This window comes from Chionomys nivalis, chromosome 7 (assembly GCF_950005125.1).
Source record: "Chionomys nivalis chromosome 7, mChiNiv1.1, whole genome shotgun sequence".
In the NCBI taxonomy this organism is placed as follows: domain Eukaryota; kingdom Metazoa; phylum Chordata; class Mammalia; order Rodentia; family Cricetidae; genus Chionomys; species Chionomys nivalis.
Window position 1 is genome coordinate 31492340 of NC_080092.1, and position 72089 is coordinate 31564428.

At 39.6% G+C, this 72089-nt stretch overlaps 3 protein-coding genes across 3 annotated transcripts; all 3 read left to right on the plus strand.

Moving 5' to 3' along the window:
• The first annotated feature begins 43867 nt into the window (after nt 1-43867).
• On the plus strand, nt 43868-44803 carry LOC130877789 (olfactory receptor 2Y1-like). Its single transcript, XM_057775362.1, has one exon. It carries the CDS (start codon nt 43868-43870, stop codon nt 44801-44803), a length of 936 nt encoding a protein of 311 aa, XP_057631345.1.
• Nucleotides 44804-58235: 13432 nt separating this feature from the next.
• Nucleotides 58236-59171, plus strand: LOC130877984 (olfactory receptor 10-like). Its single transcript, XM_057775697.1, has one exon. The coding sequence runs from the start codon at nt 58236-58238 to the stop codon at nt 59169-59171; it is 936 nt and encodes a 311-aa protein (XP_057631680.1).
• A 9926-nt stretch (nt 59172-69097) lies between these two features.
• LOC130877648 (olfactory receptor 10-like) lies at nt 69098-70033 on the plus strand. The gene has a single exon (XM_057775112.1). It carries the CDS (start codon nt 69098-69100, stop codon nt 70031-70033), a length of 936 nt encoding a protein of 311 aa, XP_057631095.1.
• The last annotated feature ends 2056 nt before the right edge of the window (nt 70034-72089 follow it).

The following is a 72089-nucleotide window of genomic DNA, read 5'->3' on the forward strand; positions in this document are numbered from 1 at the left end:
GGGACAAAACCGGTCTCGCTGAACATAATGGACAATGAGGACTACTGAGAACTCAAGAACAATGGCAATGGGTTCTTGATCCTATTGCACGTAATGGCTTTGTGGGAGCCCAGGTAGTTTGGATGCTCACCTTAATAGACCTGGATGGAGGTGGGTGGTCCTTGGACCTCCCACAGGGCAGAGAAACCTGCTTGCTCTTTGGGCTGAGGAGGAAGGAAGACTTGATTGGGGGAGGGGGAGGGAATGGGAGGTGGTGGCGGGGAAGAGGCAGAAATCTTTAATAATTAAATAAATTAATTAATAAAAAAAAGAAAAAAAAATAAAGGCAATATACAGCACACCAACAGTCAACATCAAACTAAACAGAGAGAAGCTCAAAGTGATACCATTGAACTCAGAAAACAAGACAAAGTTGTCCACTCTCTCCATATCTATTCAATATAGTACTTGAGGTTCCAGCTAGAGCAATATGACAAAAAAGAAAATCAAGGGGATACAAATTAGAAAAAAAGAAGTCAAACTCTCACTATGTGCTGATAATAAGATAGTTTACATAAGTGACTCCAAAATCTCTACTAAAGAATTCCTACAACTCATAAACACCTTAAATAATGTAGCAGGGTACAAGATTAACTAAAAAAAAAAATCAGTAGCCCTCCTTTATACAGATGTTAAATGGGCCAAGAAAGAAATCAGAGAAACACCACCCTTCACATAAGCCACAAATAACATAAAATATCTTGGAGTAATTCTAATGAAACAAGTGAAAGACTTATATCACAAGAACTTTAAAACTTTCAAGAAAGAAATTGAAGATGACAGCGGAAAATGGAAAGATCTTCCATGCTCTTGGTTAGGTAGAATTATGATAGTAAAAATGGCGATCTTACCAAAAGCAATCTACAGATTCAGTACAATGCCCATCAAAATCCCAGAAAAATTCTTCACAGACTTCAAAAAGAACAATATTCAACTTCATGTGAGAAAAGAAAAAAAAAACCCAGGAGAGAATTAATTCTGAATGACTCTTTGCAAAGTCAGATCCTAATATGCTGTTGAATATTTGACAGCATAATCCAAGGCAGAGTGTTGGGGACCCTTCCCCAACTTCCTCAGTTATGGATGACCCTGGGTAGTGCCGCAGAAATCAGGACACAGGGGATGCAGAGTAGGAGATACAACTGCATACTTCATTGCAAAGCCAGTGCTCTTTTTACAATACTCAAATCACAATTCAAACTAGGTTCCCATAATACATGAAAATAGTTTAATAGACTAGTAACTTGGTTGCAAATAATTTCAAGAGCTTCGTGCCCTAGCTAATGTAAACAAAAAGCTCAGTGTTATGGGAAAAACTCTTGTGATATAATATGTAAAAACACCTCATCAGAAGACAAATCACAACCTAATCAGAGCCTTTGAACTACAGTGCACATCTGTGTTCTCAAGGACTGACAATTGGCAAGGCACTCTACTGATGGGAGAGGTTTGCCTCCTCCTGACTTGGTTTGCCAAGCCTGTAAGTGAGAATGCTACCTCAAGTCACCCTTGCACAGAGTTTCTATGCAGTTAAAAACAAGCCCTCTACAGCAGAGGACATGAGTTTATTGGGTTTTTTGGTTTTGTCTTTTTCTCATCTTTTGGTGATCCTGTCAAATTCTTGCTGTATCAGAGTCCATTTCAAAGGTTTCTTGCAGTGTTTACTATTCTATGGTACTTGGAGAAAATTTTCAGATCATGAACAGAATTGTTTTATAGAGTATGTGACTTTCAGACAGGATCATTTATTTAAACAGAGAAACTTCAAAATCTTCCTCTGGAGTGACACTTCCTCCTGTGAGGCCACACCTCTTAATTCTTCCTAAACAGTTCCATCAACTTCAGACCATATATCAAACGTATGAACCTAGGCAACTAAGACCACACCATACCTTCCCATTGATGACCTTGGTATGTGTGCTGAAAATCCTAGGATTTTGCTCTCACATATACTTAAGCTTATACCTTTCTAGAGCTCTGAGAGGTCAAAGCATCAACCTTACCTTAATATTGGTTTTCCTTTTCTGAAATGAGCATGATATCAACCACTTTATCAGCACTTGGTGTGTCGTGTGTGTGCAATAATTTCCATTTTTTATTCTTGTTGAAGGGAAAATAAAATAGCCTAGAGTCTTTTTTTCTCAAACACACACACACAATATCAGATTATGTTATGCACATGTTTGGAATTGTTAATAATTCACAATTGAATAATAAACATTTTAATATTTAAGTAATATTAAATTGAATAATAAAAATTTAATAATAAAATAATAATTAACTAGACATTTATAATAACTTATATTATAAACTAATGATTTTTATATTATATAATACAGCATGTATTACATAAGATGTGATAATAATGTATAAGAATAAACCAATAGACCTAGAATTGGTAATTGAATGTCTTTTATTCTGACCAATCCCAACTTAACGTCATCAATTTTCAAGGAACAAAACAGCTGTTCTATTCTAATCCTTTCAGAGAACAGTAAAAACTACTCAACCCATTTTTTTGTGTCTTTCTAACCCCAGTGAAAAACAAATCAAGGGTACTACTGACAAAAATGTAGATCAAGCTATTTTTCAATATAAAAGACTACTGACCAGAATATAAGTCAATCTATTTTCAATATAGAAGCAAGGTCCTCGATAAGGTGTGAGTAAGCTGAATTCAGATAGATATAAACCAACTTTAAAAACAGCTGAAATGCATATATCACAATAATAAAGTGACGTCAGCATTGGACCTTACGTGTAACTTGTGACACCCATTGACATAGTGATAGATATCACAAAATTACCTAGGGTGGGGAAAAAACATCCTTTGTGAACAGTCAGCACCAATTCATGACAAAAAGTCGCAACAAGCTTAGAGGAGAGGCTGTAGTGAGCTCAGATCGCATCTAACATTTCCCACCATCGTACTGATGAAGTGCTGGCGTCTTTCATATGATTAAAGGGGGGGGGGGAGAACCTTCTTCTTTTCAACTCTGTATTGAAAACTGCAACTGATAAAAAACAGTAAGTGATATCAGAATTAGAAAACAGTAGGTGAAATTGTACTTTCTATCAGATTACTTTATCTCTATACATATTATACAAAGAAATTTGTAAGACATCAAGACAAATGGGATTTTAGAAAGCTTTTGTCTTTCTAACATTAGAAAGAAAACATAAAAATCAATTGCATAGGCACTTTGGAAAATGGTGCTGCTTCTACTATGGGAAACAGATGGAGATTCCTCAAAAAGATTAAAAATGTAATACTGTATGATCTGTCAACTTAACTGGGTTTATATTCAATACAGTTGAAAGCAGGGCTTTGAGGAGATACCTGTGTATTCACATTCATAGCAGAATTGTTCACAGTAGCCATATGGTGAAGGCAAAGGTGCTAAGGAGTCTATCATCTGTCACCAGATGAATGGATAAACAAAATGCGGGATCTCTCTCTCTCTCTCTCTCTTTCTCTCTCTCTCTCTCTCTCTCTCTCTCTCTCTCTCTCTCTCTCTCTCTCTCTGTGTGTGTGTGTGTGTGTGTGTGTTAGTCTTTAAAAGGAAAGTAAAAACTGATCCATGCTATACCATGAATGAATCTTGACTGTATTAGCTATGTGCAGTGCACATGCCATAAGGAAACAAATACAGCATAATTCCACTTACCTGAGCTACACAGAGCTGAGAATAGAAACAGGATACACAGTAAGAGATGAAAAGTAGGATGAGAAATGTCTGAAATTTTCTTATGTAATACTTAATCTCATTGGGATGTACTCTTTTTTTTTAAATTGATTTATATTGAGCTCTACATTTTGCTCTGCTCCCCTCCCTGCCTTTCCCCTCCCCTTCAACCCTCTCCCAAGATCCCCATGCTCCCAATTTACCCAGGAGACCTTGTCTTTTTCTACTTCACATATAGATTATATCTATGAATATCTCTCTTAGGGTCCTCATTGTTGTCTAAGTTCTCTGGGATTGTGATTTGTGAGCTGGTTTTATTTGCTTTATGATTAAAAACCACTTATGAGTGAGTACCTGTGATAATTGTCTTTCTGGGTCTGGGTTACCTCACTCAAAATGTAGCTCCATTCATTTGCCTGGAAAATTCAAGATTTCATTATTTTTTTTCCCACTGTGTAGTACTTCATTGTGTAAATGTGCCACATTTTCTCTATCTATTCTTTGGTTGAAAGGAATCTCAGTTGTTTTCATGTTCTGGCTTTTACAAATAATGCTGCTATGAACATAGTTGAGCACATGTCCTTGTGTATGATCGAGCGTCTTCTGGGTATATACCCAAAAGCGGTATTGCTGTGTCTTGAAATGATTGTTTCCTATTTTTTTGAGAAATCATCATAATGATTTCCAAAGCAGTTGTACAAGTTTACACTCCCACCAGCAATGAAGGAACATTCATCTTACCCCACATCCTCTCCAGCATAAGTTGTCGCCAGTGCTTTTGATCTTGGCCATTATTACAGGTGTAAGATGGAATCTCAGAGTTGTTTTGATTTGCGTTTCTCTGATGGCTAAGGATGTTGAGCATTTCCTTAAGAGTCTTCCAATCCTTTGAGATTCATCTGTTGAGAGTTCTCTGTTTAGGTCTGTACCCCATTTTAAAATTGGGTTATTTGTGCTTTAAATGTCAAGTTTCTTGAGTCATTTGTATATTTTGGAGAATGTCCTTTTTCCAATGAGGGGTTGGTGAAGATCTTTTCCCAATCTGTAGGCTGTGCTTTTTTCTTGTTGACCATGTCCTTTACTTTACAGAAGCTTATCAGTTTCAGGAGGTCCCATTTATTGATTGTTGTTTTCAGTATCTGTGCTACTAGTGCTATATTTAGGAAGTGGTCTCCTGTGCCAATGCATTCAAGTGTACTTCCCACTTTCTCTTCTGTGAGGTTCAGTGTGATGAGTTTTATGTTGAGGTCTTTGATCCATTTAGACTTGAGTTTTGTGCATGGCAATAGATATGGATTTATTTTCACTTTTCCTCATGTTAATATCCAGTTATGCCAGCACCACTTGTTGAATATGCATTCTTTTTTCCATTTTATATTTTTTTTGCTTCTTTTTCAAAAATCAGGTGTTCGTAGGTGTGTGGATTGATATTTGGGTCTTTGATTCAATTCCACTGGTCCTCCTGTCTGTTTTTATGCCAATACCAGTCTGTTTTCATTACTGTAGCTCTGTAGTAGAGTTTGAAGTCAGGGATTGTGATACCTCCAGAAGTTCTTTTGTTGTACAGGATTGTTTTGGCTATCCTGGGTTTATTGTTTTTCAATATGAAGTTGAGTATTCTTTCGAGGTCTGTGAAGAATTTTTCTGGGCATTGCATTGAATCTGTAGATTGTTTTCGTTAAGATGGTTATTTTTACTATCTTAATTCTACCTAACCAAGAGATCTTTCCATTTTCTGGTGTCTTCTTAATTTCTTTCTTTTTTCTTTTTTTTTTTATTAATTAATTTATTTAATTATTAAAGATTTCTGCCTCTTCCCCGCCACCACCTCCCATTCCCTCCCCCTCCCCCAGTCAAGTCTTCCTTCCTCCTCAGCCCAAAGAGCAAGCAGGTTTCTCTGCCCTGTGGGAGGTCCAATGACTTCTTGAATTTTGCATACAAATGGACGGAAATAGAAAACACTATCCTGAGTGAGGTAAGCCAGACCCAAAAAGAGGAACATGGGATGTACTCACTCATATTTGGTTTCTAGCCATAAATAAAGGACATTGAGACTATAATTCGTGATTCTAGAGAAGCTAAATAAGAAGGTGAACCCAAAGAAAAACATATAAGCATTCCCCTGAATATTAACCTTCATCAGGCGATGAAAGAAGACAGAGACAGAGACCAACATTGGAGCACTGGACTGAAGTCTCACGATCCAAAGGAGGAGCAGAAGGAGAGTGAGCAAGAGCAAGGAACTTAATTTCTTTCTTCAAAGATTTAAAGTTCTTGTCATACAGGTCTTCTACTTGTTTGGATAGAGTTACTCCAAGATATTTTATGTTGTTTGTGGCTATTATGAAAGGTGATGTATCTCTGATTTCTTTCTCGGCCCCTTTATCATCTGTATAAAGGAGGGCTACTGATTTTTTTTTGAGTTAATCTTGTATCCTGCTATATTACTGAAGGTGATTATGAATTTTAGGAGTTCCTCAGTAGAAATTTTGGGGTCACTTAATTATACTATCATATCATTTCCAAATAGTGAGAGTTTGACTTCTTTTCTGATTTTTACCCCTTGATCTCCTTTTGTTGTCTTAGTATTGCTTGAGCTAGAATTTCAAGTACTATATGGAGTAGATATATAGAGTGGACAACCTTGTCTTATTCCTAAGTTCAATGATATCACTTTAAGTTTCTCTCTATTTAGCTTGATATTGACTGTTGGCTTACTGTGTATTCCCTTTATTATATTTAGGTATGTTCCTTGTATCCCTGCTCTCTCAAAGACCTTTATCATGAAGAAGTGTTGAAGTTTGTCAAAGGCTTTTTCAGCATCTAATGAGATGATCATGTGTTTTTTTTCCTTTCAGTTTGTTTTTATGATGATTAAATTGACAGATTTTCATATGTTGAACCATCCCTACAGCTCTGGGATGAAGCCTACTTGGTCGTGGTGGATGATTTTTTTTGATGTGTTCTTGGTTCATTTTGCCAGTATTTTATTGAATATTTTTGCATCAATGTTCATGCATGAGATTGGTTTGTAATTCTCTTTCTTAGTAATGTCTTTGTGTGGTTTGAGTATCGAGTAACTGTAGCCTCATAAAAAGAGTTTGGCGATAGTCCTACTATTTCTATTGTGTGGAATAATTTGAGGAGTATTGTTATTAGATCTTCTTTGAAAATCTTGTAGAATTCTGCACTGAAACCATGTGGCCCTGGACTTTTTTTGGTTAGGAGACTGTTAATGACTGTTTTTATTTCCTTAGTGGTTATAGGTCTATTTAATTTGTCTATCTGGTCTTGATTTAATTTTGGTAAGTGATATATATCCAGAAAATTGTTCATTTCCTTTAAGTTGCCCAATATTGTGAAGTACAGGTTTTTGAAGTACGACCTAATGATTCTCTGGATTTCCTCCATGTCTGTTGCTATGTTTTCCTTTTCATTTCTGATTGTGTTAATTTGGATATTCTCTCTCTTCCTTTTGGTTAGTTTGGATAAAGGTTTGTCTATTTTCTTAAAGAACCAAATCTTTGTCTTATTGATTCTTTGTATTGTTTTCTTTGTTTCTATTTTGTTAATTTCAGCTCTCAATTTGATTATTTTCTGTCATCTAGTCCTCCTGGGTGAATTTGCTTCTTTTTGTTTCAGAGCAAGAAAGAAAAATTTAGAAAAATAAAAATGGAAAATTGAGCCACAACACTTCAGGATATTGTAGATCTGTGGTAACAATTGCAAAGGTTGTTGACACGAGAGTAGAAGATGGAATAACAGGGAAAAAGACTACCAGAAACAAAAATGAACATATATAAAACTTTGGTACATGATAAAGGCCAAATATTTGGGGAAGCCTGGGCATCTAATAAACATGACATAGCAGTGGCATTATCTACCACATTGATTCATGGTCTCATTGTAAAAAGCAAGAGACTAAAAATTTCAGAGCATAGAAATTTATAATATGATCTTATCTTGAGGAAATATTTAAGACAAAACTTACAACAGAAAGGAAAGGTTAGGTATTAAATGCCCATGTTATACATGTGTTCTCTTCCTCCCCACTGCCCCATGCTGTACAACACACTTCATAAAGTGAAGATCAAGATAAAGCTTAGGAGGTTCTTGAAGTGTACATGACCCATGGAAGGTTAGTATACAGAATATGAAACCCATCCAACCTATCTTTCAGTAAAGCATAAAGACCCTTGTCAAACAGATGAATAGATGAATAAGTATTTCCAGAATAAACTGAATGAGCAACAAACAGCCTTTCAGTAGATGGTGACAAAGACAGAGACCCACAATGGGTCAAGATATAGAGAACAAAAGACTGAAGAATTTTCAACCCTAAATGAAGCATATGTACCACACCCCTCCTCCAAATGCTCAGGGATTGCTGTGGAAAGGGGGCCCAAAAGAGTGTAAGGACCAGAGGTGGTAGATGACTGCAAGGAGACAGTGTCTCCTGGACACAGCAGTTGTGATAGCGTGTGTGACGCCTGTGCAAACCCAAGCCAGATCAAATACCAGCATGGGGGGGGGCTGAGTACACAGTCTCACCCCTAGCTGTGGAGTGAATGGTAATGACACAAAAGTCAGTGAGTAAGGAAGGGAGTGAGTCTGGAAGGTGGTGGGTGCAGAGAATATGATTTAAAAACTATTAAAGAACTAATGTTTTTAAGAAGCAAAAATGATCAACCTTGTCTATAATCAATGAAACACAAATTAAAATAATAATGAGATACATTTCCATAATTTTTTAATAACAAACAATAAATGGCTAGTTTAGTAACCTCATTCTTCATTGCTTTTTAGAATAAAAGAAAACAAAAAAAGTTCCATCAGTATGATAGGTCTTTCGACATTGAAGCTCTCCACCTCCTCTGTCCCAGGATTTGACTCTGAAAAGCTAGAGAAACTTTCATGTAAGCGCTGGAGCTGTGTCCAGATACGTTCCCTGTCACCTTGTCTGGAATGGAACGTTATCAGAAGTGATTCAGTGACGTCTTTCTCAGAACAAAAAGATTGAAATCAAGAATCTTGATGCCATGAAATCCTATACAGCAGTTAACAAGAGAACCATATCGGGGAACAGTCACTTTTGCTTTTGCTCACTTCTTATATTTTATCTGCATTGGTCTATATTTTTAGGAGTGAGTGGGATTTTCATGCTCAGAACAGAAGGTACCTCATTTTAATCATGGTTTGTCCTACTTACTAATTTCTTGGTCACAGGCATCATGAGCCTGTGCTTAAGAATCTAAAGTGTTGGTAGGTCTCTCAGCAGGCAAATGCTCTACTAGCCAACTATCAACCATGGTTTAGTTAACCTCAAAACTGTGGAGGCTAAACTAACAAGGATGATATGGAGTACAATATGCTTTAGTTTCTAAGGTTAGACATAGAAGGGAAGTTGACTGGGCAAAGACACAAACTAGCCTTAGATTCATTAGAAAAATAATATTAAGGTAGGAAAATATTTGGAGGGGAAAATTGGGAAACTGCTAATAACCATGACTTAAAGACTGTTAAAGCTGTGGAAAGTTAGAGTTATAAGTATAAAGGAGGAGATGAGAAAGAGAAAAAGGAAGAGAGAGAGAAATGAGAGGGAAAGTGTATGAATTATGCCTGAAAAGAATAGTAATGAGTACTTATTGACTTTGTGGAGAGACATACAGAAAAACCCTAAAACATACACGAGAAATTCACAAACGAAAGCAAAATCATTATGATATGTATCATTATATATTAGATTAAAATAGGCAACAAGAGATAAAAATAGTAAAAGTGGCAAAATTAAATATAATGTGCAAAAAAGAAAAGGGCAAAGTATAAAAAGCACACTATGTTAAAGATATCTCCTCAGTTATTATTTCTACCTGTTAAATTTTAATTTCTAAACTACAATTAAAACTTAAGCGTGGGGCTGGAGAAATGGCTTGGTGGATAAGAGCACTGACTGCTCTTCCAGAGGACCAGGGTTCAATTCCCAGCACCCACATGACAGTTCAAAACTGTCTGTAACTCCTGTTCCAGGGTATCCGACACCCTCACCCAGACATACATGCAAATAGAACATCAGTGCATATAAAATATAAATAAATACATTATTTTTAAAAAGTGAAGCTTGCAGGACTCATACACAAAATGTCTACATTATTTTATGCATAAATTATACTGTATGAAGTTGAGTTTTTAAAAACATCATAACCTCAATATTTGAGAAGCTGCTTTGTATGTGGAAGATGAGTTTCTTTGTGACACGGAATGGAAAAATGAAGGTGAATATTGAAACTCAAAGGACAGTTTATAATGGAAGAGCTGAAAATTATGTAAGGGGTGCTTTCCTTCCCTGAGACATTAGAGCAGGCTGTGTGGCAACATTTTTATACAGATTCAGAGTTCTGTGTGTTGGACAGGGACTTCAAAATTTGCTGCCAAATCTGATATGTTGCCCTAGATTCCCCAGTCTTTCCCGTCTGTCCTCTTCTTAAGAACCCAGGATCGGGAGCAGAGGATAAATGTGTTTGCATCCAAACCATATGTGAATTCAATCCCTGGGACCCACGTGGTAGAAGGAGAGAATCCACTCCTGAGAGTATATGGGTAATAGGGAACACTGAGGCCTGCAATTTTGGTCTTGGGGAGTCTGTCGGCTGATTTTAATGGCCTTACAGGGCATGCAGGTCTCTAGGGACTTAACTCATAAACAACTCTCCCTTTCGTGATTTTTAAAGGGGGTGATGCCCTCAGGACAGAACAGAAGGGCTCGGACTTAGGGACAAAAGCTAACGTGGAGGTATAGCAGCTTCCAGTCTGACTTGGGCTGAGTGAGGAAGAACAGTGGAGGTGATGGCTCCTCACCCCGAGTTATGAAGCTCAGCAACCTCCCCTGCTGAAGGAAGAAACCACTTACTGTCACAAACTCTCCAGGACAGTCGTTCTCAGTCAAGCTCTGCACCTTACAGAGGAGGCCAAGTCTGAGGTAGCAGGTGGCTCTCCCTGGCTCTTAGATGACTGTGCCCTGTGGGTCTCCCTTCACCTTGGATGCCAACAGTATCAAGAGAGGCAAGTGCCGTAGTTTTCTTCCTTGGAGTTGTGAGTGAGCAATGACTCAGTGGTACTTCAGCACCCACAGACAAATCAGAAAATAATAGACCTTGCATTAAGCAGTTATGCAAGGTTCTATGGTGTCCCTGGTTTGAGTGTAGAAACGTGGAACTCAGGCAGGAAGATATTTTAGCACTAATTGAGTCTTTTCTTTCTCTGTCTTCCCACTCAAATGTACACAGCAGGTTGCACAATACTTTTGCTAACTTTTAGTTACATAAAAATTAAGGAACTCACTAAACATCTACAGAATATTTGGTTTTCTCATTAAGTGCAAAGATTGGCTTAATAGTGTTTTGCAAAACTTAGCTTCTGTGATGCCAAGGCAATAAAACATGCAAAATAAGGTACATACATCATAACTAGGAGACAAAGGCTAGAGGCAAAGTCAGAGCTGTTGATACATCAAGGACGACTTCTTAGAGTAGGCAAGGATGCAGACATGAGAGAAGACAATGTTTTAAGTGAGGAGTCGGTTTGAACATAGAGTGTGCATTTGTTCATTTGTCTTTTGGATGCCAAATAAGCTGACTGCATTCTAGAAAATATTGATTGCAGGATGCATTGGTGCCTAATAAAGCTCCACAGTGAGGAGAGTCTTCTACAAGCTAATAAAAAAATTGCACACTCAGATAAAAAGAGATAGAGAAATTGTGTGTGTGTGTCACAGTAATAATCAGAGAAGAAGCTGTCAGTTTGAGAATAGGGCAGACATGATATGAGTTGTGGGGAGGGAATTTGGGAGGGACTGGACAGAGGAAAAGAATGGGTGAAAATAATGCAACTATATTTTAATTTAAAATGCATAAAAAATCACAAGGAAACACTCCTGAAGGGATATAAAAGGTGAGAACTCATGCACCAAACACTGATTTATTTAAGAATGAATTTTCCAATAAAGAAAGTTGGGGATGAGTTAGAAGCACCTATGCTCAGTCAGATGATTGGCATTTTTGGTTTGGATGTATCTCCATTTAGTTAAATCGGTGATGTATTAGAATTGCATAAAGAAATCGAAAAAGAATTCAATATGAGTTTTGCTCTCAAGAATTTTATTATTTGCAGATATCATTAATACTCCTATACACATATATAGACAGACATGAACACAGATAGTCAACAGTCTTTCTGTTGCAAAACCCAGACGTATCAAATATGTAAATATAAAAGTAATTTAGCCAAGGGGAAATTTAGTCAAGCATGTTAATTTTTGGAAAGATAGCTTCAAAGGAAAAACTCTGGAGTGTCACACCTGGGTATAAAGCCACCCCAATTTGCTGAGAGAATGCTAGAACATATTACAATATAATGGAAGCTAAAGTTTCAGGCTCTGGATGCACAGGAAGCTTTCAAGAAACCAGAAGCCAGTTTCCTTTCCAGACAGTCTATATTTAGTCTGTTTTCCTTTCACCTGAATTTTCTTATATTATGATTTACCTTTGAAAGTCTAAGTTTTGGCTTTGGAAACAGAGGGAAGTTACCGTCTTTCTCAGAGCCCAGGACTAACTGTGGATAGAAACCATCAAGCATATGCATTTGTACTTGGTTTTAGAATCTAAAAAATAATTTAAATCACCAATTTCTCACGAAGGATGTCTTCATGTCCTTGTTCTGAAGAAGACAGACATGGTTTTGTTCCCCACAAGTCCTGGCATACTGGAGCTAAAGGTCATAAATTAATGTCAAGAATGGTAAGTGAGAAGATGAAGTGCCCGTTTGACCATACAACATGGAGTTTTCAGTTCACACAAAAGTAGGAAAGACTTTTCCCAAGAAGTGAGACTGTCATTTTCACACTACTGACATTTGGGACAGGATAATTCATGTGTATGTGGTGGTGACGCATGTGAGCTGCTATGCACACATGCACCACCCCTGGCCTCGACAAACAGAAGAAACATTTGTGGACATTGGAGAATCTTCCCGAATGCATGACTTAATCTCCGATTGAGAAATGCTATTCTAGATGAAGTGGCATGTAGTGTGTACTCAAAGAAAGTGTCAGTGTGGAGGCTGGTGACTAGTTTCTGGTCAGGTGACCAGCATAGCTGAGATGTACTTCCCTGACATGAGGCACACAGGAGAAGAAGCATTTCTATAAGGGACAAGAACGAGTTTTGATTGAATATGCTGAGGTCCAGGGGGCTTCCAAGAGAAAATGACAGGCAAGGAGACGTCAACTAACACCAAGGCTTTGCTATCCTTTAAGGTAAAGTAAGGCCTCTGTTAAGGACATACCTGGAATTTGATCAGTAGCTTGTCGCTCAACAGTTCTCAAAAGGAAGAGACATGGTGCACATGGGTCCACAGAGTGAGGTGCCAGAGCTTGTTAGAGAGAATGGAGATGAGGGAAATGCAGACAAAAGCTACAAACTACGAGATAGTGTACAAAGTTTAAATACTGTGCTTTTAAATAAAAACAATTTCAGCATGCTTTATGATATGATATGACATGGTCTGTGTTACAGAGCGTAGAAGCTTCTGTGTTAAACACCAGCAGAGGAGCTGGAAGAACTCTGGCTGATGGTTTTTTTGAGATGTTTCTTACAAGGAAGTGTTTTGCTATCTGTGAGAATTTCTGTACTTCAAAGGAGAAGTCCCTTATGGCCAATCAGGCTCTAAACTATCAAAACATCTGAAATGCAAATAGCAAACAGGGATGGAGATGTAGTTGGGTGTTATCCACAGGGAGGGTGACTCGAGCCCTGAAATGGACGACTTTTCCCGATATTGTTTGTAGCATGATATTAGAAGAGGATTGGCAGTGTACAGGTAGAGGAGACCACAATGGAGGATGCAGGGAAGGAAGAAGACATCCAGGAAGGGTGGTGAAAAGGCTGAACAGAAAGGGACAGTTACTCAGCATGTCAAATGCTGTAAGGATGAGATTTGGAAGAGGGTGATGACAGAAACTGGAGGGGGAGATGATATTTTAAAAATTGTACAGTCTTCCTAGTAGAAAATTTCTGTAGACAGCTATCCAGATGAGAAGGAGAGGTAAGACATACGTTAGCAGGGCTATGAATTGTTAATAGTGTTGCTTCAGGCACTTGAATTGTTTCTTTTTTCCTGCAGAACTTAATAGCCTGGATTTAGTGATAGAACCTATAAAAATTTCCATTCATCCAGAATTGGGTGAATCATGCTTTGATAGGCTTAAAGATATTAATAAGAAAATTATTGAAACAAAGGGCAAAGGAATAATAGATTTATCAGTAGAAGCAGGGAACTCAAGGCCACATAGAAGAAAGGCTACAGGAGATGACGAGTAGAGAGAAGCTGTCATCACTTAAGTAATGGCTTTAGATTCTCTGCCAGAGACAGGAAACGGATGACACAAGCGACTGAAGAGATGACTTCAGGTTTCCCTCCAAATGTGAGAGGAGGCACCGATTATATTTTTGTCTAGTCTGAGCTTGCATTTGCTAAGATTCAGAAGTCACTGGCACTGATGGCCCGTGTTGAGCCTTTGGTGGGTACATTCCCAGGCCATCTAGTTTTCTAATACATTGTTCCTATGGCAGCACCATCCAGATTTCTAGCATGGTGAATGCCCTATGACAAGGACCTGCACTGATGTCTATGCTTCTAATCCCCTCTGCCCTGCCTATGTCCCTTCACATCTCAGCACCTCTTTTTAAGGCCTGCTGAAGTGTATACCCTTCTATGACATTTGGAGAACATAAGAAAACAATGATTACTGGTGTATCATGAAGGATGAAGAGGCCAGAAAGGAATGTTGTTTTTCTACTTGAGGTATTAGGGAGGCATTCTGTAAGTGGGGCGTGGGGACATTGCTGTTTCCTCAGCTGTACAGTGCAACTCAGATGATGCTTGGTGTTGGGAAGATGATACTGTTTATGGAAGAGAAGAATCTAGAGAAACTGGAGCGGAAATCCAACATGAACCTAACTAGTGCACATCACTGCTTTGTCTGCCCGGTTCTTTCCAAAGTTCTAGATTCTTCTTAATTGCCAATTCTTAAGCAAAAGGTCAAACAATGTGTTTTATAGAGTTAACTAATCTATAACTGTTCTCATTTCTAGAACTCTTAATACAACTCAAGCCCTGGGCTTATAGAACATCTTGTGCTATTACATTTAATTATTTCAGAGTGGGATATAGGCAAATTCCTCCCTCTTATTAGTTATACTTATCAGGAGACCAAATGCCAGATAAATAATTATGTTTTGTTGTTATTTTCAGGTTGCCCAGATACTAAAAAGAAATTATTTGAATATGCCCTGTTTTTCTCTAGATCTTATCCAGCTAGCTGCTGCCTAAGATTCCATATTTTATATTTATTAGCTTGGGGCACTAGCCAATATTGTAACAAATAAATGTATTTCTCTTTGTGTTTGTTTAACAAGGTCTAAATAATTCAAGTGTATGTACAACTTAATAGAAAAAGTGCTTATTTGGACACAGAATTTTATTCAATAAAATTGTTTTCTGGTTATTATATTTTATTATTTAGTTTACAGAGAACATAGTAATTCAGTTATATTAGTGGAAATGTATTTCATGTTCAAGAAGTCTGAAGAAGCCACTAGTGTATCTGGGCACACAGCCACCCCTTGCTTTTCACAAATCTTGTTTTTTTTTTTTTTCTTTTTTTTTTTCTTTTTTCTTTTTTTTTTTTTTTAGAAGGAAATTGCATCTCCATGGAAACTGAAACCCCTCAGGATCTTCTCATCCAGGACAGTAGCTAATTGGTCATCAGAGAGCATGGATTCCCCTAGTCACTCCAGAATCAGAGATTCCCAAGGTCTCTCTACTGTAATAGAGTAGTTAGAGGTGACTTTTTTTGCATGCAGTAGAATATTAACTTATTCTTTGCCTTTTCTTTTTTCTACTTTTATTTTATATTTAGTTTTTTAGTTTTTTTAAATAAAAATAATTGCATGTGTTTGAGGTTCATAAAAGGATGTTATGTAAGGTCACCAGTATCTGAAGCAAATTGACTGTCATCTTGCAGTATGTTTTTAATCTCTTTTTGATATAGAGAAGATCTACTTACTAGCAATTACTTACTGAACACAACTATCTTATTCAATAAAATTTTATTAACTATATCACTATTTTGTAATTAGATATCTAGACTTGTCTACCTTAGGTATGTAAAATCAGTTCTCTACACATTATAGGCTATGTTCTATTTTTTGTGTTATTTGATTATTGTGTGATTTTTTTCTTGGAAGCCCATTACCATTCACCCCCATGAAGAGACCAATGATAAACCAAAGAAGCAATTCCATCAAAGTCCAATGGTTTTGCTGGAGTTAATTACAAAAGTACAGATGACTCAAAGGGGCTGCATCATTGGAGAGTCAACTCATGAGAGCTGTGCAAAGTGCAGGCAGATATACTACCGAAAAGTCTCCTCTTCCTAAGAAATAGTAGTTTCTACAATCTTGGAGTGGGGCTTTGTGAGTCATGTAAGTTTCATGAGCCTCTGAGTGCTGAGAGTTTCTTGTAAGTTTTTAAGTCTGGTGAGCTTCCCCTCTCCCTCCAGCAAGGAACCTTACAATCCAGAGGAGATAACCACACAGCATTAACTTTAAAAACATCTATGAATAAGCAAGCTAATGTAATATCTTTCTTTCTATTTTATTTCACTTGTTATAATGTCCTTCTCCCTTATCATATAATAGGATACAACAAGATCTTTTTTTCTGGAGACTCTCAATCATTACAAATACAGATCACAATTTCTTTATCCATAAGGTCATTGGTGGACAATACTGTCATTTCCATATCTTAACTATGATGAACTAAAGTACAAAGAGTATGATTGTAGACATCTTTAAAAGTCTCAAAAAAACAACAAAAAAGTTGGTAATTTCATTTGCTTTCATCAAGCCCAGAATAAAGATCACTAGATTCTCAGCAGTTATGTTTTGTTTTTCCTTGTGTATGTGTACATGTTTTAAATTAAAATAACTCTTTTAGAATATGTACGAGTATTTTGTCTGCATGTATATCTGTGCACCATGTGTGTGTCTAGTGCCCATGGAGGACAAAAGAGGGCATCAAGCACCCTAGAATTGGAATCGCAGCTACCTATGAGCCACCGTGTGGGTGCTGGGAATCAAACCCAGGTCATCTGTAAGGGCAACAAGTGCTCTTAACCATTGAGCCATCTCTCCAGCCTCACTTTAGATTTCCAAAGCCATCACCCTATTATTACCCCTAACGTATGTACCAATCTACACTCCCAGTTACAAGATAGTTGTTACCCTTTTTCCCCTTCCATCAATAACACCTCTTACCTTTTCTTAAACACCCATCCTAGAGAAGATAGATAACATCAAAGAGTGGTTTCATTATGTGTTTCTGTTTTATTACTAACAGCAGACATGTTTTGTATGTTTGCTGGAAAATGTTTAAAGTCTTCTATGGAGTAATGACCTATGTCTATTTTTAATATGGGTTTTCAGTTTTTCTTCTACTGTAAGAGTCAGTCATAAATTTGGGACAGTACCTTCTCATCAGTCACATGGTTTTTATGTATATTTTCCCAGTCTGTAGGATGTTGTTTAGGTTTGTTGATTATTTCTATTGCATTTCAGAAGGTTTTTTTTCCTGATGTAGTACTATTTAAAAATAAATACTCATTTACTTACTTTTTAATCCTGAGCTTTCATATGGTAGCCCAAAACACACTGCTATAGTTGTTTTCTTACCCTTAGGACTTTCATTTAGTTTAAATTGACGTTTACATATACCATAATATATGAATACATTCACACATGCACATGCATGCATGCACGCATGCGCGCACACGAACACACATACACACACACACTTAGAGAAAGCTTAAGAAATATTATGTTTGAAGCTGAGGAGAAGGTTTAGTTGTAAAGAGCATTGACTACTCTTCCAGAAAACCTGGGTTTGATTCTCAGCATCTATGTGGAGGCTTATAACCAGTTGGAACTCCAGTTCCAGAGAATCTGTTGCTCCCCTCTCACCTCCAGGGCACTGTATATATGTGGTTCACAAACATACATAGTAGCAAAAAATCCATATATATATGCATTAAAAATGCAAAAGATTATCATACATTAGATAAAGCTCAGGAATCATCAAGAGAGATGGGGTGCAGAGATTGCAAGAACAGAGGAATAGGGCTCCTGCTGTGAGGTGTTGCCTTCTAGACATGACAGGGATTCTGCATCCATGAAACCTCAATGACATGGTTGCCTGAACAAGGCACACATAATGACAACAATAATTGACATGCCAAGGTAGATGAGGGAAATTTCACAATTTCTTGGGATAACTTTAACCAAACAAGTGAAAGATTTGCATAAAATAAACCTTAAGATACTGAAGGAAGAAATTGAAAAAGACACCAGAAGATGGAAAGATCTCCCATGCTCATGGATCAGTAGAATTAGTATTGTAAAAAATGGTCATTCATCCAAAAGCAGTCTACAGATTCAATGCAATTCTGATCATAATTCCAACACAATTCTTCATGTAAATTAAAAAACAATCTTTAGTTTCATATGGTGTCATCTTTGATTTCAAATTGTATTACAGAGCTGTAGTAACAAACACAGCATTGTATCAGCCATAAAACAGACATATTGATCAATGGAATTGAGTTGATGACCCAGATATAATTTCACACACAGCTATGGACACTTATTTTTTGACAAAGAAGCCAAAAATATACACTGGAGGAAAGACAGCGTCTTCAACAAATAGTTCTGGTCAAACCAGAAACTGTTCAGAAGAATGAAAACAGACCCACATCTATCAACCCACACAAATCCAGCTCCAAATGGACCAAGGACCTGAATATAAGATCAGACACGTTGAACATGATAGACACGAAAATGGGAAATAAGTTTGAACTCATTGACACAGGAAAGAACTATCTGAACAAGACACCAATAGCACAGACATTAAGATCAATAATTAATACTGGGACCACATGAAGATGAAATTTTATGTACAGCAAAGGACACTATAATTTAGGCAAAATTGTAGCCTACAGGGTAGAAAAAGATCTCTATCAATTATATATCTGCTAGAGGGGTAGTAGCTAGAATACATCAGGAAAATGACAAGAAGATCTACTGTATTAATTACTTTACACATTGTAGGGACAGAATTTTTTCCAAAGCAACTTAATGAAAGACTAATTTGTTTTACAGTTTGAGAGTAGAGACCATCGTATTCCAAAGCACCAGGAACTAGAAGCAGCTGGTTCATGAGTAGCAGGCACCGAGGAATGCCAGTTGTCAGGTTACTCTCTCCCTTTTATTCAATCTGACAAGTAGGTAGGCTTTTGTACTTGAGTTTATCTAATATTCAAAGTCCCTAATAGATAATTTCAGAGGCTAACTTAATCTGAGAATCCCTCAAGGGCTTTCACAGATACTTTTCTCCTGCCTGATTCTAGACCCACTAAAGTTGACAACCAGTACAGCCATCACATCCATTCTTCTTACTTTCTTCAAAATCACATAATAAATCATATATTTTAATACAAAAGTATAAGTTTTATGGGGTTGAAATAAAGAAAACTCTTCCAATTATTCATAGATGGTGTGACTTTTGAAGTAGAATGACCAAACAGAGAAACCTAAACAGAGAAAAGGCTAGAGAGTAACAAATGAGGATACAATAAACAAACACAGAAACTGTATTTCTACAGATTTACTATGGAAAAGTAGAAGCAGGGGAGAAGAGCAGTACCATCTTATAAAAGGAGACTGCACTTTAGTTTCCCAGCCACCCAGACCTGAATAATCACACAGAAACTATATTAATTATAACACTGTTTGGCTAATGGCTCAGGTATAGTCCTAACTAACTCTTATATCTTATATTAACCCATTTCTATTATTTTATATTTTACCATGAGGCTCATGGTTTGTTACCTTATATGTTGCTTCTTGGGCAGCTACATGGCGTCTCTCGGACTCCACCTTGTTTCCTTCTCTATATCTGCTTGGATTTCCTGCCTTGCTATATTCTGCCCTGCCATAGGCCAAAGTAGCTTCTTTATTAACCATAGTAATAAAATATATTCACAATATACAGAGGGGAATCCCACATCACCATGTGTTGTATTTTAAAATTCATCCATGTATGAATCTAACAAAATATGTCTAGAATCTGTTTGCTAAACTATAAAATACTAAATAATGTTTGGAATAATCGAAGACCTAAATATAATCAATAGAGGGTGACATTTTGTTCAATGATCAAAAGATGCAGAGTGACAAAGATTTAAATTCTCTAAAAATTAATCCATTCACTTATTTTAATATATCCCAGAGTTTTTATTTAGCTATACAAAAAATGAATAGAATTTACATGGGAAAGGGAAGGAATTGTAACAGTTGAAGTCACTTCTGAAGAAGGCAGTGGCTAACTAATTAACTTTAAGATTTACCATAAAGCTATGGTAAAACAAAACAAAACAAAACAAAAACAAGCAGTATTGGAAAAGTAATGGATGCATGGGTTGACAGAACAAAAAGATTCCAGAAACAGACGATTTTAATGGTCAACTAATTTTTAAAAAACAAAACTGAAAAAAAAAAAAACAAAACAATGACCTCATGAAATTGTCAGGCAAACGGATGGAACTAGAAAAAAAATATTCTAAATGAGGTAACCCAGACCCAGAAAGACAAACATGGTATATATTCAGCCATAGGTGGTTATTAGGAGTAAAATATAAGATAACCAACCTACGATCCACAGTCCCAGAGAGGTTAAATAGCAAGGATGGCCCAAAGAGGAATGCGTGGATTTCCCAGGGGAAGTAGAAAAGATCTCCCTGGGAAACTGGAAATGGAGGTTGGGGAGATGAAATGATGGGAAATAGAGGAAGGGGGTTGGGCAGACTGGGTGCAGTAGGTGGGTTGGAGGCAGGACAGACAGGGAGAGTACAAAAGAGACATCTTGAGGGGGCCATTTTGGGGTTAGGGAGAAACCTGGTGCCAAGGAAATCCCCAGGAACCCCCAAAGATGATGCCAACTAAGACTCCTAGCAATGGTGGAGAGGATGCCTGAACTGGTCATCTACTCTAAGCAGATTGGTGACTTTCCTAATTGCCAACCTAGTTACTCTATCAAGTAGCTGATGGAAGCAGAGGAAGAGATTCACAGATAAGCATTGCGCTGAGCTCCGAGAGACTTGCAGAAGAAAAGGGAGAAAGGATTGTACCAGCCAACGGGGTCATGATGGGGGAACCCACAAAGACAGTTGACCTGAGCTCACAGGAACTTACGGACACTGAACTAACAGTCAGGGAGCCTGCGTTGGACTGACCTAGGCACTTTGCCTGTGTGTGACAATTGTGTACCTTGGTCTCTTAGTAAGGCTTCTAACAGTGAGAGTGGGACCTCTCCCCGGTGCTTAGCTGGCTTTTGGCAGGCAAATGAATGGAACTAGAAAAAATCATTCTGAATGCGGAATGTTCCTCATGACAGACTTCCTGGCCTTTACTCCCCGTAGGGGGAGGGAGCTAGGTCCTGCCTCAATTTAATGTGCCATGCTTTGTGCAAGCCAATGGGAGCTTGTCCCTTTCTGAATGGAGAGAGATAAAGAGTAGATGGGGAGAGGGTAGATGGGAAAAGAGAGCGGATGGGAGGAGAGGTGGGATGGAAAACTGGTTAATATGTAAAATAAATGAAAAAATTATTTAAATAAAAAAGAAAAAAGTGTATTTGTTCATTATCCAAGTATTATACTATTTTAGTGACTTATTTGGCTATTCATTTCTAGTTTTATCCCTCTATTTTCTGAAAATATAAAGACATTCTGATACTTTTATAAAGGACTCATTTGTGACCTAGAATGTGATTAATTATAGTAAAGTTTTAATGGGCCAGTGAGAAAAATCTGTGTATTCTTTATATATTAGATGGAGTATTTGGTAGATAGCTATTAATTCTAATTATCTATGATACAGTTTATCTCTGAAATGTCTTTGTTCATTATTAGTTTGGAAGATTTATTTAATATGGAGTATTGAAGTCTTCTATTGTTAAAGTCTCTGGACTTATCTGGCATTTTATGTTGTTTAGTATTTGTTTTATGAAACTAAAAGCTCCTATATAAGGTGAATAAGTATTAATAATTGTCATATTTTTATGAATTACTCCTTTATTAATATTCAGGGGACTCTCTAATCTCTGACTAGTATTCATTTAAAAACTCCTTTATCATTTTGAAGTTAAGACATTCTTAAAATATATAGGTTGGTTTAATTTAGCAGTCTCTAAACATAAAATGGCTCTCAGCAGCTATTTTTATGAACATTAGCATTTTAAAAAATTTAGAGTCACCAAAGTATTATACAGGATCCAGACATCCTATGTATTTTATTCTTTTTGTATTACTTTATTCTTTCTTTAATGACTTTATTATTTTTAAACTAGTTGTTTTTTTCTATCACTGTTTATACTCATTTTACTTTCTTTAGCATCTAAGCACATTTTTAAACACATTATATTTGCTTAGAGGATTTTCTCAGTCTGGACATGACTTTACTAAGCACTTGCACTTTCAGCATTGTGTGCCCCCTTAAACTGCTAAGTGGCTACTATGCAACTCTGGGGGCTGGGAGCTGTATTTACCACCCTGGGAATTTGATGAGTCTGAGCAGCAGGCTTTTTTTTTTTTTCCTATCAGTTTAAAAAGCCATGCCTTTGTATGTTACAAATACTTTTACTTGGAGGGAGGGATGAGGATTAAGAAAGGAATAGACAAGAGACAACAGATAAAATCAGGAGGGCAACCAGTGAATACTGTGATCTGCCCTAAGTTTATTGCTCAAAGTTCTTTACCCAAATCCAAAAGTGGGGGAAGGCAAAAGACTTCTTTACCATAATACAAAGATCAAACAAATTTAATTACCTTCTCACATCTCATCTCAAAACACTAAGTAACCACACCCTAGGTCAAAGCATCCTTTTGTCTAGGCAAGACATCCTGTAACCACACCTTAGGTCTAACACCCTGCTGTATAACCTTGAAGGAACAAGAATAGGTCTGAACTCTCTGACTTTTAGTCAATGTGGAACAGATTTACTTCAGCCCAGCCTCAAATTCACAGAGATCCACCTGTCTCTGCCTCCCAAGTGCTAGGATTAAAGGAATGTGCCATCACTGCCCAGCTCAGTTTCCTCTTTTTAATTTAATTATTAATGCCTGCAATTCTGTCCGGGACAGATGACTGTGCCTGTCTTCTTCCACCTTCCAGACTTACCTGACATTGGTACACACATTCTGTCACCTATGTCCTACTTTAGATTGACTGGAGGCAAAAAGATCTTACCTGTCTTTGACTACCAGCCTCTGCTTATAAAGGGTTAGGGGTACCTCTGACACCATGTACCTCTGAGCCAACTCTCCATCGAGAGCTACAAGCAACTTGATAATCATAGGCAAGCAGATAATGCTTAGCACTACACAAGCTCCTATGGCTACAATACTTCCTAATAAAGGAGTAAAAGATGACTAAGATGGAATGGCCTGTTTATAAATTGGTCCAGGATGTCTTTAGCAGTTTTAGCCACATCAAAATTCAAATTTGTCTTATTAAATGTGTCAAATCTAAGGACTCATTAGCATCATGCCAAATTTCTCTCATATGAGCTCTTTTTCCAACCAGTAACATTTTCATAGTGAACAGAAGTGGATACAAACATTAACAGGTCAATACCATAATTTTAGTACAATGGACAATAACTATAAATACAAAACTGGTGAAATTGAAATTCTTATAACTTGGTTCTAATCAAAGGAAATGTTTTTGTGGTGGGTGAGGTATGAGTCTTTTTCCTCCTGATGTCCAATTGCATTGCTACCATCAACTTCCAAAGATATGTTTGAACTTCATTCCCCAAGTACTGGTTTTCAGCAGCAACAACCTTTGTTCCATTCCTCCTCATATGCTGAAGAGGGGTTTTCATCACATACCACCTCCATAATAGTGTTCTCTTTCCCACAGAGGGAAAATTTCTGAGCTCTCAATTTTCCTCTATTTTAACAGCAGATGAAACTACTATGACAAAGTTAATCTCTGTGTCCCAAGATACACTGTAGATACACAATCAAACGTTCAGTCAGCGTTCCTTGCCTGGATCCAGATTAATAAAACTCACAGAGATCTGGATGATCTTTGTAGCAGTACTGCCAAGAAACTGGAACTCAACAACTGTCACTATATTCTCCTTCCTTTCTCAGACTGCAGAATGATTACATCGGAGGGTCAGGAATATAGCTTCAGCAATCTCACTCCAACTCTTCTGAGTGAGCACCAGCAGCCACGATATCATCCAAGCTGATACTCCTCTGTTTCACACACCACACCAAGCATTCAGTGAGGCATTGAACTTCATTTTCTTCCTGTGAAAAAACACAAAGATGCCCTTGACCCCATATTGAAACAGGACCAGGTCCATCTTTCTATTTGACTTTAGCAAAAGTTGGTCTGGTGCCATCATGCCAAAATCTATCCATGGTAGACTGCTCACAGGCATCCACATTGGAGAAATTTAGAATAAAAAGGGCATGATCTAATACATTATATGGTAACTGGTTTATAATTCCTCCAATTTATTTTTGAAATTGCGTTTTCAAGGAACCATGAACACACATTTGACTATTACTAGTTCCAATGCAGGAGGCAGTCTTACTGACTTGAAGAGCTCTAAAAATATAATGACTGTCAGTAAACAAAGGAATTATTTACAAAAATCTGGAAAACCATAGCTACAGCTCACAATTATCTGAGCTGTCTGAGCTGAAGTTGGATCTGTTTGTACCACATTCTTTACCATTAACAACATGAGGTTCTCTCCCACTGAAAGAGAAAGAACCAAATCTGTAAAAATTAACATAGCATCTTTTAAAGGATCTTTCATTATAATTTTAGGAAATATACAGGAATGCAATTGTGCAAATTGCAAAAATCGATCAGTTGGAAAATGGTTATCAATTTAGCCCAAAAACTGAGTAAGAATAATTGCCCAAGAATCATTGTTTTGAAATAACCAATCAACCTAATGTCCAGTATAAGAAAAATTGATCACATTAGGTTCTCTACCAAAATATCACCTGAATTCCATCTGGCTTTTCTGTACCAAACAAGCTTCTGCTTCATAAAAAGGGTTTAACACTCTGGCTGAGGAAACAGTTAGATGCAACAATAATAATGGTCCCATTTGCCATAGTACAGCCGTTGAAGTATGTCGTGTAGGAAGCACGTAGTTTTCCCATGGTTTTGCATAATCAACACAGCATACTTTCTGAGGCTGTATTGCATACTTCTCCTGAACCAGTACTTGTCTGCCAGCATCTGTAAAATGTCTATGGGAACTAGGATCACTACTACCCTTAAGAACCTCACTGAGGGCTCAAATTTTCCCATAGACAATTTTCAATAGGGCTGTAGCCATTGAATATCTCCCAATAATTTCTGAAAGTCATTCCTAGTTTCCGATTTCTGAGGCTTAATTTCTTTAGGATACAACGTATGCCCCAAATACTCAGTCTGTTCTCCAAAAGATGGAAATTTATTCCAGGCCTTCTTGGCAGCTGAACTAACTTGGGCATACGCTGACTGCCACATTAAAATTCAACTGCTGATCTGTTTCTCCATAGGTTTGTGGCTGAGGCCAAGCAGAGCGGAGCTGCTGCATTCTCCATGTCTCAGATGTCGCCCAGGGACCTGCTGTGGTGGCAGCAGATCCAGGAGGCCTCAGGGGTCCTGTTAGAGGCCAGCAGTGGTGGCAGCTGGCATACTTAGCTGCAGCACAGTCGCGGGTGGCCGCCATTGCCGTGGCTCTGATATTGCGTTGCCCTCAAGCTTGGCTGCCTGGAAGCTTGGGCGGTTGAGGCTACACCACCTTCATTTCCCCAAACTCCAGATCAGACGAGCAAGGTTGTGCTGACTTCACTTCCCTGAGCCCAGAAGCAGTTCAAAAATGGCGGCAACTGTGCCACCAGTGTGGGGGAGGAAGATTTAAAATGCCTACAATCTCTAATTTTTTTTTTCCTTTTGCTTCTGCTCCACCTGAGCTCCTCTGGCATTTAAATTATCTCTAAGCAAATGTGCAAACAGCTGACTACTATTTCCCTGCCCTATATTCACAAATTTAATTGCAATATTATTCCCAAGTTACTCACCACACATTCACTTTACTTTTTTTCTGAGTGTTAGGAAAAAATTCTAAGATGAACTGCTTTGCTGGTACAAAAAAATTCAATTAAAACATATTAAACAAAATTAAAATGCCCATGTTTTACTAAGTGTAGTGCTCTTGGGTGATGGAGAGCATGGCAAGGGAGACAAAAAAGCTAAGATCACACTCAAACCCAGGACCACGTGTTTCTCCTCTGAGAGTCCACTTAAATACCCGGCATGCTGGGATTTGGAGTCCAGAGCAATGTAACTCCCAGGCCAGTTGGCTGGGATGGATACCAGGGCCTGGGGTGGATGCCAGGGCCTGAGGTGACACTCCCAACTTAACAATGAGTGCTCACTTTTTACTTACACCTGTGATGTCCATTCAGGAGGTGTCTACCATGTTATTCCTCCATATCCAAGTCCTAAGTCCAAGGCGCCATTTTTTCAGAGTCCTGCCCGACTTCTTCGTCCGAACTTGGAGGAAGATGTGAGGATTAAGAAAGAAATAGACAAGAGACAATGGATAGAATTGGGAGGGCATCCACTGAATACTGTGATCTGCCTTAAGTTTGTTATTCAAAGTTCTTCTATACTCATAAAGGGGGAAGGCAAAAGAATTCTTTACCATAAAACAAAGAACAAACAAATGTAATTAACTTCTCACATCTCAAAATAACAAAAAGTAACAACACCCTAGGTCAAAGCATCCTTTTGTCTAGGCAAGGCAATCTGTAACCACACCTTAGGTCAAACATCTTGTCATATAACTTTGAAGGAGCAAGATAGGTCTGAAGTGTGATGTTTAGTCAAGATGGAACAGATTCACTTTGTGTGCCCCACAGTCACGTGACATTACTCTTCCATCTTGCACCTTCTGCTTCTTCCCCATGTCTGGCTGGTGACACTACCTTTCTTCTTCTTAGAGTCCTCTCTGCCCAGAGACCCACCTGAACTCTTCCTGTCTAGCTATTGGCCATTCAGCTCTTTATTAAACCAACCAGAAGGCACCTTGACAAAGACACATCTTCATAGTATAAACAAATATCCCAAAACATAAATCTGGTATCATTCTAATGTATTTGTCTTTGTATGTGAGTAATCATTTTCCCTTACAGAGTTGAGCTTTGTTCTTTATTTTGTATTTTTTGAAACCTTGACTGCAATTGTCAAGCAGAGGTCCTTCTTTCATCATGTACAGTTGGGGTTCTAAATGCATCTTGTGTTTGGATGCTCACTGCTTTATTCTAGGTTTGGGGAATTTTCTTCCATACTTTCATTGTATATCTGTATCATTAGTCTTAATCTCAACTTCTTTTTCTGTTTTATAGGTTCTTAGGATTTATTTCTTGAATGTATCTCAGAGTTCTTAGAAGTTTGGACATGTCCATTAATTTTTAAATACTTGTTTGAATGTGTTATTGTCTTGATCTTAACCATAGTTTCTGAAATTTCTTCTATTTGGCCTTGCATGTTTACGCTTTCCACTCTGCTAGGAAATATAAGTCCTCCAATTTAAAACATTTACCGTTTTCCACTGTTTTTGTTCATTTTATTTTGCATTTGTCCTCTTCATAAGCTGTCTTTCTTTAGACCTTGGCTTTCTTGGCATTGCTCAGAGGGGAAGATGACTACAGCGAAGGTATAATGATTTAGTAGCAGTCACAGTGTCAACCTGCAGAAGAAGACTCTCCTTCATGGTCCTCACTTGTGTCTCTAATAAGCTTCAGAGACAGAGGCACTAGGGTACTAACTGGGAAAACGTTGTTGATGTATTTTTTTTCCCTAATATAATATTTTTCTTAACTATTTGGGAATTTCCTTCAGTGTACCTGATCACACTTTCTTCCCATTCCTCCCAGGTCCACCCTCCCACCCTTGTACTCTTCCAAAACAAAACAAAGAGCCACCAAGTCCAATTTGTGTTGCTCATATAACCACTGGAACATGGTCAAACTCCCAGTGGCCAGTCACTTGAAGAGGTCTGAGTTTCTCCCACTCACAAAGAAGCTCTCAACTGTGAAGAAATACACTTGAGCATTGTTATCATAGTTTTAAAGGACTTTCTTCAGTAGTTTTCTGTCTGAATCCTCTCTCTCTCTCTCTCCTCTCTTTCTTTCAAGTCAGGAACATCAGTGATTAGGAAACGAAATCAAGATGGAATGGGAAAAGGGAAAAGTACAAAGGAGAAAAAGTATATGGGTTAGAGTAATGAAAAACAGTAGAGAAAATATTGTAAGTGTACAAGGAAAGAATTAAGAGTTTAAAAGCCTATTCAGGATAGACATAAACTAAAATAAGGTAACTGAAAATTAAAGTATAAAAGAATAATTAAGACCAAAACCAAAAATAAAAAGAAATGAGATGAAACTAAGATACTTTGTCAGAAGTCACTATTTATTTCCTTCTGCTCAGTTATCTGTTGTAGCAGTCTCTGTAAATGGTTGGCCAACCTGATACTCTTAGAAATCAGGAAAACAAATAACCAATGGAAAGATAGAGTACAGATCTAAACAGAGAATCTTCAAAAGAGGAAACTCAAATGGCTGAGAAACACTTTAAGAAATGTTCAATATCCTTAGAATCAGGGAAATGCAAGTCAAAGCTACTTTGAGATTTCATCTTACACCCATAAGGATGACTAAGACCAATAAAAAAATGAATGACAGTTCATACTGGTGAGAATGTGGAGTAAGAGATACATTCATCTATTGCTGTTGGGAGTGCAAACTTGTACAGCTACTGTGGAAATCAGTGTGGTAGTTTCTCAAGAAGATGGGAATTGATCTACCTCGAGATCTAACTGTACTAGTATTGGGGATATACCCAAAGAATGCTTCATACAACCACAGAGACACTTGCTCAACCATGTTCATTGCAGCTCTATTCACAATAGCCAGAAATTGAAAACGACCTAGATGTCTCTCAAGAGAAGACTGGATAAAGAAATGGCATATTACTTAGTCATTAAAACCTTGAAATAATGAAAACTCAATGTAAATGGATGGAACCAGAAAAAATTCCTGAGTGTGGTATCCCAGGTCCAAAAGGGCAAATATGACATATATTTGCTTATATGTGAATGTTAGCTATTAAGTCCATGACAACCAAACTACAATCCATACAACTACTGTGGTAGATATAAAGTAAGGGACTAGGGGTGATTGATAGACTTCACTAGTAAGTGGGGATAAAATAGCTAATTATGGATGCATAGGGCAGTCAGAATGAGAAGATCAAGTGTGGTGGTGAGGGAGAGGTGGACAAAGGAGAGAATACACATGGGTTGCATCTAGTTGAATTGTTGGCAAAAGGGGTCCTGTGGGAATCCCCAAACAAGCGAAGCTTTTACCAAGATTATAGGTTGCTTTCCTCAAACTGATGACAAGCCCTATTGCTGAAGACAACACTTACACAGCTCACTGAACATGGAGAAGTAAAGTTGGTTCCTACAATGAGTCTTCACCCCTACATTCTAGTGTCTTTGGTACAGAAAGGTATTCTCTGCATGTTACAAAGGAGTAACATAAACACCAACCCAACTACTAACACTTTGGTTTATAATGGTGTCCTGCTTGCAAGATATTCCAGCATAATGGTGGCACAAATCTTCTGGGAATAACCAACCAATATCTGATTTGACTTGAGGCTCTCTTCACAAGATGAAACCCACACTCAATGATGCTCAGATGACTAAAAACTTGAGACTAGAATAAAACCAAATACTACTGCTCTGCTAAAAGAAGGTAGCAAAAGAATGACTTCTAAAAACATTCGCTATGCTAATAGATCAATGCCTTTGCCAGTCATCATCAGATAAACTCCCTCCTGCAGCAGATGGAAGCAAATACAAAGACTCACAGCCAGACAATAAGCAGAGAGTAAGAGACCTTGGAACACTCAGCCCTAAATGGAATGTCTCCATCAAATTCCTCTCCACGGGGATCAGGGAACCCTGAATAAGAAGATGAGAAATGTTTCTAAGAGCAAGAGGGGATGGAGGACACCAAATTAACAAAGCCTTGCACATCAATAGGATCAATGCAAATAGTCACTCACAGAGATTCACGGGTACCATTCACAGGGCCTGCAGGGGTGTGCACCAAATGAGGTCCTAGAACTGAAAAACTTGAACATATGCCCTCATCCCTAACCCAGGGAATTTGCAATTTAAATTTAGTTTTCTCCAAGGGAGTCTCACTGGGAAACAAACTACTCCCTTTTTAAAATTTTATCTATTTTTTTTAAATTTTATTTTACATTCCAACTATAGTTCTCCCTCCCACTCCTCCTCCCGCTCCATCACCTACCCCATAACCCACTCCCCATTCACTGCTCCCAATGGATGCAGGCTTCCACTGGGGAGTCAACAGATTCTGGCACATTAAGTTGGAGCAAGACCAAGGTCCTCCCCCCTGCATCAAGACTGACCATGGCATCCTACCATATAGAATGGACTTCAAAATGCCAGTTCTTGCACCAGAGATAGGTCCTGGTTCCTCTGCCAGGGGTCCCACAAACAGACCAGGTAGGTGCAGCTCCTGTGCCAATTCCACCAATGTCATGTGAGTAAATATCACTTGTAATTACTACCCATGGTCTAAGGTCAAGAATAAGACAAGGGCGGCCACACTTGTTACATCTGTTCTATGTGGTACTAGAGTCCTAGCCAGGGCTGTGAGACAAGAGAAACAAATAAAAGACATCTGAATTGGAATGAGGAAGTACAGTTGTCTCTTTTGCAGATAATGTGATTTCATGCATAAGAAACTCTAAAAATTTCCAACAAACTGTCAGAACTGGTAGATAAATTCAGCAAATTCTCAGAATATAAAACTAACATATAGTATCAATAGCATTGTTAGATATTAATAGTAGATTGTTCTAAGAAATCAAAAGCCAAACTCTATTTCTAAAAATATAAAAAGGAATAAGATATTTAGGGATAAATTCAACCAAGAATGTGAAATATACCTAAGATGAAGACTGTAATGGAAATTTCAGGTACTACAAATAAATAGAAAGATATTTTGTATCATGAACTTTAAGGATTTTATAAATATAATTAAATGTCCCATATTTATACAAAGTGATTTACAGATACAATGTCAGCTCCATCTAGATTCCAGTGACATTTTTCATGGCAATAGGAAAAGTTCTAAGTCATTAGTGTATATTTTAAAAACCTGATAAATTGTTCTAATATTAATAAAAACTCAGGAGTCAGAAATTGAGATTAAAACCCTGATAAATTCAAGGAATGGGGAGGGACGATCAAGTGACCTTTGTTGGAATTCATTATGCTGGCCAGGTCTGCCATGTCGTTTACTTTACAGAAGCTTCTCAGTTTCAAGAGGCTCCATTTATTAATTGTAGAAACAATTTTTGATTGGTTCTATGTGTCATTCTTTTAATCTCTTCTCCAATCTTTATTGTGTCTGCTGTCTACTGAATGTGGCTTGGCTTCTTATTTTCTAGGATGATCAATCATCTTTGGGTTACTTTCCTGAGATAGTGCTAACTTTTCAATGTAAACATTTATTGCTATAAACATTTCTGTATAATAAACCCATTCTTTTTTTTTTTTAATAAACCCATTCTTAACTGTACCCCAGAGGTTCTAGTAAACTGCATTATTGTTATTTTCATTTGATTCTAGAGATTTAAATTTTTCCCTGATTTCTTCATTGAGCCAGTGTTCTAACAATTATGTGTTGTTTACTTGCTAATTATTTGCATATTTCTTTTAATTCTAATTTTATTCTACTATTATCTGATAAAAATATAAGGAATTGTTTTAATTATTTTAACTTTTATTTATTCTTCCTGGATTTCACTTCATCTCTCTATTTTTTTATTCTTATCAGCCTCTGCCCTTGCAACACCCCCCACCCTGCCAAAAATAAAAGAAAATAAACTTTAAAGCAAAAAGAAATCTCATCATGGTAAGATCTCCTGAGTAAATTGGAAGCATGGGGTGGAGGAGAGAGATGGAAGGGGAGGGGGAAGGAGAACATGAGAGAACAGGATGGTCAAGTTGGGGGAAGGACAGAGAGAGGGAGAGCAAGGAAAGAGAAATCTTGATAAAGGAATCTATTACGGGGTTAGGGAGAAACCTGACACTATGGAAATTCCCAGAAATTTGCAAGGATGACCCCAGCTAAGACTCCAAGCAATAGTGGAAAGGGTACCTAAACTGGCCTTCCCCATAACAGATTGTTGACTACCTTAATTGTCATCATAGAACCTTTATCCAGCAACTGATGGAAGCAGATGCAGAGATCCACCGCTAGCAATGGGCTGAGCTCCTGGAGTCCAGTCGAAGAGAGGGAGGATTGATAATATGAGCAGAGGGATCAAGATCACGATGAAGGAACCCACAGAGACTACTGATCTGAGCTAGTGGAAACTCACTGACTCTGGACTGACAGCTGGGGAACCTGTATAGGACTGAACAAATCCCTTTGAATGTGGGTGACAGTTGTGTGGCTTGGGCAGTTTGTGCAGCCACTGGCAGTGGGGCCAGGATTTATTTCTATTGCATGAACTGGATCTTTGGAGACCACTCTCTTTGGAAGGATACCTTGCTCAGCCTAGATATGGGGGCTGGGGAGGCCTTAGTCTTGCCTCAATTTGATGTGCCAGACTTTGTTGACTTCCGATGGGAGGCCTTACCCTCTCTGAAGAATGGATGGAGGTGGTGTGGAGGAAGGTGGGGGAGTAGGAGGATGGGAGGGAGGGGAAACTGGGATTGGTATGTGAAATGAAAATGATTGTAAATTAATAAAAATGAAAGTAAATTAATAAAAGAGAAAGAAAAATCTCATCATGTGGTGGAGGAGGGTCATCTTTCTATCTGTTGCTTTCATTGGTTAATTAATGAAAAAAACTGCTTGGCCTCTGATAGGGTAGAATTTAGATAGGTGGAGTAAACAGAACAGAATGCTGGTTTTTTGCTTGTATGTATATCTGTGTACCATGTATGTGCAGAACCTATGGAGGCCAGAAGAGGGCATCAGATACCCTGGGGGACTGGAGTTACAGGTTAAGAGCTGCCATACGGGTGCTGGGAATTGAATTTGGGTCCTTTGGAAGAGTAGACGGTGCTCTCAACTACTGAACCATCTCTTCAGTCTTTATTGGGATCTATTTTAGAGATGATTCTTTGGCCACTGAGAACGATGTGAGTCCGTAGGACAAAGTGTTCTAGAGATATAATCAATCCAATTTATCCAAGTCACAGTTTAGCTCTGAAGCTCCTCCGTCGATTGTTAGTTTATGAGAGGCTCTATCAGGCTTTTAGTGTTTGATTTATGAAACTGGCCGCCCCAACATTAAATACATACATATTTACAACTGTTATATCTTCCAGATGAATTGTTCTCTTTACTAATACATAATGACCATCTTTATGCTTATGAATAGCTTTTATTTTAAGCCTACGTTGCGATATATGAGCATAGCTAGGGGGCTTGCTGTTTGGTTGCATTTAATTAGTATGTTGATTACCATCCTTTGACTCAGCACGTTGTTGCCAGTGAGTTCTATTTCTTAGAGATAACAGAACTCTCTGACCATTGCATCCACTTCTATCTCCTTTATGTCTTAAATGGGTTTTCTTACCTCATTCATGTGCATCTTTGAATGCCTTATGGAGTCACTGATACTTTTATGAAGTAAGGCTCTGAAATGTCTTGCTGGCATCTCCACCACCCCATTACCTTTCGGTTTCTGTGACTGAACATGTGTGAGCTCATGGATGTGCTGTAATGGCTTTTCATCTATACCTTTTGTGTTTCTTGATGTGTTTGGTCATCTTATATATAAAATAAAATTAAAAGGAAAGTGCATTCATTATTTTTCCTGGTGCTGTGATAACGTACCCTAACCACGTCTATTTAAAAGAGGAAGGTTTTATTCAGGCCACAGTCTGAGGGCATAATCCATCACGGTGGCAGGGGCATGAGGTGGTTGGTCAAACTCCATCCACAGTCAGGGAACAGGGAAATGCCAGTGGTCAGCACTCGAGGCCAGACTGTGAATGGGCTGTTTTTGGACAGAGTTTGGTGCATATTAACACCATATGGATTTCAGGTGCTATTTTTCTTCCATAGTCAGTAAAGTCTTTTCTGACTCTCATGAGCATCGCTCTCACGACTGTGCATGGTATTTTGTGCCATTTACATTGTTGCATAGTATGCAAGACCCAGTAAAGCAATAATATCTCGAGTATTTTGAATGCTTCCCTTCATGGCTTTATGCTCTCTGGATGACAGGAAAGATCTCTGAATGCTTCACCTTGACTCTAGTGATCTCAGATGGTGTCGGGGACCAGCCTCAACAAAAATGCAACTTGTTAGGGTAGGGGTGTGAGCATCAGGAAAATAGCAAAGAGTACAAAGATGTGAAAAAAATAATAAAACAGAAACATAGGATAGTACCAGGAGAGAGTTCAAGTGAATACTGAAATTGCCCGCGTTTAATTTCCAATTGCTTAAAATACCCCTGGCCCCAAAATGTAGGCGTAAGATAAAAAACTGCATTAATATGATACAAGGAAATTAACATACCAGTTGAAGGTTGCAGGCTACATTCTTAGTTAAACATTCTGTTGTTAGAACAAAATAAGTCACGCTCACACCCTAGACCAAAACATTCTGTAGGCAAACCACTCCTTGGGTGAAATCCATTGTAATCTCCTTAAGGGAGTAGGAACTTAGTTGGATTCTCTGACTTTTATTTGGAGCAGAAAAATATCTACTTCTCTATTCCTGAAATACAAGGTCTGGATATTATTGTCAATACCTGTGGACAATAACCTTGAGAGAGCAGAACTCTCTGATCTGAATCTAGGTGTGGGACCTTTGAGGTAGAAACAGATAATAGCCTTGAAGGAATAGAGGTAGGTTCCAACCCTCTGACCTTTGGTCAAGGTGGAAATGGGCTCACATTTTTGGGCCTCCACATGATTGTGCCTGTCTTCTTAGACTGTAAGCATCCTTGGGGTCAGAGACTGCATTTCCCATAGGTGTTGGTGGTACAATAATATCACATGCCCTTGAACAAATGTCAGTCTCACATTACACACTTCGAATGCATTACCATTAATCCTCACACACATTATAGTTCTCACTAACCTTATTTTACTGGTGAAGAAGCCAATGTTAACACATGTCCAGAAAGTTTCTGAGCACTGAGATGTTTGTAATGAGACATGTAATTTCCTTGGTGGTAACAGATTAATGTCATATGTTAGTATTATTTCCTCACTCTGTAAAACAACTTTAACTGTTCAATAAATGCCTCTGGAATACACTGACAAAATATACTTTAAAAAACTTATAGATATTAGAATGACATAAAATAAACACTAAAACCTTAAGCATTGTATGTGACCTAAATATAAATCATCAATCTTTTCATCAAGGAACTGAATAACTGGATCAATGCTAAAAACATATGAGAACATGAGCATTGTGTGGAAAGGGAAAATTTTCAGTGTGTGTTACAGGGGGTCTGACTGGTGAAGAGCTGGCTGTCAGATGGGGATTGCAATAGAGGACACAGGAAACCCAAGCAGAGTCATAAACACTATTGCAGAATACTGTTCTGAAGATTCTGACTCCCTCAGTTTGATTTAGTCAGAATGTGGGGAACAGAGAAAACAGGACTGCAAGATAGATCTTGGGGACCCAATCAGTCAGTGATAATCACCACATTGGAATTCATAGGTCTCCACAGCCACACTTAGAAAATAATTCTTACATAGGAGCCTCTTGACTCTTTATAATTGCCATATTGGGGCTCAGAGATCTCCAAGGCCTCACTTGATAAACATTTTCTCCTGTGGAACTTCTCTGTGGATTATAATTGCCACAACAGGGCCCAGAGGTCTCTAGAGTCGCACTTTGTGAACAATGATTGTATGCTGCTATTATGGTGTGGGCCACATCCCCAGGGAATGTGCTAAATCTTTGTGTCGTGAGGAGACTTGACAACATTCCAGCTCCTTCCTGTTCTCAGTAGGTTAGGGCAAGTGTGGGGTACACAGGGAGGTGGCTCCTACCTTCCAAGTCAAGACTCACAGCAATCTCTTTGCTGGGATAGAAGGTATATGATCGTGATTTCCCAAGGGCACAAAAGAAATCAGGACCAAGAAAGACGTGTCTTCCTCGAGCATCTCTAGTTATAGACAGTCCCAACTCAGTCCTCCTGTTGACTTTGAAGTCAAGAGAATCAAGGGTGGTAATGGAATAGATACCTTTCCTGGTGTTGTGGGTAAGTGCTAACTGAATAGGCTACTTTATCTTCAAAGTTAAAAACTACAAAATCAATATTCTGATATGCAGTTTGGCATTGGTTCTACTCCTGTTAGTTACCTCCTTGAGGCATAGAAATGTAAATATTTGCAAAATGTTTTGCTACTGATAGTCTTTCTGTCATCCACACATCTGTCCACCTGCCCCATGAAACCCAACACATCCAAAACGTTCTCACTCAAATGTCTTTGTCTACATCCGCACAAAGTTAGGAGCAGAAATATCCCTTTAATAAAGTATGGATGCTTATTTAGAATCGTTATAAGTCTTTTCTGAAATTTGACTCCTGAATACCCAAGGCACAAATATGCAGAACAAACTGTAGACATCAGAGCTAGGAGACAAAGACTGGAGGCTTGGTCATAGGTGCCCATGAAAAGTCAAGGGAGACATACAGGAAGAGTGTGCAGCGAAAGTAAACCCATTCTAGAGTGTGTCCATGTCCCATGTGTAGAGTTCCAGGGAAACGGGCGCCTTGTTAAGTAATTGAGACTTTGAATGTCCACTGAAGTGAGTTAGCATCAACATTGATTTCATATTTGACATGTTGTAAATTTTGACTGTTTGGGAATCTTGAAAATAATACTCAAAGCTTGTGGAATAGGTTGGGGTAACTGTCTGATTTCTATTGAGACAGGGATGGTATCCATACTAAAGGATGAGAGAGTCTGTAGAAAAATGCAGAGATGAAAAAAGCATACAAAGATGCTTTGGTGCCTGCGAGGTTTGATAGGGAGTTCATCTCCCAAACCCTAGAGAGCTATACTTGTAGGCTTAATGAAGCAAAGTGAAGTTAAGTTCAAATTTTATGATACATAATGCATCAGTGAAGGTGACTGGAAGGAACTTATGGATTCTCTGTGCTCAAACAAGATAAAAATTTTATCTCCTGTATGTTGCTCCACTATAGCCTGATGGCATCACTAAATTAGTGGAGTGACGTAGAAAATGCAATAGTAAATGTTATTGGGCAAATTTAGACATGCTTTCTGACGAAGAGAGCTATTACATGGGAGACCATACATGGGCAGATGGGTGCACAACTCAGAAACAAACACAGAGCTGAACACAGATGATCACAAGCAGGTACATATAAAAACGTCCTGTGTTTGCCAAGGAGGTCAGGAGTAGGGGGATAAGCTTTTAAAGTTAACCTAGGGAAATAAATATGGGAAAGGCTTAGCGGATGCTTCTAAACCTTCCAGTCAATTCAATCATGTTTTTACATCATCCCTAAATTTCACCTGCCATGCTCTGAACGAGCAGGCTGATTAGAAGGCAGAGGAGTATTACTTCCTGTCCAGGCAATCTGCCTTCATATTGGTTCAATTTTATTTCACTTTTACTAAGTCACAGTCTGTTTTCATAATTTCATTGGTTGTTGTGAAGTTTGACTTTTGAGAACAAAGCAAGTCAGACATATTTTCCATGTGAGAGATTAACAAGTAGGGATGCAAGATGCTGTGTTTATCTTGGAGCATTTCTGTATCCCTAAACTCAATAACAAGCAACAAGTTCTCATTCAGGAAGCAGACAGGCACGATACAGAGTCAATCTACTTCTCAAGGTTTTAAAACGGGTCTACCGCCAAGCTCATGAGTAATCCTCAATATTCCATGAGGGTCATTAAGAACCAGTTGTGTCAATCCAACATCGCTTCGTTCTTTTACTGAGATGAAGGTTTGGGGCATTATAAGAGGAAACATCCTCTCTTTATGGTTCCCACTAATATTTTCACGCCCTGATCATCTTTCTAAGGAGGGCTGTGCTCACCTGTGCGCATGCTCACAGTGCTCTCTCTCACCCCCACACAAACCAGGAAGCTCTGCATTTCCTAATCCCTTGGCCAGTGTGGCTGGGGTCAAAGCCGACCTGGGGTATGACATGTAAGACTAAGAGTAATATTGGGGTCTCCCAGAGACCCGTCCTTGGGCTCGCACAGAACTTTCTATTCAGAACTTTCTATTGTTCTTTTATGGAAAGAGCTCGCAGGAGCGTTTCCATTTAGAATTCCCAGATTGGGTGAGATGAGGCAGACTTCAGTAACTGCTCTGTGAATGAGTGAAAGAAAGTTCTCTGCGGATAAGGGAGGTCCCATCACCACGTCCAATGGTATATAAGTTACAGACTCAAGGACAGTGCGCAGAGAAGAGGGTAACTTATGCTAAACGCAGAGTCACTATCATCAGCGTTGGGGTAGCATTAATGTGACACATTAATGTGGACATAGGTGCTTGGTTATGCAGACTGACCTGTTGTCAACAGAACCCTGGGGTTTATGAAGCAGTGCACATCCCTAAAAGAAGCAGGTCTCTTAAAGCATTAAAGTAGAGGATCAAAGGTCTTCCTTAGGCAAATGAAAGTCAATATAACAGAATAGGAGTGGAAGAAGACTTGACCTTTGATGCTACACAGGACTGGAACTCCTCACACACCAGGCCAAGGAGAAAGGATCATTTCCCAAGGAGGAAGGACGCCTTCCTCATCCAACGTTCTGAACAAGACAGAAACTACTGCACAGTTCTATGCCTTCCTAAGGACCTGTTAATGCACTCAAGCAGGTGAGTACTTCCAGTCTCGGGAGGGTACTGAGAGTTCTCATTATATTAGACACTTAAACTGCAAACCCGAATAAGAGAAATCAGCTTATCGATGTGATTGTAGCCAGGGAAACCGCAGACATTACATTTCTCCAGAAAAGGGTACATGGGACTGAGTGAAAGTAAATGAAGTGCATTAGGAAGAGAAGGGTGTATATGATGGAGAGTGGAGGGAAAGACGGGCAGAAGTCCCCATCAGTAGAGCCAGTGCAGGAGAGGGTGGATTAGGATGCAGAAAGGCTGTGAATGAGGAAATGAGGCAGTGGTTTCACCGAGTTCACGGTTTGAGGTTCTGTACAGAGGAGCTATGAAAGTATAGCTTTTATACTAAAAAATACTAAAGTATTTGAATATAAAATAAAAAGTATTTGAATAGCTTCCTTCTGGTTCTTTCACTGTGCTGGTGCTGAGCATGAGCCTGTGAAAGGAGGTTGTCTCTTATGGCCATGTTCACTTTACAAGCTTTTGTTCTTTCTGTGCAATGAGCAGATGCTGGTCGCACTTAGTTTTGTGGCTTGTTCTCATTTGCTCTGGAGATCCCATGTCTCGGTTTGTTTACCCAGCAGGGCCTGCCACCAAAGTCAAGACTCCTGAGTTCACTGGAGCGTGGGGAAAACATATACATCGTCATTGAGCTGTGCCCTGGGGGGAAGAGAGCAGAGGGGACCTGGCACTTTGTGTACCAGTGTTTCGGCAGGGAACCATGCAGTGAGATGGAGGGAGGAAGCTGCAGAAATAAATGTCTGGATCTGAGCTCAAAGTTCTCAGCCCTGTTGTTAGCAAGCTGTGTAGAGCAGGGAGGGCATTCTAGGAGCTGAGCTGACAGACTCCACAATCATGCCCATGTGTTGAGGCATGCTCCTCCTTACCACAGTGATAAGCCCACTGACGGCCATGCCTGCACAAACCAAACTTGCTGTCAAATTTTCTTGATGTTTCTGTGTCCAACTCCCTTCCCCTCTCCATGATTGCCTCTCAGTGTCTTCCACCCAGACACTAGTGGGACTCTCTGACTTCCAGTTTTTCTTATTTTCCCTTCCTCAAAGCTGCACAGTGTCACACTGGCCCCTTCTTAAGATGGTCCTTGGTTAAAGCACTCTGAGATACGAAGAGTGATCAAATGAACTTGGTTTCTGGTACTAGCTTGCTATCCAAGAACAGTTATTATTATCATACCACCCACTCCGGGAATTTGCAGCTTATAGGAACTAAGGGAATGTCCTCTGGCTAAAAACCAAGAGTGTTTTCACCAGGGTAGCTGGCTTGCCTCCTACAGGTGGGCAGCTTTGGCCTTCTCTAGGTGGGGCTAGAGCTGTGGGATGTTCTGTACTTTACACTGTGTGACTTTTCTGTTTCTCTACGTCTTATCTCCCCTGTTGGCTTGCACAGCTCCTAAAGCTTTCCCTCTATCTCTCTCTGGAATCAAGTCGGTTCTTCAGTATTCTGACACTTTGGAGTCCTGGCCATATAGAGAATTTACAAACCAGCATCTCACCTTTTTCTACTTATTAAATCAAAATTTCAGTGTTCCCAGAGAACCTAGACAACAAGGAGGACCCTAAGAGAGACATACATGGATCCAATCTACATGGGAAGTAGAGAAAGACAAGATCTCCTGAGTAAATTGGGAGGATGGGGACCTTGGGTGAGGGTTGAAGGTGAGGGGAGAGGCAGGGAGGGGAACAGAGAAAAACATAGAGCTCTATAAAAATCAATAAAAAGTTTCAGAGTTATACCCTCTATTCTACATTTGACCAATGCAGTAAAAAAACTGAATTTGTGGGTTTTTTCTCTTTTTAACAATTATTTATTTTATTGGTGTTTTAGCCTATATGTATAAATGTGTGAGGGAGCTGGATCCTGGAGTTACAGACAGTTGTGAGCTGCCATATGGGTGCTGGGAATTGAACCCGGGTCCTCTAGAAGAGCAGTCAGTGCTCTTAACCACTGAGTCATTTCTCCAGCCCATGCTTTTTTTTTTCGTCAATATCATCTTATTGATAATGGTGGACACTAATTGGCCTATGTCTCCATGTTTCATTATATTCTTATCCTTTGAAGTTATGATTCAGAGTTTTTTTAATCTTCTTGGGTTTTCATTCATTTGAAAATCATCAATATACCTGAATGTTGTAATAAACAGCAATAAAAGTATAGATCATGGATTGCTACTAATTCCTGTGTGACTAAACTCTATATGGGACAGATGTATTATTTATTTCCTGTCTCATAAAAAACAGACATTTCTGGACCACTTACATATACCAGGCTTGGAGCCAGTGTATAAAATGGATCTATTAATTGATTTAATAATATTTTCTGGGAGCCTTCCATGCCTTGGGAACAGTCCTGGACCATGGAAACAGCACAGTGGTACAGAGAGAGAGGGTTGAAAATGTATGTAACATGTTTTGTCATTTAATAAGGATATTTTTACTTATTCAGGGATATATCCCCTCTTACTGATAGAAGTCATGACCATAGAAGAAAGTACATAAATATTTATAGAAGAAATTACCTGGTCTGGAGACTTTTAAATAAAATATGGCTGAATCTGGAGACTATTTGGATAATGATTTTTCTTTCTGAATTTTCTTCTGGATTTCTTTTGATGACCAAGCAAAAATGTCTGTCCACAAGGTAGTAATTTCCAGTAGACTCCTTTTTATTTATCTAAGACTTAGAATGAAAGCCGGGCTTGCAGAACCACTACACTACCGTAATTCTTTCAAAGGCAGGGAGGGAAGAGGTTCCAGATTCTGATTTTGCTTTCTAGTGAGCACAAAGCTTAATCTCTATTCCAAGTTTCGATCTGAGTTTTGTATCAGCTTAACGCACAGACCGTCTTGTGGGAGATGTGTTATGCCGTATGAAGGGAATATCAGCAGGCTGCACTTCGAAGGGGAAAGACAGTATGTAATCTCAGCTTTGCCCCAAAATGATTGTTATGCAGACTCAATAGTCAAGGGTTAAAGTAAAATGTTTCAACATGGAAAAAAAGAATTTATCAGAGAAATTAACTTCCAACAAGCTCTTGCAAACAATATTGTTGTTGGGTAAGTGACCTGAGACTCTTGGAACAGGCGGCAGACAAGTAGTAAAGGCCACGCACAGGGTCTGGCTGCAGAGTTTGTTACACGTGTACCGAAGGAGGCCTTTCAAGTCCATCTTAGGTGTGCTCACTAAGCTGTCTGTATACTAACATCTTGTCTTTATTGTTCGCTTTGCAAGCACAGAATTTGAATATTTTCCTGGAAACGTTGACTCGGCACTGAGGCGTTGACTTCCCCTTGCAGTGGATTTAATGCAGAACAAAGGCGCCAGCGACCCAAACTGTTGACAGTGTGCGCAGGTGAACCTTCAGTTCCCTTCCACATTCTTGTCATGGTTCCTGATTAACTTTCTTAGATCTTATCTTGATTTTTACCACAGAAATATCAACACCGAAAGCAACTTTTATGCATCCCCAAGGCTACAGTTTACTAAAATGTGTTTGTAGTTTAATCTCCTGAGTTCTTGGAGGACATAGATTTTTAATAGATTGAAATGAAGGTTCAAAATTTTCACATTGACATCTACTGCAAGCCATGAATGAAAATAACAATTTGACAGCCTCTTATATACCCTAAAGAAGAAGGTTAGCATCTTAAGACTCACTGTGTCCTCTATCACCCAGGATCTCACAGCTCAAAGAGACACACAGACATACAAAAGACTTTTGTGCATGACAACCACTGGAGCAGAACCGTATGAAGAGTTTGGTCTAGAGAAGAGGAAACAACTCTTCCCAAGAAGGCCAGGATAGATTTACTACTTCTATTTATTTAAGTGAATGTATTTGAGAAATAGTAATTTTCAGTAAGAAATTTGTTGCAAGACAATCCTTTGCCGTAGACACTGCTGATGTGGATGTCTCCCAGGGTTGGCACACTGACAGCACCCGGAGCGGAAGACAGATGAGTGCTCAGAGGGTGAACTTATGACACCAGCCTTGTTAGTTCTGGGTGCCAACCTGCAGGAGTACTCCACCTTATAGAAAGCAAAGAGTGTTGAAAGGAGCGGCGGGCTGCGTCCTGCCACCCGGCTAGCTTTACCCGAAATAATTACACGGAAACTGTATTCTTTTAAACGCTGCTTGGCCCATTAGTTTTAACCTCTTATTGGCTAGCTCTTACATATTGATCTAACCCATTTCTAATATTCTGTGTAGCACCACGAGCTGGCTTACCAGGAAAGATCTTAACCTGCGTCTGTCTGGAGTGGGAGAATCATGGCAACTGCCTGACTCTGCTTCTTTCTCCCAGCATTCTGTTCTGTCTACTCCGCCTATCTAATTTTCTGTCCTATCAAAGGGCCAAGGCAATTTCTTTATTTATCCAGTGAAATTAAAACAAAACAGAAGACTCTCCCCCATCAGAAGAGGAACTACCCAGACCAGCAAAAGAGCAGAAACAGGAATGCTACACTTTACACGTTCTGTTTTATCTCTTTTATTTTTATCTTTTGAAGGACAGTGATGGAGGTTGAATCTAGAAAATTTCACATGCTAGATACAAGGTCCTTTAGTCAGCCGCACCTCGAGGTCCACATTAGATCCATGTCAGTGCATTTGGATACTAACCTCATGCTGTGAAGGAGTTGATAAGTACCTGGGCTCTAATTTTAGACAAGGAAGTCTAGACAATGACGTCAAAGGGATCCTCCCAAATACTTGAGCGGTAAGAATAAAATCAGAGAACATTGAAAGCAAGAGTTCAAACACAGCCCACTCATTCCTAACTAAGCCATTTCCTGTCTACAGGAGAGAGGAGAAAGAGTACTGGGAAAGTGGAACTGGGTACTAATAGAGAATGTGATGCAGAATTCTGGGGTGTTTAGGGAATCGTGGGGATAATGTTTTAGCACATACTGCTCTAGGAGGCTTTGCATGAATGTCCACACTGCTCAAGTGAAAGGCAATGGAGACTTTCAATGTCAGTTTAGGGGAGGACTTCATATTGGTAGGTTTCTCAGATTTTCCCCATCTGGAAGTTTTCCTCTTTGTTTTTATCCTAGTCTTTTATTTGCTAACCCTCCTTGGCAACACCACCATCATTGTCCTCTCACGACTGGACCTCAGACTGCACACACCCATGTACTTCTTCCTCTCCCATCTTTCTTTCCTGGATCTCTGCTACACCACCAGCACCGTGCCCCAGCTTCTCATTAACCTCTGTGGATTTGACAGGACCATTAGCTATGGGGGGTGTGTAGCTCAGCTCCTCATTTTCCTTGCCTTGGTCTCCACGGAGTGTCTGCTCTTGGGGGTCATGGCCTTTGACCGCTATGCAGCTGTGTGCCGTCCACTCCACTACACCACCATTATACACCCTCAGCTGTGTCAGGCACTGGCCATCCTCTCCTGGGTGTCTGGCCTTGTGAACTCTGTGATACAGACAGGACTCGTTATGGCCATGCCCCTCTGTAGCCATCGGCTGAATCACTTCTTCTGTGAGATGCCCATATTCCTGAAGCTGGCTTGTAAAGACACTAATGGAACAGAGGCCAAGATGTTCGTTGCTCGAACAATAATCTTGATATTCCCCGCAGCGCTGATTTTAGGCTCCTATGGACACATTGCCAGGGCAATTCTGAGAATCAAGTCAATAGCTGGACGCAGAAAGGCTTTTGGGACGTGTGGGTCCCATCTGATTGTGGTCTCTCTGTTTTATGGCTCAGGCATATACACATACCTCCAACCCATCCACCGATATTCAGAGAATGAGGGAAAGTTTGTCGCTGTTTTTTATACTATACTCACCCCCATTCTCAACCCTTTAATATATACTCTGAGGAACAAGGATGTGAAGGGGGCTCTGTGGAAGGTACTTGGGAAAAGCACAGACTTAGCATAAGAGGAGAAGGACAACTACAATTCTGTGTGATATCACTCGTAATCTGAAACCCACCTTTGACGGTCACTAGGGACAAACAGCCCTCGAGGTTCCACAACTGTTCTTCTGGGAATCTGGAAGTGGGATTGGGGAGTGGGGCTTCCAATTCTCCTGTAGTGCTTTCTAGGTTAGTGTATATGATCTTTGTGCAAGAGAGGAGACGCTGATCTATATAGCTACCTTCCATAAGAATATTAGGAAGGGGGGCTGGAGAGATGGCTCAGAGGTTAAGAGCATTGTCTGCTCTTTCAAAGGTCCTGAGTTCAATTCCCAGCAACCATATGGTGGCTCACAACCATCTGTAATGGGGTCTGGTGCCTTCTTCTGGCCTGCAGGCATACACACAGAATATTGTATACAAAATAAATAAATATTTAAAAAAAGAATATTAGGAAGGCTTGCATTTAAACTGTATGTGGAAAGTAGAGATAGATCACAGGAATTTCTGAGAGTGAAGGAAGACAATTAAATATGATATCACCTTATCCAGAGTTCTTGATTTCCGGTGTGATGTCATGTCGATGACCCTTTGCTCAAAGGCATAGGATTTGAATTCACCATTGGATTTCCAAATAATTGCCAGGCTGGCTATATTCTCGCACACCTAAGAGTCTGTCTCTACGTTCCTCGGTAGTAGTCACCCCACTGACCTCCCAGTGGCTAATATTACCTGTAGAGATAAGCAGGCCATGGCCAGTGGTGGAGTTGTGGCTACGGAAGGCCATGCTGTTAGGATGGTTATACACAAAGATGCATCATAGTCTCTCCAGCTGCACCAGGAAACCATGCCAGGCGGCTGAGTGCCGTGAAAAGACTCTCCTGTAAGAGGAAAGAGAATAGAGAAGATATGAGCGTACATATAGTGACCCACGAGGGAGTGGTACACAAATGAGGTGAACAGAACCAGAAGGTTTCTGAAATAGGTAGATGAGGTGTAGAAACTTCAAGGAGGCAACGGCCTTCAACATCTACCACTGCCGTCTCCCCCGTGGATTTAACAACTTATTTCACACTTATTTATTTGTGTGTGTGTGTGTGTGGAGAGAGAGAGAGAGAGAGAGAGAGAGAGAGAGAGAGAGAGAGATAGGTAGGTAGAGAGAGGAAAAAGAGAGATAGGTAGAGAGAGAGGGAGGGAGAGAGAGAGAGAGAGAGAGAGAGAGAGAGAGAGAGGAAAAAGAGAGATAGGTAGAGAGAGAGGGAGGGAGAGAGAGAGAGAGAGAGAGAGAGAGAGAGAGAGAGAGAGAGAGGAAAAAGAGAGATAGGTAGAGAGAGAGGGAGGGAGAGAGAGAGAGAGAGAGAGAGAGAGAGAGAGAGAGAGAGAACAACTTGCAGAGGCAAGTTCTTTTATTGCACTGTAAGGATCTCTGGCCATCTCATCAGCCCTTTCCCATGTGTTTAAAGATTGGTTTTCTTTTTTCTTTTTTTCTTTTTTTTGGTTTTTACGAGACAGGGTTTCTCTGTAGTTTTGGAGCCTGTCCTGGAACTAGCTCTTGTAGACCAGCCTGGTCTCAAACTCACAGAGTTCTGTCTGCCTCTGCCTCCCAAGTGCTGGGATTAAAGGCGTGCGCCACCACCGCCCGGCTAAAGATTGGTTTTCTTTCGAAGTGTATATGTCCTTCTAAATAAGCTTCTAAGTTCCATTGTCAGACACTAGATTGACTCAAGGCAGATCTTAAAACTTAAGAAGATCATATAGGTACTATGTTATATGGCCTCATCTTGGAGGTAGTTTATATTTTTCACTTAAAAATACATAATAGGCATTCATAAGAAGGGGAGCATCTCTAATATTTTTATAGTTATTTGATTGAGTATAGTACACAAATTAATAAAAGACTAACAAGAGAAAAGCTATAAACATTTTAAAAATTTCTATATACACTGAGATCTTCATAAAACAATAAAAACCCTAAAAAATAACTAAAGCAAAAATGATTTTATATGTCTTTAAACAAAAAATAAATAATGCACGAAGAAATGATAAAATAAGTGCACTTCTCAAATAGGGTAGGGATGTCTCAGAGACGCATACCATAGGATGGGTTCAAATCTAGGGTATAATAAGTATTACTTCAAATAGTTTATTTATTTGAGTACATTAAAGTCTTATCTTCAGCTATCTTGTGATTAAGATTATTTCCCCACATTAGGGATGTGATGTAACCCTCCCCAAAGGACCTCTAGAGTGTATTTTTGTAGGAAAAGTGTCTAAATGCCTCTTTGCAAAATTTTGTTTTCTCTGTTATAAACAAGATTCTTTGTCAGCATTTTTTGGCACAACTCAGCCTCAACTCTTTCAATATTTACAAAGTCCATGGCAATATTGCAATAGACAGACATCTGTAATGATTAAATCCGAATAACTGACATATGTATAACCGCAAGCATGTACCATTTCTTTGTATTGTCAGCATTCAAAATCCTCTCTACTCAGTACTTTTGAAAGACACAGATGTTGTAAACCATAGTTGTTATTTCTACCAACCAACTGAGCCCCAGAATTTATGAACCATCCTCTCTCTTTTCTCCAGAGATAGAGTTTGTTGTTGCAGTTGTGATTTTAAGCCTCAAAACATGAAGAATTGAATAGGATTAGAATAGGGGCATTGATGTGGGATTCCCCTCTGTATGTTGTGAATATCACTGGTTAATAAAGGAACTGCTTTGAGTCTATAGTAGAGTTATAGTGGAACAGAGGTAGGTGGGGAAAACTAACTGTATGCTAGGAGAAAAAAAAAAGGTGGAGTCAGAGAGAAGCCATGGAGCCTCCAGGGAATCTGCCAGAGACAGACTCTGGGAACTTTACCCGGTAAGCCACAGCCTTGTGATGATACACAGATTAATAGAAATGGGTTAAATTAATATGTAAGAGTTAGCAAATAATAAGCTAGAGCGAATGGGTCAAGCAGTGATTTAATGAATACAGTTTTTTGTGATTATTTTGGGGCTAAATGGCCCCTCCTCCAACAAGGCATGAGTGAGTTCTCTCTCTCTCTCTCTCTCTCTCTCTCTCTCTCTCTCTCTCTCTCTCCCCCTCTCTCTCCTTTTCCCTCTCCCTAAATAAAATAAAAAATAAAATAAGCTAGAGATGAAGACTTACAATGTACACAATCAATGTACTAAAACTCTTTCAGAAAAGTACAAGTATCATAATATGATTGAAAAGAATATAAGCAGGCAATTAAAGAAGAAAATGAAATGGAAAATAAACCATGCAGAAAGGATGTTCTCATCTCCATATAATCAATGAAATGAAAATCAGCAGGACAATGAGATAGTCTCATACCATCTCATTAGCAAGCTCTTAAGAATATATTATTGGTGGTTCCGGGCATTGAATTTTTGTACCTTGATATGCTAGATTCACTAATACTGAGATACAATCGCATCCCTTAAAGTGTTTTTAAGATGAGGTAAGGAGATACATCCAAGCAATTTAGAATATATATTTTTTTAAAAAATTCTAGGATCTAAATACTCACAATAGCCTCTTAATATTTTTGTCAACTTTTCAATCTCTTTTCTACACACCCTTACATGCAAGGAGATACATCTAATATATATTAATGTTTACTTCTTGCCAATCATTGTATAAATTATTTTTTCAAGTTTGCTTTGGTTTTGGCTAACATTAATTGCACATGTTAATTTGGTTCAATACATCTCAACACATGAATATAGATGAACTTATAAAACGCTGCTTCCATCAACACCCCACTCCATTCTTAGCCAATTCGCGTCATCACTGATTTTCATTTAGGCTAATGTTTTTAGCATCAACATATGAGAGAATATGTGGTGCTTGTCTTTCTGTGTCCAGCTTACCTAATACAGTACCCCTCAATTCATCAGTTCCACTCAACTGACAGAATTTCATTTGCCTTTATGACTGAATAGCATTATATTAGACATTTATTGAACATTTTCTTAATCATCCATCCATTGATTGGTACACACAGTGATTTTACATCTATACTACCGTGAACATTGTTACAGCAAACATAGTAAGCGTGTATCTCTTTGGCATGTTGATTCAGCTCCATTGGCTCTACACCCAAAAGTAGAATTCCTGGTTTATATGATAGATCTGTGAGAAATCCAGTCTTTAGAAGGACATGCACACCAGTTAGCCTAATGTCTATACTAATTTACATTCCTACCAACTGACAGACTTCCCTTTTCTCTGTCCTCAAGAGTATTTGATAGATTTTGCTTGTTTGGGTAATGTCACTCAAACTAGGGTGAGATGGTATCTCATTGTGGTTTTGATCCAAATTTTCCATGTACATAATGAAACGAAACTTTTTAAAACATATTTTAAACTATTGTATATTTATCACTTCAGAATATTTTCTGTCAGGTAGTGGTGGTGCATGCCTTTAATCCCAGCACATGGGAGACAGAGAGGGGCAGATCTCTGTGAGTTTGAGTTCTAGGCCAGCCTGGTTTATAAGAGCTAGTTCCAAGACAGGCTCCAAAGCTACAGAGAAACCTGCCTCAAAAAACCAAAACAAAACAATAAAGAAACAAAAGACTATTTCCACAATTTCCCCCTAAGGAAAACCTGAAGTGATAAATATACAACGCAGGGAACAAACTAAAAACCACTAAACTATAGACTTTAAATATTTATATTCTACATGACATTACTAAATGGTCATGTTGTCAGAATACTTTATCTTTAAATGACTTTTTATTTGTGCTTGCTTGCATGCATACATATGTGCACAAGTGTGTGTGTGTGTGCCACATATGTGTATACCTGTGGGGCCAGAAGGCTGTGTCAAATCCCCTGTTGTTGGAGTTACAGGTAGTTGTGATCTGTCCAACATGGATGCAAAAAACAGAACTACAGTCCTCTTCACTGTTGAAGGGGCTCAGGATGCACGTATGGGTTGTTTTACTTCCTATCCTGGAGTAATTATCTCACTTGATTGTGACTGTCCTTGGAGCTGGAGATAATTGGAGATGTTATTGGCTGTACTCTTCAGGCAAAAATGGCACCAAATAGACTTTATCATTAGAATAACACTAACTCCCAGTGAAAAAGGTGTTAAATAAATACAAAAGTCGCCTCCCATACATTGCCATCAATGCATAAACAATAAACATAAGTCACACTAAATTATTTACTAATGGAGAATCTGAGGCCTACACTTGTCAAGAAAATGTTCTGTGGTTGGAAATTTTGCAATGACATATCATTTTCTCTGTATTATATTATGATTCCTTAAGTGGATACAGAATGTTTTGATTTTTAAAGTTGTCCTATATTATGTACAATAGTGTTAAATGTATATATAATACACAGTTTTAGGATACATTGGCAAATATTTTTTCAGTTTTGTTGGGGACAAAAATAAATATTCACATAGCAAACATTGTAACAGAAATTAAAACATCAAAAATTTCATCAAGGAAATAAATATTTAGCTGCATTGATGATTCCTATAAATAGAATGCATGAGGACTAATGAAGAGTCTAAAGAAGGGAAAGATTTAAGTGATTGCTCCCAAGTGAGTCATGAAATGTTTTCTGATGGGTCAAGGCAGAAAGAACCTGTTGTCAAAATAAGTAAGACATGAGGACTCTCAGACGGTAGAGTCATCTAAGAAGAGACATACTAAGGATGCTGAATACAACTGCTTCATTTGAAGAACAGGGGAATTGATAACTCAAGGTGGATCGTGGAAAGCCCATCAGTTAACTATAATTGCCTCATTGGGGCCTATAGGTCTCCAAGGCCACCCCTGGCAAGTAATTCTTTCTTTGCTGTTACTGCAGAAGCCTTGGCAACATCCCCAGGGTATTAGTAGTGCACTAAAAACCTTGACATCATGGGGCGACTTGGTAATACCCCAGAACATTCTGATTCTCGGTTAACCAACTAGAGGGAGCATGGAGGCCACGGACATCAGCAACTTCTCTTGTGTAGAGCTGTGGGAAATAACGATCTCTGGGACAGGAGCTCTTGTCTAAGACCTCTACTTCAGGAAAGAATTCAGAGCCCCAGAGGGACATATCCACCTTGAGCTTCTCTACGTGTAGACAATACCAAGAGGGCCTCACATTGCCTGTGAAGCCATTAGAATTCAGGCTGTTAATGTAGTGGTTTCCTTTCTAAGACTTGCGTGAGTACTGACGAGGTGAGTACTCTGGCTTCACAGCTGAAAATCAGATTACAAACATCCCCTTACACAAGCAGCATGGGGCTCCACTCTGATGGTCAGCTGACTTGAGGACATAGAAGTTAGTTTTATTGCTCATAGTTTGTCTTTATCACCTGTCCACTTACTTCAGTAGACACAGCATGCCAAAGTCTTCTCATTTGTGAACATTTATCCCAACTGCACACAGTTAAAGTAATAAATATTTTTAGTGTAAAAAAAGTCCATTTAAAATAATGCTAAAATATTTTATAAAACTCAAATCTGAAAATTCCAAGGCTTTAATATGCAGAGTAAATTGTACATAGCAGACCCAGGAAATAAATAATAGAGTTGGGCCAGATGGCAACAGAGGAAGGATGATTTAAGAATACACAGAGGTAGGGAATGTACTCCAAACCAAACAATGTTCTGTATACAAGTTAAAACAATCAATTTATTGTCTTTGAATGTCTAATACTCTGCCTGGATCCAAACTCTGGTTAGTTGGTGTTTCTCTGGAAGTTGTTGTGGTATTTTGAGTGTTCAAGAGTTTTGAAGATTATTGTAAAAGTCTGAAGTGTAGAATGGGCTACTGTGTCGTTTGTAGTGTGAATGAGTAATGGTCCAAATCAAAGAATGACTCAGTTTGCAGAAAACATACAGGCGTGGCGGGGAATTAACAGAGGGATGCTTTGTGGCTGGTAAGGTTTAGTAGTGAGTCAGAGTCCCAAACATTAATGACAAAGTTACACATACAGGTACAAAAGGAAGATGTAAATTAGATTCAAATTATTAAATGTGTACTCTAACACTGAAGATGATTAGGAGATAATTTCTGGAACTTCTGCTCAAATATAAAATAACTATTTTTTTTTACTTGAATGTGATTCCAATAGCTACACATTAAATCGGTGTGCCAGTGTAGAATGTAGCACTATATGGTTTGGGGAAATAAACATGGTTTTCATCAGTGAATTCATTATTTACAGAGATCATGAACAAACGCATAGATATGCACATACACACACAAAGAACATAGACTTGACCCACAGGTAATCACTGACATTTGTATCACAGAAAATCAAATATTCAAGTGTAGAAACATCTTATATTTATTAGGAAATTAAAGAATAGTGATAAAATTTCTAAACAATGTTTTAAATTGATTAAAAAACAAACATTTAGAATGCTCCAAATGATTATAGCTAACCATTTGGTTAATTAAAAAATATTTTTGACTTATACTGAGAGATTAGCTAATGATCCCTGAGTGAGAAGACAGATCTGAAGGTAGAAGCATAGATACCAGTTAGAAAAAGCTCTGTTCCAGACAATTTCATTTTCAAGTTTACTCCTTACCAACTCATAGTCTCCCTCATGTAAACTTCAGCAATCTGTCTGACTTTTAGAAAAGAAAGCACTGGGCATCTTTACCAAGCGGCAGATCTTTAAATGTGAGCAAAGGTTAGTATGGTTGCCTTGTGGTGTCTTTTTCTAACCTAGAAAACTCAATGAAAACACCTGCTTCTCAAGCAGGGCTTTTGCCAACTGTTGATTGGATTGTCCTTTAATCCTTTAAGTCTGGAGTTGTTAAGGGATAATTCATAAACACAGTGACACCTGAGATTAAAAAGCTGAGTCATAAGGACTTAGTTGTATGCACTTATCATAATTTCATTTTTATGGAGACAAAAGATTTGGATAGGGCCGGGCGGTGGTGGCGCACGCCTTTAATCCCAGCACTTGGGAGGCAGAGGCAGGCGGATCTCTGTGAGTTCGAGACCAGCCTGGTCTACAAGAGCTAGTTCCAGGACAGGCCCCAAAGATACAGAGAAACCCTGTCTCGAAAAACCAAAAAAAAAAAGATTTGGATAGTAATAAAGTGATTTTAAAGTGCCCTCTGCACTGAGGAATATAGAACTTGGTAATTTTCATATTCAGAGATCATTGTGCTCAGTATGTGGAGGACAGTCAACTGAAGGTCTATATCATTAATGAGGCATGCCCGCTTCTCACCCTCATACCCTGGGCTCCCATCAGAAGGCTTAGTGCTGTCCAATATCTTGGCTAGTGTGGCCATGTCAAAGCCCAACAGGGATAAGAGATGTAGACTAGATACAGTGTGTGAGATATGCCAGATTCCTTTTTTTTATTAATTTTATTGAGCTATACAATTTTTCTCTGCTTCCCTTCAACTTTTTCCCATGGTCCCCATGCTCACAATTAACTCAGGAGATCTGTAGTAAGGAGGAGGGCCGCTTGTTCTTCTTGGCCGCCTGGCTAGCTTTGACCTGAAATAATCACACAAAAGCTGTATTAATTAAATCACTGCTTGGCCCATTAGCTCTAACTTCTTATTGGCTAACGCTTATATCTTAATTTAACCCATTTCTATTAATCTGTGTATTGCCACATGGCAGTGGCCTACCAGCAAAGTTTCAGCATGTCTGACTCTGGCGGCTCCATGGCGGCTCCATCTCTGCCTTTCTTCTCCCAGCAACTAGCCCAGTTTTCCTCACCTACCTAAGTTTGCTTTGCTATAGGTCCAAAGAAGTTTCTTTATTCATTAATGGTAATCATAGCATACAGAGGGAAATCCCACATCAGAGATCTTGTCTTTTTCTACTTCCCATGTAGATTAGATCTGCGTATGTCTCTCTTAGGGTCCTCATTGTTGTCCATATTCTCTGGGATTGTGATTTGTAGGTTGGTTTTCTTTGCTTTATGTTTAAAAATCACTTGCTTGGTTAGAGTTACTCTGAGATATTTTATATTATTTTTGGCTATTGTGAAGGGTGATATTTCTCTGATTTCTTTCTCAGTCTATTTATCATCTATGTACAGGAGGGCTACTGATTTTTTTTTTGAGTTAATCTTTTAACTTGCTACCTTACGGAAAGTGTTTATGAGTTGCAGAAGTTCCTTGGTAGAATTTTTGGGGTCGTTTATGTAAACTATCATATCATCAGCAAATAGGGAGAGTTTGACTTCTTTTCTGATTTGCATCTTCTTGATCTTCTTTTGTTGTCTTATTGCTCTAGCTAGGACCTCAAGAATATACTGAATAGATATGGAGAGAGTGGACAACCTTGTTTTGTTCCTGATTTTAGTGGGATCGCTGAGAGTTTCTCTCCATTTAGTCTGATGTTGGCTGTTGGATAAGCCAGATTTCAATCACTGATTTTTACATGTGAATGAACTTCCCAAGTGCTCCTGACAGATTTTTTAAAAGCTTCCAGAAAGATTTATTTTCACAATTTCCAGATGTGGACATAGTGAGACAGAGCACATCACCAAAACTAATAAAAGAGTAGTGAAAACATGTATGAGGGAGTACAGAGATATTATAATCATAACTTTGTTCCAGAGTGATAAACATGTGGGCAGTCTAGGAGAAATGGATTTAAGCCATGTGAACATCGAGACTCGTTAACATCCTCAGTTTTAGGAGAGCTAGTATGGTTGCTGAGGTTTTGTACATCAGCCACTCTTTACATGAACTTGGAGTCTGGAGTACACATTGCTCAAGGAATGATTCACAAGGTGGCATGTGTCACTGTCTTGAGTAGTCGAAAGAAAGTGGGTATGACCATTTTACTAAGTTTTTGTTACATTGCAAACATTTCAAGCATGTTTTTAGAAAATGTATTAACAAAGTCATAAAGCAGGAATGTTGGCAACCTTTGAGCTACTAAATGATAAACAACAAACAACACATATGAGATAATGCCTTCCTGTTGCACAGAAACTAAGTTTGAATTATTTCCTGCCTGCTAAGCATGTTGCCCAGGCACGGAATACATTCAGTAATCCATTCATTGGTTTCTGTTGAAAGATCGATCTTTCTGGGCACTACATTTGATGTGGTATAAAATAGTGAACAAATTAAGAATCCCTCACATGATCCTCAAAGAAAAGCATTGCAGGTGCTCGGGAGGTGGCTTAGCAATTAAGTGAACTTGATTCTCTATCAACAGACCCAAGTTCAGTTCCCAACACCCATTTTAGGGGACTCACAATCTCCTATATATCCAGCTCCAGAGCATCCAGCACATACTTCGGGGTTTCTTACATGCACATGCCCCACATACACATAAATAAAGTATATAGAAATATTTTTTAAATAATGGAAGTAGAGATAGACAACAGTTAAAAGTATGTGTCATCTACTCTTGTCCATTCAGAATTTATAAAACCATTCGGTGTCAATCAAGATCTAAAGACCTTGTAATGCTGGATCCTGAGGTAGGTTGACTCCCAGTTTTCTGAGAAACCACCACACTGATTTCCAAAGTGGTTGCATAAGTTTGCAATCCCACCAGCAATGAATGAGTGGTCCCCTTACTCCACATCCTCTCCAGCATAGGTTATCATCGGTGTTTTTGATTTTAGCCATTCTGACAGGTGTAAGATGATATCTCAAAGTTGTTTTGATTTGCATTTCCCCGATAGCTAAAGAGGTTGAGCATGACCTTAAGTATCTTTTGGCCATTTGAAATTCTTCTGTTGAGAATTCTCTGTTCAGTCTATTTGGATGCACACCTTCCTAAACCTGGATAGAGGGGGGAGGGCCTTGGACTTCCCACAAGGCAGGGTACTCTGCCCTCTCTTAGAACTGGAGGGGGAGGGGAAGGGAGAGTTGGGGAGTGGGAGGGAAATGGGAGAAGGGGAGGAAGTGGAAATTTTGGTATTAATTTATAAAGCAACAAAAAATAAAAAAGACCTTGTAAAAATATTTTTTATTCTATATCTAAGACTCACAGGAGCAAGTCTTCAGAACAGGTGACATGGTAAGTGACAAAGGTTATTTGTCAAAATCTGCCTATGGACTTCATAGGCTCATATGTGCCTCCCTTTTGTCCTGACTACGGACTTCAGAGGCTGATGTGTGTCTACCACTTTATCTTTATGATTCACATCTTTCCATCTTTTCTACAAAGGGCTTCAAGTATAATACACAAACGCTTCCCTGCAATCACATGGAGCATGGAGGACCTACTAATAAATGACAAAACGAAGATGCTAATTTGGTAAGTTTTCTCATGTTGAGAAGAGGTGTAGTTTCCATTAATTAACTGTTTTTAATCTTATCTGATAAATTTTCTTAAGTCCTATTTTGATTTTTAGTGTTCTGCTTTGTTTTTCAAGCCGTTTGTGGATGTGTGTGGATGTGGATGGGCGGCCACTGGCACCAGTGGAGGCCAGAGGTGCAGGACATCCCTGAACCTGAAGCTATGGTTAGTTTGACCCACCTCTCATAGATGCTGGGAACCAAACTCGAGTATTGCAAGAGCAATGCACACTCTTGGTCTCTGAGACATCTCTCCATTCCCGACTGTGATTTCTACCATGAAAAATCACAACCTTGAAAGAAAACCAACTTTTATGTGTTTCTCACTGGCATATTAAAGTATGTTCCTGTTCATTCTCACGGTTCTTCATGGGAATGAATTTTCATAAGATTTGAAGGAGAAACAAATACTTCCATTAATGAAAGTTATGTAAGATCTACTAAACATTATGAACAGAAGTAACACTGAGTACATCTTATATTCCATAAGGTATAGCACTATTTATTTGAAAGGATTGCAGTTCATCTGGCATGTCTATGTCTATATGTTGAAAAGAGCTTGATTCCAATTAGGATTTCTGCACACTGTGCCTTGACAAATAATTGCAAGTGATTAAGGTCTAAGAGAGGTCATGGATGTCTGTGGCGGAACCTTTTAAAAACTGACGGTGGGAAGGATATAGCTACAAAACTGTTCTGAGAGCTAATGCTCAGGAAAGAATATGAGAGCTAGAGAAACAGGAAGTGTCCTGTGAAACTGTGTTAGAAGTTACACCCTAAAAGTCTCAACAGCACAGCTCCTTATAGACGAGATGAACAAGAACAATGATAGACTAACCTGGATTGGGGAAAGCCCACGAGACCTCACCCCTACACAAAGAACTACAGGCAACTCGTGAGTGATGACAGGGGAAGAAACAGTCTTCCCTAGAGATTAACAGACCAATTGGTTATCCAATACCAGATGGAAAGACCGGAAAACATGCATAAAAGTAATATTATAGAATTATAGAGGTGGAACAGGTCATATTTAGGAACACACACACACACACACACGTAATAACAATTCATGAAAAAGAGATCATGAATTTGAATGAGAACAAGGAGGATATATGGGAGGGTTTTGAGAACGGGAAGAACAGAAATGGTATAATTATAATCTCAAAAAATAAAAAGAATAATCAAAAAAGAAATTTAAAAATGAAGAAAACCAGTTCACCAAGTTTAAAAAGTTGATGGTGATTTCTTCACTTTTAAAACTTACTGTGTTCTCTACCACCTAAGATCTCACTGCACAATGGCATGAAAGAGGTTTCACAGAGCGCGAAAACTTCTGGAGAGAACGTGGACAAGAAGTTTCCGTTTGCGAGGAGAAAGAAGCTCTTTCTGCTAATTTCAGGAATGAATTAATCAGAGGGGAAAATAGAGTATGTTCTGCCATGACGATTCATGACATGGAACATCGGTAATAAAAATGATTGTTTCTTCTAAAGGGATCTACACTCTTTTCAGTCCTTTGAGGCAGCTGGAAGCTGTGGGAGTGGGGAGTCCAGAATGGGTACAATGACCATGTTCTCTGTGCGGAAGGAAACAAAAGAACACCAGGGGGAAAATTTGTGATCTCTGCCTGGTCATTCTTGAGTCTTCGTCTACTGAAATACTCTGTCCCATAGACCAGATAAGGAGCAAAAGAACAGCAGGGGGACACATTAGATTTGTTAATTGCCTGATAGTATTTTTCAGAACCCAAACTCAGGGAGTTGCATCTACTAAACAAGCGCTTTGTCTATGGCCTGCATCTCCAATGCCACATTAGACTGTGAAAGCAGTTTCCCCATTACTGCACTTGGACCAGCTCCTCAGTGTTGTGACTATGGCGATATGTCACCTCTCCTGCCAGATGTGGAAACGTTGAATTCACAGGTTTGAATGGTCTCAACAAAACCATGACACAAACGACAAGAACTAGAACTCACACAAAGGGGGTACCATCTTAAAAAGGAATGTCTCACATCTGAAGACAAGAAGAGAAAGCCAGCTGAATAGGTGGGACTAAATAGCAAAATGGAAAATACAGTCTACAAATTTGTAAAATTTAGGATCTAATGTTCAAGCCCACCCTCCTCCATCTGGAAGCATTGAGTTGTTTACTGTTTGTGCTAGTCAAAGGCTATGGGAACTTTCAACTCCAGTTCAGACAAGGCCTTCTTTTTAGTGGGCTTCTCAGATTGGCCTCATCTGGAACCTATCTTTTTTGTCTTTATTTCAATTTTCTACTCCTTAACTCTCTTTGGCAACACTATCATCATTGCTCTCTCCCGAATGGACATTCGACTGCACACTCCCATGTACTTCTTCCTCTCCCACCTCTCCTTCCTGGACCTCTGCTACACCACCAGCACTGTGCCCCAGCTCCTGATCAACCTCCATGGACTGGACAGGACCATCAGCTATGGAAGGTGTGTAGCCCAGCTCCTTATTTTTCTTGCTCTGGCTTCCACAGAGTGTGTGCTCTTGGGGGTCATGGCCATTGACCGCTATGCAGCCGTGTGCCGTCCACTCCACTACACCACCATCATGCACCCTCAGCTGTGTCAGGCATTGGCCATCTCCTCCTGGGTAGGGGGACTTGTGAACTCTGTGATTCAGACAAGTCTAATGATGGCCATGCCTCTCTGTAGCCATTGGCTAAATCACTTCTTCTGTGAGATGCCCATATTCCTAAAATTGGTTTGTGAAGAAACAAAAAGAACAGAGGCTAAGATGTTTGTAGCTCGAACAATAGTCTTGGTCCTCCCTGCAGGACTAATTCTAGGCTCCTATGCACAGATTGCCAGGGCAGTGCTGAAGATCAAGTCAATGGCTGGACGCAGAAAGGCTTTTGGAACTTGCGGCTCCCACATGCTGGTGGTCTCTCTGTTTTATGGCTCGGCCATCTACACATACTTACAACCCAAGGGCAGCTATTCCGAGAGTGAGGGGAAGTTCGCTGCTCTTTTTTATACCATCATCACCCCCATGCTCAACCCTCTGATCTATACCCTGAGGAACAAGGATGTGAAGGGGGCTCTATGGAAGGTGCTAGGGAGAGCCACAGATTCAGAGTAAGATAAAGGAGCAGCTCATTTTTTTCTATTATGGCTTTCATATTCTGCTCTAAGACCATTGGTCACTAGTAAATATGCTAATAAAATTATTCAGGGTTAAGAAACTTGTAATCTACAGTTGTTTTCCTACACTGTGTTAGGATTCCTTAAGGGTTTATAGATAATTTTGATTATTAAAAAAATTGGGGGGGGGTGAGACAGGGTTTCTCTGTAGATTACTAAAATTTTAACCTCCACTAGGGACCTAAGGTGGAAAGAATTCACCATGAGTTGCTTGGCGTTTCTAGGCCTGCCAGGCTACAGAGGACAAACACAGCTCTGACCCAGGGCTAGAGACCTAGAGTTTACCAACAATCCTGCCAGGGACCTCAGGCTCTGGGCAGTCAGACACCAATATGGTGAGTTGGTAAAGGGTGGCAAAATGGGAGAGAGAGAGAGAGAGAGAGAGAGAGAGAGAGAGAGAGAGAGAGAGGCAGCATGGCTCATGGGCTCGGAAGAGACAGATCTGAAGAGGCAGTGAGGAACGAGTTGAGGTGGATGGCCAGCTTGCCACCCAAGACCATGATGTTATCTGGGCTTGTGCTGCTGCCAAGGGCCATGACTTGGTCCAAGACCCTGATGCACCTATGGAAGTCTGTGTTGTTGTTCATGGCTCCTGTTATTACCAAGGGCCCTATGGACATCTGGAGATGTCTTGGTCTATGGCCATGCCTCAGCCAGGGTCTGCACTGATGTCTGAGGATCCTGTTGCCACTGAAGGCCGTGTGAATGCCCAGAATCTGGGCCCACACTTGAAGCCAAGTGGCGGTTTGAGGGCCATGCCTTCATTGGGTCCATGGCAATCTGAGTGACCAGCACTGCCAACTGGGACCACGGTGCCATCGGACCCAGACTACCGCCAAGGACCATGTATGAGTCCATGGTCCAACTACATTAGGGTTCTGTATTGATGACATGGCCCATTTGCCACTAAGGTTCATTGGGATGTCAAGGTCCTGGGCCACCACCTAGGACCAGGTTAAAGTTCAAGGGTTGAGCCTCTTCCAGGGTCTTGCAGATCTGAGCAGCCTGCACTGCCACCCAGGGCCATGGTATCATCCAGGCCTGGGCTGCTGCCAGGGATCATATCTTCAACCTGTATTGTTGTCTATGGCTCCAGTTACCATCAAAAGCATAGACCTGGCCCCACCCCTCACTGACTACAGCCCTAGAGAGAGTGGGCCCTGTACCTAGCTGGGGCAGCACAGTAGGGCTGTTCCAGTTGACTGGGATGCTGGTGATCCAGCACCATTGATGCACAAGGGAGATCTGGCCCCACCCTTCACCTACCATATGGTGGAATAGGAGAGGGAGAGATGTCCTCCCCCATGCCCTGCCCCTTACCACAGGTAGGGCGTGGGGGAGCTTCCCCTAAGTCATTAGAGAGGAAGAATTGGCTCTGCCCCCACCAGCAGCAGCTCTCAGGAGAGCAGGCCCTGCACCTCTCCCAGACAGCACAATAGAGCTGATGCTGTTTTCTGGGACACAGGTGAGCTGGCCCAGGGGCACGAGAGTGGGGGGACAGATCCTGCCCCCTCATCTACATGTGGCATGGGTGAGGAAAAAATGCCCTACCTCCCCTCACACCATACCACCTGCAGCAGGTGAGGCAGCTGGTCCCAGGGTCACCAAGAGTAGGAGAGTCAGTCCTACCCCTCACCAACTGTAGCAATGAGAGAGGGAGCACAGCATCTTACCTGGAAAGCACACCAGAGTTGACAATGCTGGCAGGAACACAGGTGAGCCAGGCCAGTGGGTGTGAGAGCAGGAGAGCTGCCCCTGCTTCCTCCCTCAAAACATGCCCTCCCTACCCCTAGCAGGCCTTGGGGGCATAAGAATGGAAGAGCTGACCAACCCAGCTACTGCCCACATCCAGAACCAGCACTATGAGGTAGCCCACGCCAACACCTACATCACCTATAAATAGATGGAGCAAGTGAAGGGACGAAATCTACAAATCCAAAGCTGCAGGATCTCCATGACACAAGGGAACAATAGGATAGCCAAGAGGAATCCCAGTGAGGGCCCAGTATCAAGGGTGTAGCAGAAGCCAGAAACCTCAAACCAGACCAATGACTCATTGCAGTGACCACCGACCAGTAAAGATGTATGGACTAAAGGGTAAACATGTGACTCACTGGGCCACACTGCAGCTTCCACACCAAGACTTTTTTATTTGTTTTCGTTTGTTTTGTTTTGTTTATTGTTTTACTTTTAAATTTTATTTTGGGGCAGGTGATTGCAAGGGCAGAGGGCAGAAGGGAGGAAACATGGAGTTGAATGGAATTGGGGTACGTGATGTGAAATCCACAAAGAATAAAACAAAAAGTAATTCATCTCCTTAGATATGTGTAAAATATTATTTTAGACACAAATAAATCCTTTTTAAGTTAATTTCATACAATATATCATGCTTATGAAATTTAAATACTTGGTGAATATTAAAATTTTTTGAAAAGATAAAAAAAGTTAACTCCCAACCTTGCATAGAACCATATTATTTTTTCAGTATATAAATTGGAATATATTGATGAAATATTGTTCTTGAGTTTGTTATTGATGAAACAGAACAATAGGGAAACATAATTCTGCAGGTTGTGGTGTTTGCTTTATTTTTTTGTCAACCTGACATAAACTAGAGTCATCTGGAAAGAGAAAACATCAGTTGAAGAATGGGCTTCACCATATTGACCTGTAGGAAAATGTCCTGTGGAGGCATTTTCTGGATTGGTGATTGGTGTAGGAGTGCCCAGCACTGTGGGCAGTGCCCACCCAGGCAGGTGGTCCTGGGTGAGATAAAAAGGAAACTAAGGGAAACACAGGAAGCAAACCAGTAAGCAGCATCCCTCCAGGGCCTCTGCTTCAATTCTTCCCCCCAGGTTCTGGCCTTGTGTTACTGTGCTGACCTCCCTCAGTGTTGGACTAAAACCGGGGAGTCATAAGGTGAAATCAACTCCTTTCTTCCAGAGTTGCTCTTGATCATGTGCTTTACCACAGCCGTAGGAAGTAACCTAGGACAATAGTGATACATTCAATTTGTGAGAGAGAGATAAAACAAACTTTCCTTAAGGAAACACTCAGGTCAATGATGCACATAAATGAGACCATGAAAATAATATGTGTGGTTGATACAGCATAGCTCACATGGGAAGGGAATTTGGCCTGATTGGTCAAGGAAATAAAGAAATGAGATGAAAATAAATGCAGGCTAAGGAATCACTGATGATAAATTCATAAGGGCAAAAAGTCATGTTATGGGGATACGGCATAGAACTGGATTTGGACAGTGCATGGGGAATATAGAGATCTGAAAACTGCATTCAATGTCGTAGAGAACCCATCCATGAATGGTAATTGCCACACTGGGACTCAGACATCTCCAAGGCCATCATTGCCAAACAATTTTTCTTTGTTGCTACTAAGGAGTCTTTGACAATTTCCCCAGGGCATGTGAGATGCACTAAGTTAAGAGGAGGTTTGATAATATGTGAATCCCTTCCATGTCTTGCTGGTAAGGGGTAATACAGAGTACATTGGGAAAATGCTGCCATCCCCTAGGCTATGATCACCAGTAAGAAGACTCCTCCTTGAAAGGGAGTCATGAACAATCATAAAAAATAAGTAAGTTCTCCAGACAAGAGCTCTCATTCAAGGCTGGGTCCCTACAACATAAATCAGTTCTGCCTAGAACATCTCTAGATGTAGGTGGGTCACACATCACCTTGGAGACCAAGAAAACTAAAGATGGTAATGCAACAGTTTCCTTTCCTGGAGCTCTGAGTGAGTACTGACGGGCTGAGTTACACTAGCCTCACAATTTTATTTATTTTTTAATATTTTTATTTTTTATTTATTTATCTATTTATTTTTGGTTTTTCGAGACAGGGTTTCTCTGTGGTTTTGGAGCCTGTCCTGGAACTAGCTCTTGTAGACCAGGCTGGTCTCAAACTCAGAGATCCACCTGCCTCTGCTTCCCAAGTGCTGGGATTAAAGGCGTGCGCCACCTCACAATTTTAAACCAGAATCGAGAAGTATTCTGTTATATAATAAACACGGGATATCACTCTGCTGAGTGTCTGGTTCGAGGATAGAGAAATGTTAAAAAACAAGAACTTTTATCATTAATTATCTTTCTCTGATATCCACTTGTTTGACTACTCACAAGATATAAATAATATCCTGAAAGTTAGAAGATAAAAAATTAGGGGTGTAGCCAACAGTTATTGAAGTGAAATCAAGGAAGACTTGGAATATTAGACAATAACAGAGAGTTGATCTCAGTGTTGACATTTGGTATCAGAAGTCACTGTAAAAACAATCAACTCAATGCAGTCATTGTCTACTAAACTGTCTGGGTTCAAACCTTGATTATCTGGTATTATACCAGAAAATTTTTTAGTTACATTTAGGATGTGAAAGATAATAAAGATCACCCTAAAAAATTCTGGAATTGGAAGAGATGCTGTGCAATTCTTAGTGTGGAAGCAATATGGTCCAGGTCAGTTATTTTATCTTCTATAAAATAACAGATTTTAGAAGAGTCGATGTTAATGGGAGAGCATTAGTAGGACACTTTGATAGCTAGAAGGTTTTAAAGTAAATTAACATCTCCAACTATAACAAAAGAACCACGCATACAGGCAGAACAGGTGGAAGTAAAATCAGATGATGTGGGAAGAAATGAGCGACATCTCCTTCTTTGCTCAGGTAGATTGACTGTCACTACATGAATATCATTAATCATAATCTGAAAATGTCATACAATTAGTTGACAGCTGCTCATGAGGGTTGCAGCCTATAATCCCAACACTTGGGAGGAAAAGGCAGGAGGATGTGAGGTCAAGGTCTGTCTAGACTACAAAGTGAGTCCCTATCTTTTAAAGGTAGACTCACCATGAGGATGTTTCATGAACATTGTTTCTGACAGCTGATCATAAATGTTACTTAGAGAGCTCATGCATAGGCACACAAATGTGCACACATACTCAGACATAAACACATACTTCAACATAGACTACTATTGACTATTATACTTCAGAAAGCCAACACATAAATGTCAAAATTCCTTATGTATACCAAGGAGATTAGGAGCAGAGATGCAACCTTTAAAAGATTAAGATCAGAAAAATAAGGAAAAATCACAGCTGAGCAGGAGGGTCCAAACCATCCCAAATATTCATTTAATGCAGGAACATTTTCCTAACATGCTGAAATGTTCAACTTTTAGAATCTGATATGGAAGCTTTGACTGTTTGTGAATACCAATTTTTTCTAGGTATTCTATTTTTATACACCTTTGATTTTAAAATGTCTTCACACAGAGCTACAAAAGTATAAAGTTACAGCAAGATGATTTTTGAATAACTGGTGGGTGGCTGAGAGGAAAGCGTTAATAATTAGTATCTTTTACATCAGCTAACTTCATTTTTACTGGATGAAATATGTATGCAATATGAAAGGAAATACCAATTGTTGAGGTGTTGCTCTACTTGGCTATGGAATCCAGTAGAACCTGAAGGTCATTGTTCTCCTCTATGTATGGGGGTAGTCAGTGAGAAAAGACCTATGTTATATGTGTGTAGCCTAAGAAGTCTACCCCTTCTTCACCCACATGTACTGGGCTCACAAGAAAAGGCACAGAGCTGTCCAGCCCCAGATCCAAGGTGACACAGGTCAAAATCAGCTTGAGCGATGAGATATGTGACTGGGAATGATTTGTGACCTCTGCCAGAGGCCATCATTGCATTCGTGTGAGGGGCAGTTTACCGGTGTCCTTAAATGTTGCAAAAGGCTCCAAAGTGATTTTCTTTTCATGATTCAGAACGTGTGTATAATCAAGAAGACCCCAGTTAGCAGAGTGAAGAAAAACACTCTGAGTGACTGAGAAGGTGTCATGACTGCAGCAGCTGGTACCTGAGTGATAGACACATGAGCAGAGTGCAGACAAGGGGTGCTGGGAACTGATGCCATCAGCCCCGAGATAAATGGGACACTTCAGGCAAACCTAGGTACTGTGGTTCGGCAGAGTAGTGAGCCCTCTGCACGACTCTGGGCAATAGAAAGCGGTGCACATCCCCCACAGGGGAATCACATGAGCAGCCACTTGTGCCAAGATCTTGCTTCTATAGAAGGAGAATGGGGTGAGGGAGTCTTCACCTTTGGAACTACCTGGCATTGGGAATCTCACCTTGTACCCCAGATCTCCCATTAAGCTCTCAGGGAAATAGGATACTGTCACAGTCCACTTCTTAAGCAATACTGTAATCGCTGCAAGAATTCATGCTCTCCTAAGGGACCACTAAAGAGCTGGTGTAAGGGAGTACTTGAGAGTCAAGGACCTATGGAGGACTTTCATGTACAAACCACTATTCTAGGCACCAAAAGTAGACGGCTGAATGAGGTAGGTCAACTTATGGATCTAATTTCAGACCTGGTGACTGTCCTGAATTACGCTTTTCCAGGATTGGTTGCATGAGGTAGAATGAAAATAAATGAAGGAGTTTAGCAAGAAAAAGTAGAAATGATAGACCAAGGAGTCGAAAAGATAATTACCCAGAAATATGGCAGGAGTAACTGAAGGACATAGTGGGGAAAGTCATAAAAGACTGAAGAAATGCACATGTGTGTGTTTTATCAAACAAGTCCTGGGTTTAAGGATATGTACAGGTGTGGGAGATGCAGCATTTGGTGGACCGGTGGAAAGAAAGACTTCCAGGCTCACTTCTAAGCCAAAGCAGTCACAGCTGTGATTGCTTTTTTATTTAGGCTCAACTTGCATTTGATAAAAAAAATCCATAGCTGGTTTTATTTACCTTTTGGTGGATACATTCAAATCATTTTTCCTTTCTACTTTTTAAATACATGGCTTAAAACCTTTCAATTTTATCTCTTCCATTCTGTTTTTGTCCAGCTAAAAGTTTGCAGTTCAAGCGAATTCTGTCTTACATATTGGTAGCCACTTAATGGTCTACAGCACCTTCTTTAGTTATGCTGAGATTCTTTGGGATTCCAATCCCAGCATCTTTCGTATGGTCAATCTAATTGTGTTGTCAGAGGCCGCTTGTTAGTCCCAGCTGCCCAGCCCCAAAATAACCACACAGAAACTATATTATTTAAATCACTGCTTGGCCCATTAGTTCTAGCTTCTCATTGGCTAACTCTTATATCTTAATTTAACCCATTTCTAGTACTCTGTGTATCGCCATGAGGCTGTGGCTTACCAGGTAATGTTCCAGCTTCTGTGTCTGGTGGAGCTACAGGACTTCTCTCTGACTCTGCTCTGCCTTCCTTCTCCCAGCATTCAGTTTAGTTTTCTTCACCTAGCTAAGTTCTGCTCTGCTCTATGTCCAAAGTAATCCTTTATTAACCAATGGTATTCACAGCATATAGAGGGGAATCCCACATCGTAATTGTGTACTCAATCATAATAAGTGGTCTACATATCATTAGAATCATCATGATAGGATGGAGACAATTAAATACTTATACTACTAATTGAGAAGCAGTATGAAAGCATTAATTCTTTCCTATTTCCAGAAAACAAATGAGTCAGTAATTGAAAAGGCTTAAACACATGACACTTTGAGCTTAGCTGTGTAGAGAGACTTCTGATAGAGAGTTTCACAACACTTAATCCTCTTCAAAATCTTGTAAAAATGATTATTTTATACTTGTGTGAAGCAAGCCTCTGGAAGGTGATAAAGTCCACATGCAGAGGTGAGTGCAGCCATCATAAACAGTTGTACTCAACTGCCGTAGTTGTCCAAAACCATCTTAGCTCTCCTGGTTACTCCGTGTTTATTCATGTTTTATTTCCCAATTCACCTCGTCTTCATATTTCCCACAGAGGCTTCAATCACGGTAGTCAAGTACCCTCCTGGAGTGATTATTCCAGCTAGGGCACTGGTGGTGATGTTCAGTATAGCAGACTCAGTAAAAAGAGTAATGTGTCAATTTGTCAAATCTGTTGTATGGAGTATAGGTGAAGGTTCTGTTGGTTACTGGCATCTTTTTCTGCTTTCCTGTATCCTACTCAGAATTTTTAAAATATGATAAACGTCCACTTATATGGCATATTTATTCACACCCTGCTGATATAGTTTGTTAAAGTGCATTCATAGTTAATTCTCAAAGTTGCAAGAAGACATGGTTTTTCTGAGATTGGGAAGAAGAGTCAAATGTTTCCCTCAAGTTATTTAATATCTACTACAAGCCATAAGTTAAATTCACATTAATTTTAATGCCTCCTATATACTGTAAGATAGGACATTACCCCCTGTGTTCCTAAGTGCCTAGGAGCTTCTCAGCTTGGAAAACCAAGAATTGTTAATTAATTTATTGAGTTCATTATGAGAATCACTGATGGGGCAGCGACAGTTAAAATCCTTGTGCTACTAATTCAAATGCAGTCTGAAAGTACAGATGAAAAACATGCAAAGAAATTTTGACTTGAGAGGAGAAGACACCTTTTCCTGGGAAGTTCAGGGGCGTTTTATCACTGGGATGAAAGTGGGCGCATGTTGCTGATGTGGGAGTCCCCTCGTGTGCTGTGATTACTATTATGAATAAAGAAGCTGTCTTAGACTGTTGATAGGGCAGAGCTTAGGTAGGAAGGGATGACTGGACTGAATCCTGGGAGAAAGAAGGACAGAGTCAAAGAGACACAATGGATCCGTCACTAGAGATGTGCTGAAACTTTGCTGGTGAGCCATGATCTCATGGTAATACACAGATTAATAAAGATGGGTTAAATTAAGATGTGAGAATTAGCCAATAAGAAGTTAGAGCTAATGGGCCAAGCAGTGTTTTAATTAATACAGTTTCTGTGTGATTATTTCGGTTCTGGGCGGCCAGGACAAACCAGCAGGCCTCTTCCAACATGTTGCAGGCATGGTGATACATGGAAAGTCACATATTTATCACGAGTCATTTTGTTTCCCTTCATAGACAGATGTAACTCTTTTTGGTCCTTCTGACAGGGCCTGCTGACTTGAATGAACCTTCTGTGAGCACTGGGGCAAGGAGGCAGAATTGTGGTCTTAGCCTGGCTAATTGGATCTTTGGCTACTTGAAGAATTCTGCCTCATAAACCAAAAAGAGGAACCAATGAAAGCAACATTGTGCTATCTTTTTGTGAGGTTCATATTATCCATGTATGTATTTTGGTTTTCTTGGGTGCTGGGGTAAGATATAGGCAACCTCTTTATCTAGACATGCTGGACAACCTCTTTATCTGTCATCTGCTCCTCAAACCCCACATTAAATTTTTAACAAAATTTTTATTAATTCTTTAAGAATTTCATATGCTGTACTTTTAACATATTCACACTCCCCTAAATCCCCATAACCATTTTCTCTACCTTCTATCCAACTTTGAGATTTCTTTTTTTTTTCCCCATCCAGTCCAGCTGGTGTTGCTCATCTAGTCTTGAGAGTGGGGATAGCTCTGGTGTCTGCTAAACCTGTTAGGAGTTGCATCATTAAATAATACTGACTCTTCCTCTCACAGCAGCTATCAAATGCCAACATTAGATTTTTAAATGCATTTCCAGATAACAGCATTTGGATTTGTATCTCAGTGCCATCAGAGAAGCAATATAGAATTTCTACCTTCAGACAAAGAAGCCTTGGGCCCAAAGGACTGAGTTGTCTGGAATAATCCAGATAGCAAGATTGGAGTTCTAACATGGGCTACAACAACACCTTAAACCACTGATTTCCTATCTGAAGAACAGAATAGAAAGACTGGATCAATGAAATGGATTAGCAAATTAGAAGATGGCGAGCATAAGTTTTGAGTATTTATAGAATATTGACAGTAGTGTTTCAACCTATACTCCTCACAGGATATAAAGAGTTGAGTTTTAGTGTTTGTACAAGTGAAATGCTATGGGAAATTCCAACTCCACTTCACAGGCGAGTTTCATTTTGGTGGGTTTCTCAGATTGGCCTCAACTACAAGGCTTCTTTTTTGTCTTTATTTTGGTCTTCTACTCCCTAACTGTCTTTGGCAACACAACCATCATCGCTCTTGCAAGACTGGACGTTCGACTGCACACTCCCATGTACTTCTTCCTCTCCAATCTCTCCTTCCTGGACCTCTGCTACACCACCAGCACTGTGCCCCAGCTCCTGATCAACCTCCATGGACTTGACAAGACCATCAGCTATGGTGGGTGTGTGGCCCAGCTGTACATATTTCTTGCTCTGGGCTCTACTGAGTGTGTGCTCCTGGTAGTGATGGCCTTTGACCGCTATGCTGCTGTATGTCGTCCCCTGCATTACACAATCATCATGCACCCGCTTCTCTGCCAGGGATTGGCTATTGCTTCATGGGTAGGAGGCTTCATAAATTCTCTGATCCAGACAAGTATGATGATGGCCATGCCACTCTGTGGACACCAACTGAATCACTTCTTCTGTGAGATGCCGGTTCTCCTCAAGTTGGCCTGTGAGGACACGGGAGGAACAGAGGCCAAGATGTTTGTGGCCAGAGTGGTGATTGTTGCAGTTCCAGCCATACTTATTCTAGGCTCCTATGCACAGATTGCCAGGGCAGTGCTGAAGATCAAGTCAATGGCTGGACGCAGAAAGGCTTTTGGAACTTGTGGGTCCCACCTCCTGGTGGTTTCTCTGTTTTATGGCTCGGCCATCTACACATACTTACAACCCAAGGGCAGCTATTCTGAGAGTGAGGGGAAGTTCGTTGCTCTTTTTTATACCATCATCACCCCGATGCTCAACCCTCTGATTTATACCCTGAGGAACAAGGATGTGAAGGGGGCCCTGTGGAAGGTGCTAGGGAGAGCCACAGACTCAGAGTAAGATGAGGAAGAACCAGCTCATTTTCCCAGTATAGGTTTCTTACTCTCTTCTAGGGTCTTTGGTCATGAGTAAACAGCCTTCAGTAGACCTCAGAGTTTTAGTGCCTTTCTATTGCAGAGCTTGGGATCAATTGCGGTTCTTTCTATGTCGGTGACAGAGAATGAAAGTTGACTTATATCACAACATTCTAAAGAAGGCTGGGGAAGATAGGATGTTCTAGCTACATTCAGAGAGTGTACAGAGGGTGGACTCTCAGAGGGAAGAAAGGCTCAGTAAAGTTGTCATCACCTTGTCCAAATGTCTCTGATTCCTGCCAGGGTGCCCAAAAGGAAACACTAATCTTAATGCAAAGTACATGAGTCACTGCTATGTATTTTAGTGGAAAACATGGGAAAAAAATCATACTCAGAATCTAAAGAATTATCTCTTAATTCGGCCTTCCCTAGCTACTGATCTCTTGAGCATGGATAATTTTTTATTGCATGTTTGTGACTTTACTGTTTCCATAAGTGTGTGAGAAAAGGCCTGACAGGAAAGTTACACAAACTTTCCACCCCAAGCAATGGAAATGGTCCACCGAGTCCAGTGCGATGGTGACAAATAAAAACAATTGGATTTAATAATAGGTCAGTAACCTTTGATCAATGTCTCTATATCAGTTACTTTTTTCATTGTTGGGACCAAATTATCAGAGTACTTAAAGACTTAGTTTGCACATGGCTTCAGGGGGTTCAGTCTCGCAGGATACAGGCGCAAAACCCTTCACATCATAGTTGACCAGGAAGCAGAGAGAGGGAAAATGCAGGCACTCTGTTGACTTTCTCCTTTTCCCTCTTGTTCTCTCCAACCCGCCAAGTTCATGGATCTTGTCACATTCATTCTCCTCAGGTAAATGTATTCACAGACACATCCAAAGATATGTCTCAGAATTGATTCCTCGATGTTTCTAAATCTAGTCAGGTTATCAAAGAAGATGGATCATTATAAGTCTACTCATGGTTAACCTGAAACCCAAACATATATTCAGTCTGTCTCCATGAGTCCCATTAATCTTAACAATTCTAGAACTGTTCAAAAGGTCAACTTAAAATTCTCCTATGAGACTCAAGGCAAACTCTTGGCTACAAGCCATTGTAAACACTGAAAAAATTTATGGCCTGTAGGTGGTGGCACATGCCCTTAATCCCAGCACTCGGGAGGCAGAAGCAGGCAATCTCTTGAGTTTTAAACTACTATGGTCTACAGGGTGAGTTTCAGGATAGCCAAAATCTATATAGAGTAACCCTATCTAAAAAATGAAGAATATTTTGTATGATTTCAACATATAATAACAAAAATGACCATTCTTATTCTAAAGTGGAGATATGGGAGCCTAGAAAGGAGAGATACTAAGACTGAAACCCAGCAGGTCACACACTGCAACCTGCAGCTTGGTGTCATCATCCAGGTCACACAGTGGCATGATTCTAGTTCCAATGGGCATGTATTTTGACAATAGATGCTCAAAATTCTCTCAGGAATAAAGTCTATTTTTAATATTAATTTTTCTAACTGTCCTTTACCACTTCATACAGAGGCAGCCTCTTTCTGACACCTTATGGTGAAATCTTCCTCTTCATACATTTTTACCATATCCAGGCATCTGTAGACATTTTCAATAATCTTCAAACAGTGTTATGGGATAGGTCACATAATCATCTCCCTGATGGAGAAATTGAGTCTTAAATACATTTAAAAATACTTGTCAGGATTTAAAGCTTGTAATCTACAGCTGTTTTCCTACATTGTATTATGATTCCCCAAGTGTTCACAGATAATTATGATTATTCAAATTTTAACTACCGCTAGGGACCTGTAGTGCGAAGATTTCACCCACAAGACTTTTGCAGTTTCTAGACCTGGCAGGCTGTGGAAGACAAACACAGCTCCACCCCAGGGCTAGAGACCTAGAATCACCCACAAGTCTGTCAGGCACCTCTATTGCCAGGCAGTAAGTCAATAACCTTTATGGTGAGTGTGTACAGGGTGGAAAAATGAGAGAGAGAGAGAGAGAGAG

Coding starts and splice junctions, on each gene's coding strand:
- LOC130877789 (XM_057775362.1), top strand. CDS start 43,868: ATGGAGACTTTCAATGTCAGTTTAGGGGAGGACTTCATATTGGTAGGT.
- LOC130877984 (XM_057775697.1), top strand. CDS start 58,236: ATGGGAACTTTCAACTCCAGTTCAGACAAGGCCTTCTTTTTAGTGGGC.
- LOC130877648 (XM_057775112.1), top strand. CDS start 69,098: ATGGGAAATTCCAACTCCACTTCACAGGCGAGTTTCATTTTGGTGGGT.